At 32.9% G+C, this 72,089-nt stretch overlaps 2 protein-coding genes and 1 pseudogene across 2 annotated transcripts; 1 reads left to right on the top strand and 2 right to left on the bottom strand.

The window, feature by feature from the left end:
- Positions 5,053-7,323, bottom strand: LOC105173245 (nucleoside diphosphate kinase B). The gene is made up of 4 exons (XM_011094933.2): positions 7,128-7,323; positions 6,684-6,732; positions 5,512-5,743; positions 5,053-5,356 (listed from the first exon to the last, which is right to left on the bottom strand). The coding sequence occupies exons 1-4, from the start codon at positions 7,176-7,178 to the stop codon at positions 5,242-5,244; spliced, it is 447 nt and encodes a 148-aa protein (XP_011093235.1). The 5' UTR covers positions 7,179-7,323; the 3' UTR covers positions 5,053-5,241.
- LOC105173273 lies at positions 43,322-51,707 on the bottom strand (annotated as a pseudogene).
- Positions 61,507-68,863, top strand: LOC105173242 (probable WRKY transcription factor 12). The gene is made up of 4 exons (XM_020697998.1): positions 61,507-61,933; positions 62,111-62,178; positions 62,433-62,594; positions 68,672-68,863. The coding sequence occupies exons 1-4, from the start codon at positions 61,646-61,648 to the stop codon at positions 68,832-68,834; spliced, it is 681 nt and encodes a 226-aa protein (XP_020553657.1). The 5' UTR covers positions 61,507-61,645; the 3' UTR covers positions 68,835-68,863.

Raw genomic sequence — 72,089 nt, 5'->3', positions numbered from 1 at the left:
TATTTGGCGAGCTCATTTGTATTATGGCTTCTGTCTTTTTTGGATTGACCTTGATTCCCTTTTTGCTTATCATTTACCCAAGGAATTTTCCTCCCCTAACTCCAAAAGTGCATTTGGTTGGGTTTAGCTTTATGCCATATCTCCTCATGATCTTAAAGGTTGCCTATAGGTGAGTTTAGAGTTCTTCCTCTGGAGGTTCCTTCCATCTCGAATTCAAGTAATTCTTTTCTCAATTTTCCATAGACGGCACCAACTGATCAGGGTCTTAGGTCATTAGTCACCTCACGCACCCTCGGGATAACATTGGGACCTAAGAAAAGAGCATATCGTGAGGCTTATTCAGAGGTCTCCAACTAAGACCCTCCGACGCCTAAGTTAGTGACGGGGTGGAGATAGAAGAAAGTGATCTAGCGTATTAAATACGAGTTTGAGTGGAATAAATGTCTTGCCATAAATAAAATATAAATTGTGTACTTATAGTGTCTGAAAGGGTCCCTTACTTGTGCCACGTGTTGTGATCTTACCTTATGTATTGTCAGGTAAATCAACAGCTTTCAATAGTGGGTCATTAGAGTGGGGTTGCCGGAGCGGGTCGGGTCGGGCGACCCGACTTGAATCGAGAAGATGTGAATCTTTAACATAATACTATAATAAGCACCAATTTTAGGGGCATTTATGTTATTTCTATCAATAATTATCATAATGCCCTATCAATGTATATACGACAAGTAGCAAGAGATCTCCTCGGCAACAACATTGCGATACAAAGGCATGCGTTTAATGAGACTAAGTGTCACATTATGCTTAAAAGATCTACCATGCAATTATAGTGATCCATGCATGGGTTAACCTTATAGGCGTCATCCACCCATCTAAACTTTAAGTACATATTGCTAACCCAACTAGCATATTTAAGTGCGCCCAACTGAGAACAAGCATTGATAATACCAACCAATGCCACCTCATCAGTCTTCACTCCCACACTCTGCATTATCTCAAAATACTCCAGTCCTTCCCTCAGTTTTGTATTCTGTACGATATTGGTCACCATGGTGTTAGAATAGGTAACTAAAAAGTCAATTAGTTTGGTTGTTTTTGGAACTATTCGTCAACCTTTATCAAAGTAATATTAGTATGATGAATAGAGTAAGTATTCATCATTAACTCATGTGTTTGTTGTGTTTTACTACTTCATTGAATGGTGTTTCCATATCATAACAGATACCTTAGGTTAAAAGGCTAAAACTTATGGAGTTGGGTTGAGTAGAAATTGGCAGCTACATGACCAACTTATGAGATTTGATCTGAAACGTTCGAAGTCAAGGATTTCGAGACAAGGCATCGATAGTCTTATAGGAACTTGCACTAAGTATTAAAGTGCCATATTTTATTGGTGGGAGATGTTGGTCGTCTATGCAATTGTAATGAATTAGTTGATAAGATAGTCGAATGACTGAACTGACTAGCAGGAATCTTCACATGAAAGCCTTGAAGGCTTGGTCGTTGTGACTAGAATTTTCGCGAACTTGAGGAATCATGACAGTTGCGTGCATATGAACATTGCATCTTAGATCTGGCAAGCGGTGACTGTGTCTCAAGATATGATCATTATAAGCTTTGTCCAGTGCAATCGGAGTATGTAGCAAGGACAGAGGATTCCAAGAGAGAATTTGTCCCTTTCAGTATTTGACAGTAGTTCTCCTATGAGTTCTGAGATGGTTTAGACTCTCAAAGTCTTTAACCAAAGCGATTGATCGATTAGGGATAGGTTTCCTAAATCGGATCAATAGAGTAAACACATCTCAAGCATAAAACATAATTGCTTAGACAAAGATGGGAATCAACGTCCAATTCCATGCCCTAAACTAAGGACGAGAGACATTTGAAAGTAGGATTGTACCCGTATGGAACTTGGAGCTTAAATGTCCACGCCAATATTTACCTAGTCTCTAATGCTATAGACCATTGCTAGACGGCCACCTGTGGTAACAGAATTTCTGGTTATGGGATAATTAAATATAAAAATTTAATTTAATTAATTTTGTTCGTAACAAGCCCAAGCCTAGCTGAAGGTGAACCTAAAGAGTCACACACAAATCATTGCAGAAGTGATGGAATTAAGCCTGGAAGAAACAAATTATTTTAATTAGATTAAATTAATTCATGGAGAATTGAATCATTATTTGAGATAATTCATTGGATGGATGACTCAAGAATTTAATTAATTGGATTAATTAAATTTTGAGTTCAACCTTTTAAAAAAGTAATCTACTTTGGGTTAAACACGTCGTTTGGAACCTTTGTAACCTATGACTGTTGTAGTTCCTACAATACGAATGAGTAAACCGATGAACAACTAGGTGCTAATATGGAATAGCTTCAAAGCACTAATTGAATTTTGTTGAAATTCATGCACATTGTTAAGTTCTTGTTGATTTTTTGAAATTAATGTATCTAGACGAGTCTTTCGTCGTGATGAGTTCAACTTCACTTAAAATGTACATTATTGATTCTCCCATTCTCTGTTTGTTTATGTGTAGCTGTCTAGATGCTACTTATTTCTTGTTTCTGTGATTTGTCTGATGATGGAATTGAGACTATAGTTGTTATTTTCTTATTTCTTCCCCCACATAGGTGCGATATATATTCTAATTGGGGGCTTGTCAATGTCTATATGTGAGAATTTCTAGATAAAATTTTCAACTTAACCATGTTTTCTACAGTTGGGCATATGGTCACGAACTTATGTATCCGTCAAAGTTCATGGCCAGCAGAGCCTGACTTGTTGGGCTGCCCAATGAGGCCCAACACCTTATTTTTTAGCGTGGAAGAAAAAATGTATGAGGGGGTATCATCACTCCCCTCTCCTACTCCAGGAGTGCGAGACTCGGTGTCGGACTACATTAGTAGGACCGAATAGTCCTTCAAAATAGAAGATTTTTCTGTCCCTACTCATTCAGCAAGCAAAATCTTGCTTGGCTATTGGGACTTGCATCTTGTTGTGCTAAGAAGATAAGAGAGAAGCAAACCTAGCTATGCATGGAAAACATGTGCTCTATGATTAGAGGCTCAGCGCCAGGTAGGAGAGAGGAGCATTAAGTCATGCGCAGATGGGACTGCGAGACTGCTCCATAGTCAGAACAATTTCCTCCTTTATTCTGTTTACACGCTCATTGCATTGGGGTTAGTTTTTCCTTCTTCTTTTTTCCTTCTTCTTTCTTTTCTTCAAGACCAGATACTCACCAAAATTTTGAAATTTTATTTTGCAGGTTCTCGAATTTTTTCCTAGGGCTTCTTCCTTGATTAGTATTTACTCCTTTACAACATATGCTTTAGGTAAGATTCCCTTGCCGCCTCATTTTATTTTTCAATCATGTCTACTGGTAGTGTAGATTAAAAGGTTGTGGGAGGCAATGATAGACTTGGTAAGTTCTTCGGTAGATGAGGGAGAATGCCATGCAACCTCTGACTCTATCGAATTTGTGATTCAAGTCCCTACTTCTGATGATCTCCCTAACTTCCCACCTAAGGGCTTTCTTTATTTTTGTCTGACTTTTATGGATAGGTTTAAAACATTCCAAGTTGAGGACTTGGAGATAGGACATCAAGTGCCTTGTAGAGACTTGCATAAGTACTGCAACCGTGTTTCATCAGTAGGAGATGTAGGTCGTTCGTGCAGTTTTAGTGGGTTAGTTGGCAAGGTAGTCAACTGACTGAACTGACTCATGAGAATCGTCATATGGAAGCCTCCTCAAGCTTGGTCGGTGTGATTAGGATTCCCGACCCCTATAGTACAAGATTAGTACTTGGACTTGAGAAACCATGACAGTCACATACATATAATGACTATAGCTTAGATCTGGCGAGCAATGTTTGTTTTGAAAGATACAAACATTATAAGTCTTATCTAGTGCAGTCAGAGTATGTAGGGAGGATAGTGTGTTCCAAGAGAGAATCTGTCCCCTATCAATATTGTGACAGTAGCATCTCCTATACGCTCTAATACACATTTCTCTAAGAACTTGTGGTAACAATGACTGAATAGGTGGGATAGGTTTCCTCGAGTTATTGAGTATAGATGCCTAGTCCAGGATGAGAACCGATGTACAATTTCATGTCTTAAACTAAGGTCAGGAGACGGTTGATTTCACATAGCTAATAAATCATCTTAAAATGAGGGATGAATTATGCTACTGTGAAATCTATGGGGCTTGGGTCCAAAACCCGGCCCCCATCGACTGAAGTAAACACCAAATTAGGTTCTATTATTTCACTTATACAATCTAATACTGACAAGTAAACATAGCCAAGAAGTATTCCTCAAAAACAACCGTTGAGAAAAGAGGGAAAAAACAATCCCATTCTCCATTATTATGTCAGACACCTTTTTACAGAAAGACTTGAACAACCACATCCCAAAATTCTTAAACCAAACATTGAAGCTGACACGGCTGCCTTCTCCATGGGCCTGACTTATCTTCTTTTGAACTCCGGGTTTGATTCTCAATTATAGGTCATAGTGAACAGGTACTCATTTTTATATTGAATCTACCCAACATGATTCTTGATCTTCTTCTGCCACATTTTCTTTCAAATGATCCGTTCGGCTGTTGTCTTGTCAGGCTGTGATGAAAGCTACCCGCCGTGGGAGCTTCTCCAAGAGGACATCAGCGGACGTAGCTTCTCCAAGAGGACATCACATGTCTAGAAGAGTTGCCTTCCTACAGCCTTCTTAGCCTTCTCTATTGGGTTGGTTCATAAATACTCATAGGTCGAAATGGTTAAGATATTAATGAGCTGAGCGTCTAAACATTTGGACACCAAGCATCTTAACAGGATACACATTTCTGTGCTAATTTGCATTAGATTTCGACCTACATTTGCTGCAGATGCTCTAACTTGGTTAATTGGATATTAATATTATTACTCAGGTTCCCGTTGATGCTGCACGGCTGATGGATTGCATTCAATTAATAGGCACATCTAAGCATCTTCATGGTCAGCAAAATAATCACAATGATGTACCCAACCTCTAGGGGTTTATCTGAGGCAACATCAATAACCTCCAAAACACAAGATTCACAAATCCTGTTAAAGATCAAAATTCATAATTTGCTACAAATAGCCATACAACAGGATTCGAATAGCGTTACGATGGGATCAAAATCAAAATAGCGATACAACAGGATCCAAATTGTGACAGAGTCATACAACATAATTAATAGGTTTGATCCAAGAAGTTCATTCATAGATCCAGGGATGGAGGCTGCTGCTCCATTCAGCAATTCCTTCTGGGAACCAAAGAGCAATCTCCGTCCTTGCACTCTCAACTGCATCACTACCATGAATGACATTCCTACATTTGCAACAGCACAGGTTTGATGCAGGCTCTTAGGCAACGTCATGGTAATAACTAATAAAATGCATCATGTACAACATCGGAGAAACAGAGTTTACAACAAAACAGCATGAAAAACACCTTAAACCAGCATAACTGAGAGCAAAACTTACCTGCCAATATCAATGGCATAATCACCACGGATGGTTCCGGGAGCAGAGTCAGCAGGGTTGGTCGCCCCGATTATCTTTCTCCCAGTAGTTACCACATTCTTACCTTCCCAAACCATTGCTACAACGGGGCCAGAGATAATGTACTCAACAAGCCCATTGAAGAACGGCTTTGCCGACAAATCAGCATAGTGCCTCTCAGCAAAAGCACGATCAACAGTAATGAGCTTCAGACCTGTATAACAAGTAACAACAACGGAAATATAACCAGAAAAGAAATCAAAAACTTCAAATACCAATACAAATGTATAAACAGCCAAGCATGGTCATTTGTATTCCTATATGAACAAATTACAGTAAAACTGAATGGAAAAGACTTTTCGAAGATATGAAAGAAAATAGAAACAAACAAATATATCAAGGAACTAATTACCGTTATCATTATCTATCTATAATTGATTCTATATCTATACTTTATTATGAAGGCAGATGGTCTCTTGGTGTCTCACCTTTCTTGGTCTGTTATTTTATATTTTCTTTAGTATTTAATTTAATTTTTTTATTTATTTATCTAACTTTCTACTCTCCCTCTATCTTTTGCTAGTTATTTCTTCCCCCAACCGCCTATTTTCATGTATATTTTTTCCTAATATTATATCATTATCCTCTTTTTATCAGTACTTCCTTATAAATCTAGTATTACAATTTTCTTTGTACATACTTTATTAAATAACAAATATTTTATTCTAAATAATATTAAAGAATTATGCATGCAGGTAGATGTGCCATTTGGATTTTGGACAGCGGCCTTTTTGTTTTTAAATTTTGCAAAATTTTAAATTAACTATTTTTAACTTCTCCATTTATCATATTCTTCCATAAATTCCTTTGGGTAGTTATCTTTTTTTTCCTTTCTCTTCCATCAAACTCCAACATTATGTATTATGTTTCTTTATCAATAATTTTTTATAAATCAAAATGTTTATTAACTTATTATCTTATTAATATATTTACTTTTAGGTACTTTTTTACTCTACAAAAATTAAATAATACAATTTATATAAATATTTTATTTTGCATATTCTTCAAAATGATACACATAGATAGGATATTGGGATGTGACACACTTACTAGTAACAAGAGAAAGCTTTCATAAATTGGGCGAAAAATAGTACCTTTCAAAGTGAAACCTTTCTTCTCAAATCTGCCAATGATCTCACCGACCTGAATCAGAACATACACACAAATAACATCTCAAATTCAACTTTTTAATCCTCAACTGATTTTTTTTTTATTTTTTTTTTTGGCAAATAAACCACAAGATGCACTGCTGTTCTTCCACATCTTCCCAACCAAAATCAATCCACAGATGAACACATTTAACTTTACCACTTTACTGAATTAAAAAAGAAAAAAAAAAACAAATTCTCCATTCCTTCGCCAACCCACATACTGCTTTACACAAACAAATACACCACAGATAGACATTCTTCCTTCTCTTCATTTTTTTTTAAAGCAAAGGATGTTCCCTTGAACAAATCCCGAATTCAGTAACCACCTACAATAATTCGAAACCCTAAACAAAACAATATTTACTAAAAAGAAAAAAAAGTACGAACCAGGCCTCTCTGGACTCCATCGGGCTTGATCATAATGAAAGTCTGCTCCATTGTTGCTGCGGCGGCTTAGCTTAATTGGTGTTTTGCGGTATAACACAGTGAAGAAGCAGAAGGAGTGATACACAGTACAAATATCGCTCTCTCTTCTCTTTCTCTCTCTCTATATATATATTATACCGCTTTAAAAGCACAGGCAGAAACCCTAACGTATCGATTTCACATTTTCCGTTTTTTCTCCGTTTCTTTCAAATAATTGTCTCCCACTGTTGGAGAATAACACGTGTTTTTAGATTCCTTTTATTGCACTTTGATCCTTTAAGTTTCAACTAAATTTATTCTAGCCCCTCTAGTTCCACGTAATTCGTAAAATTATCTCATAAAACTACTTTAAGTCATAGTAGTTTCTCGCAAATTTTACATATTTTTACGTGAAAAAATATTTTATTTACTATATATATATATATCTAATTCGAATCTTATTTTGTTCACTATTTTTTAATTGTATTTTCGAAATGCATAAACTTGAAATACCTATAAAATAGAATATTTTTAATTTTTGGTTCTCAAAAATTGAATATTTCCAACGAAAAATAATAGTCGGAACTTCTTACTTTACTTTAATCATTCTCGATATTCATTCAGTTTTTTTTTTTTTTTTTTGCTTTGGAGAATAGTAAATTGTTGCTTATTTCAATCATTTTTTATAGTTTAGAAAATAATAAATTGTTGCAACCACATATCTATTTTTTAAATTTAATATTCTGATTGTCTATAATTTAGAATCTTTTAAAAAATATACACTATGTTTAGTTTCATTTTGAACTTATTTTGATGTGTTTTGTGGAGATAGAGGGAGAAAAATAAAAATAAATAAATATGTATTACAGATAGTGTGTATGTTTGGATTTGTTTTTGAAGATAATATAAAATAAGTATGGTATATTTGATGTTGTTTAGAAGAAGATAAAAACTATTGTTCATTGTCAAATCATGCCTCTTTTATATATATTTATATATATGTATGAGTATGTATATAATTTTTTTAGTTGTAGGGCCTATAATTAATGTAGACTTATTTTGATAAAAAATAAATAAGGTACTGTTTTCAAAATATCTCAAAACACCACCAAAACTTTCAAAACAAATCAAGGCAAATATTTATCATATTTCAGCCCATATCTGAGGTAGGCCAAAAATAAAATCAAATACTATGATAATGTCCTGATATGACATAATATAAACTCTAGAATAGGTCAAGAAATGCCCCTAACCCAAATTGGACCAATTTGAAATAAAAATATTACATAACGAGTATATTTTACTCGGGGCGTTAAAATGGATTTAGACCCATGGGTTCAATCCGACTCAATAATTTTTGGGTCGGGTTAGATTAGTTATAAATTAAAATAAATTGATATGAATTTACGTTAAATAAAACTAGATACGGTGGCACGCAATACCTACGCGCATAATATCTATGTTTTTACTTTATTGAAACTTATAATTTGTTCCTCTATATTAAATTTTTTTATTATTTTACAATTTCATATACAAAATTATCTAGTAATTCTTTTTAATTTATCAACAATATTTTACTCTAATTAACTTAAAAATCGATACTTTTTGTAGGATATATATTGTATCGATAGTGATGATTATATATACATGCAAAACAACATACTAATATATCATTTCAATTTCAATTAATAATAAATTTAAATAAAAATGAGGTAAATTTACTTTTTTAGTACGTGTAGTTTCATGGAATTAATTTTCTACAGAAACTTGATTGAGTAGTTAATTCAACGAGAAGTTGAAGGGCATTTTTGATATTATAATAATTTAATGTACTAATATCAAAAGTACCGCTTTTCTCTCTTTCTCCATACGTATCGCGCGCACAAATAACACTTAATTTTCAATAAAAAACTTATAATATTATTTTTATTATTTCAAATTATTTAATAATGTATTTTACATTTTTATGTATTTTTTTTTTTTATATTACAGCTTATAAGTCTGAAGGCGATGAAAATGAGAATTACTTCTCAACAAATATAGAGAATTTGGTTGCACGGCTTGGTGTTCATTTAAGATAAGTATTCAGAATTTTTTGAATTATTTTGATAAAATATAGTATTTTGTAGATATTTAGTAGATTTTTTTATTTTATAATTTAGCAAATGAATTTTAATGTACATAGTCATTTTTCAGAAATAATGTGTGATACAAGTAATAATTATCTTTTTCAATATTTCAAATATTGTCCTTTTCCTTTTTCCATCGTGCAAAATTTTAAAACATTTAGATTCAAATTAATAAAATAATTTATACCATTTACAGCACGACCCATTTTAGATCCATTCATTAGAACCCATGTTGGACCCGTTCCATTTTTAACCCAATCCAACTCGCCCATTTACCACTCATGTATTTTACTACATAACTTAAGTAAAAAGTAGTCGATTATATAACAAAATATTAACATTTATAATGTAATTAGTCTATTATTGAATTGTTTTATTTAGAGTAAGAATAATTTTATTTCGAGTACAGAAAAATGATAAAGAAATGGATTAGGGATAACAACACCGCGTTCTTATAAAATTTAGTGTAATTATACGTAAACCGTCTGTAATTTAAAAAATTAATCTAGTACTCTGGATATTTATTTTTATCCAATAAACAAATCCATCCGTAAGTCAAAATTCACCAAATTAACTGATATTAGCAAAAAAATATTGAACAAAAATTCTTCGATTGATTTAATACTAATTTATTACAGGTCAAGGACTTGAACCAAACTGCCTTTATAAGAGTAAAGATAAACTAATAATTAGTCAATTCAGAGATTCCCATCCAATTTTTTTTGTTAATATCAGCAAATTTGATAAATTTTGACTAATAGATGAATCTATTTACTAGATAAAAATAAATTATCAAGAATATTAAATTAATTTTTCAAACTAGATAATTTTTATGTAATTATATCAAATCTAAAGAAAAGAACAGTATAACTATCCCAATAAATTGTTTAGTAGCCATTGTATTGTAAACAAAATTTGAACTAAGGCCCAAAAGGGTCAAAATCTACTCCAATAGCCCAGAAAAAAGTCCATAAACCTATTGGGCTGCCAGAACTAAATTGGACATGGGTAAGGCCCTTATACATTTGAGGCACAGAGGCCCACAATTGAACTGGGCCACGACTGGAGGCCCAAAAAGCGTCCATCACTTCTCCAAAATAAGAGCAATATGCCTAACCACTCCTAAGGCGTTGTTTGGTTCAGTGAGAGAAAATGAAAAGAGAAAAATTATAAATAAAAATCAGAATGAAATATTTTTACATACTAGTATCTCAAGTAAAAGGAATAAATTGTGTATATAGATAATATAGTAAATAAATATAAAATAGGTATTTTTTTTATTTTTTTTACTCTCAAAATTTTAAATATTTATCCAATTTTGGATCAAAATAAATTTGGGTTCTGGAGGAGTTTTATGACACCCAATTTTACTACCCATCATTTATTCTCCCATTGCGATCTCGCGAGGTGAGCTAACCCCAAAAACTTGTTCTCAGTTCGGATTGTAGGCTGCAACTCGCCTGCATGAAGCCGGAATCGTTAGTAATCGTCGGTCAGCCATACGACGGTGAATTCGTTCTCGGGCCTTGTACACATTGCCCGTCACACTATGGGAGCTGGCCATGCCCGAAGTCATTACCAAACAAGAATGTTTTTTTTTTTCTTTTTTTCTCTCACATCTATTTTTCATTCAATCCAAACAAGCTCTAAGTTTTCTATATAAAAAGAAAAGATCCTCGTTTTTTTTTTTTTGTTTCTTGGTAATGTTTCTTGAACTTTAAAGCTACTTATATTTCTTTTCATTATTCTCACTGTCCCTCTTAAAATCTTTACTGACTTGAGTATATGAGTACTGATTTTTATTTTCTAGGTTCCCTTACATTATGCAGCAATCTGGTCGTTCCAACTACAAATTAGGGATCAATGATGTTTCAGTCTAGTAGTTAAGCCTAAGATTGAGGTTTTATGAATAAATTTGAGATCATGGTTTCCAGTCCCACTGGATGTCCAGATATTTGTCTCACTTTGTGAGAGTTATTGCAATTTATTTATTTTTGTTATATTAATGTATTGGTTGAATTGAAGTATTGCTCAGTATATCAAGATTAGTTATTACAATTCATTTATTATTGTTGTATTGATGTATTGGTTGAATTTATGTTATCAGCAAAAGAACGTTCTCTGTGCTTCCAGACATGCCCAGCTCCACATATTCTTGTACAGTCAAAGGGGATCGATTCCGTAAAAGAGTACTGCAGTATATCGAGATGAATTATTATAATTTATTTATCATTATTACTAAAAGAAAGAGTACAAATTAGGGGTTTTACAAATTTTGATGGTGTAAATTATTCTTTTGTTTTTTTTTTTCACCATTTCAACAAAATAAATTTATGGTATTTTTGTTATATATATAAAAATATTTGTTTATAATTTGACATTTGGTAGTATTAGACACGTCCAATATCTAAAAGTGTTGAATATGGTTATTATTCACAGTCCTCAGAGACTAAACCTGGAGACTATTAGGACTCATCTGACGTAAAAGACGCATCCATGCCCCGAGTGTTTGGAATTTTTTATGAGTTTATGAATTTTTTAAAACATCTTATAAGTACATTTAAGTGTTTGGTCATTTTTTAGAAAATATAGAGTAAATTACGTTTTGTTATTTGAACTATGCCTGTTTTTACACTTTGTCATATAAATGTTTTTTTTTTTTTTTTTTTTTTCAATTTTTATTTTTTTTTTTTTTTTTTTTTGTCAATTTATCATTTTAACTTTATGAAATTTGCACTTTGCTATATACGATAGTTGTTTTGTTGATTTTTCTGCCGAAAAACATCACATGTTGTGTATATGTGAAAATATCATATTACATAACCTTTAGATATTACATGTGCACTGCATGTGATTTTTTTTTCGACAAAAAACTTGATTGAAAAATAGATATAAATGACAAAGTATAAAAAAGTCATAAAATTGAGGTTGTAAGTTGACACAAAAAAAAGTTTAGATGCCAAAATGTAAAAATGATCATAGTTCGGATGACAAAAATATAATTAACCCAAAAATATATTATAAGGTCTGGAAATAAGTTGTTATGAGCTTATAAGCCCTTTTCTTTTTTTTTTAGAAAAAAGCAAAGAGTTGACAACTTATTTATAAGATTTTAACAAATTCATTCAAATTAATATAAATTTGTCATTACTAATATATTAAAGCTCTATAATTTTATTTTATTCAAATACTTCATAGACTTATTTTTAAAATAAAATTTAATATCTTATAAATTTTAAGTACATCTTATATAAAAAAAATTAACTAAGTTAGAGACGTTTTTTTTTTATTTTTTTTATTTTAAATTTTTGCTTTTGTTTTGTTGCAAAAGTGAGAGACGTTTTTCCTACGGGGTTCAGGAATCGGGCCACTGTACCCAATATTCCTTGTCACTTAGGCCGTGTTTACTTGATGGGACAGGATATACCTACCTGGGATTGATTTGGGACAACAAAGTGGACTGTCCCAAATGGGACATACTACACATAATTAAACTCCTCTTTTTTAGGTTTAATGTAATTCTACGTAAAATTTTTGTATTTTTGAAAATTGTATATAATAGTTTTAAAGTTTGCTTCTATTTGACAAAAAGGTTCATCCGTTCGTTAAAAATTACTAAATTTATTAATATTAACAACAATACTAAATGAATGTCGATATTTATTCTCGGTTGATTTATTACTAACTTATTGCAAGCCAAAGAATTTTTTTCTGAACTACCTTTATAACAGTGAAGGTATAACTCCTCACATGCATTTACATGGAAGATGTCCAAGAATAATTTGGTCATGAAAAAGATTTATTTAGCCTGCAATATAATAAGTAAATTCTAAGTAATATAAACTTGTATCTGTTTTTTGAATTTTGACTAATGGAAGTACTTATTTGTTAGACGAAAACAAATCTAAAAAGTACTAGATGTAATTTTTTTAAATTATAAGGGGTTTATATGCAATTACACCAAACATCAGGAGAGGAGAGTGTAATTATCTGAATTTATTATCACAAACTTTTTGAATTACTAATGTAATTTAAATCGATTCACGAACTACTACTGCAAATTAACTAATTAAGATGGTCTTTGGTTAAGCTTATTTGCAACATCTTATCAGTTTATACATTTTATAAGACGTTTTTAAACTTATAAAATGTTAGATCTTATTTTTAAAAAAAATTATTGTGGTGTTTGGATAAAATAAAATTATAGAACTTAATGATAACAAATTTGTAATTAATTTGAAGAAAATTAAACTAACTGGTTCAAATTATTAAAATAAATTAGATACATCTTTACTTGTTCGGAATGATCGTATAAGTTCCTAACATTTGAATTTTTTTTTTTTGGATATTACAGGATTATTTTTTGAAAAGTTCACTACATCTTATAGGCTCTAAAACATCTTATAAGACGTTTTAAAAAGCTTATAAACTCACTCCAAACACACTGTGAATTCGGTTACATAATCACCTAGTGAAAATTAAAGAATTACGACTGGCTCCCATGAGACTAGTCATAATTACACATATCTATGCGTTATTTGAAAAATTATAATCACCCGTCTGGTATTAATGGACGTCTGACGAATACTCTCTTATTATGGATTGTTGTGAGAAGGTATTTGCTCGATGACCCTTAATTCTATAGGAGAGTACAATTTTTTAAATAATTATTTTTTTTTATAATTATGACAAATTTCAAAAGAAAATTGTAATTTACCCTAAAATTATTGCAAAACCACCCCAACAACAACATTGGACTTTAGTCTTAAGTACTTCACAAGATAAAAGTTGGTGAAGGATTATTAAGTCTCAACTCTACAACATTCCCTTCAACTTGTGAAGCATTATTTCTTTGTAAGGACAAACGAATAGAGACAAAAAAAAATAAAAATAAAAATAAAAATCAGAAAAAGGGACCCACCAAAATGTGTATTCATCATGAAATTTGGAAGGTTGATAGAAAGGCCATTGATTGTTGAATGGAATTCAGCAACATAAATATTGCATTTTGGCCCCTCAAATTTTATAATAGAAAAAATGCAAGTAACCCCTTCTGATATCACAAATGAGCATATTACCCCCTTATAAAAACACAAATAGCGATTTACCTCCTTATATTTTTTAAAATAAATAATTTATCCCCCTATGATTTTAAAAATGAAGCAATTTACCTCCCCGTATAAGGAGGTAAATTGCTTCATTTTAAAAAGTATAGGGGATAAATTGCTATATTTTTTTCATAAGGGGATAATGTGCTCATTTTCAATATCACATGGGGTGTATAAGGAGGTAAATTGCTTCATTTTAAAAAGTATAGGGGGGTAAATTGCTATATTTTTTTTATAAGGGGATAATGTGCTCATTTTCAATATCACGTGGATGAATTGCTGTTCACCCAATTTATATATATTGCTTCAACTTTTAATTATCTTCCTTCATTGACAACCTATTTATTGCCACTTTGAATATTTAGTCCATAATCATGAGACTGTCAGATCCTACGGTTGTGACTTCTTTTCCCAAGCAATTCAATATATTCTGTTTGAATTATTGGATTATGATAAATCAAAGAAAATTAAATAATTAAAATAAATTAGTTTTATGCTTTGATTTTGCTTTTATTGCAATAATTTCCTCGTGAAAATTAAGGTATGTGTTTTGTGGATCTTATTTAAAACATGTTATAAGTTGTTTTTCAAACTTATTAGATCAAGAGGGGGGAGGGGCAAGATTTGTAAATTTTTTCAAAACTATAAATAAAATTCAATTCTTTTTATATATTGGACCCCAGATTTTGTAATTTTTATACATTGGCTTTTATAATTTTATTTAAAATTATACAAATATTTTAATTTTAGGGATAATTACACTTTCCTGTCATGAGTTTTGATGTAATTACATATAGAATTCATATGGTTTGAGAAATTATATCTAGCATTCCTGAGGTTTTCTTCCTCTAATAAATATGCCCCACCCCCATTAATCAAAGTTCAATGAGTCAGCTGATATTAACAATAAAACTAAATAAAAAAATTGATATTTACCCTTGATTGACTTGAAACTGACTTATTATAGGTCAAATAATTTTTTCGTACTATACTACCCTTATAACGGTGAAAATATGGGTTAAATACATGCACCCTGAACTATGCATCTTGTCTCATTTACACCCTTAAAGTATGAAAGGTAACAAGAACACCCCTGACACAATAATTTGGCATTGATAAGACAAAAATTTCCTTCTCACTTACCCCTATACTTTTTTTTCTACTACCTAAAATGTATTTTATTAAAATATCTCCCCAAAATTTATTTTAGTGATTTAAAATTTTATTCATATTTTATTTTAAAAATAATATTTATAATTTATAATTTTTTATAAATTATGGAACACAAAAATATTTATAAACTCAATATATGCAAATATATTTTAAAAAATAAATAAATTATGTTAAAAAGTACATGTAAATATGTGTCAATACATAATGCATATAAAATTATAGAAAAAGTAAGTTATATAACTTATAAATTTTTATCCAATTATTTATCCACAAAATAAAAATATTATATCATTACTTAAAAAATATAGAATATTATATATTTATTATATTATAGATTTGCATATTTTACACTATATATACGTTCGATGTAATATTTAAAATTTGCATTGATAATTTATTTTTAGAAAAAGTTCAATATGTATAACAGTACAGGCAAAAATTATGTAAACTTTTTAACCAATTGTGTAAAAAATATAAGAATTGTAAATTTATGGAGTTTATACAAATTCTCTACTGGGCATAAAAATTATAAATTTTGGCTAGTGTTTATTTTAAATAAAAAAAATTACAATAATTCAGATTATATTCAGGAGAATTATTATAAATATTTTAGGGGTGTAAATAATAAGGGCATTTTCATCATAAAAAAATTTAGTGTGTATCACGAGGGGCTATTTTGTTACATTTTGTAGTTCAGGGGTATAAATGCACTTTATGCATAGTTTAGGAGTGCAAAGTGTATTTAATCTTAAAAAATTTGAAGTCAGCAATAAGTCAATCAAGGTTAAATATAGATTTTTTTTTTATTTTTTTGTTAATATCAGTAAATTTAATGAATTGTGAGTAGCAAATGGACTTATTTGGCAGATGAAAGCAAGTTCGAAAGGTGTTAGATATAATTTCTCAAATCATAGAGGATTTACGTATAATTACACCAAACTTCATAGCAGAGGAATGTAATTATCCTATTTTATATAAAATTTCCCCCCCTAATTATCTTAACTCCCTCCCAATAATGTAGCAATGTTAGATTTTATTTTAAATGTAGTTCTTAAAGTATTTGGGTAAAATAAAATTATAGAGCTTATAAAAAGCTTGTAATGATTTTGCATTTAATAATAAAGAAATTTGTTAAAATATTAAAAGTTGTTAGGAACTATTTACTTTTTATTAAGGCGCTTTTGAGCTTCTAATATCTTATTTTTTTAATTTTAATTTTTTTTAAAAAATTATCAAATATTTTTTAATATTTTATAAGCTTCCAAACATCTAATAAAATATTTTAAAAATGGTATAAACTTACCCACATACCCTGTAAGTTACGCAAGACAAAATAGCTAAGAATTAACTGTATTTATTGGGAAAAGTATTATTTTAGTCCGCTAAGTATGTTTAATTTTAATTTTAGTCTGATAACTATGTCCATTTTTGTTTAGATCCAGTAACTTATGAAATTACTTATTTTTAGTCCTCTGGTAGATTTTCGGACAAATTTAGCCCTATGCAACTTTTGAAAGGCGGTTTTACCCATATGCACTCATAGGGATAAAATTATTCGAAAATATGCCAGAGGACTAAAAGTAAGCAATTTCATAAGTTACTAGACCTAAATAAAAATGGACATAGTTATCGGACTAAAATTAAAATTAGGCATACTTAACGGACTAAAATAATACTTTTTTCGTATTTATTATTGTAAGATAACAATAAATAAATAGTTAAAATTTCAAAACAGTATTCTGTCTCGAATCTTTTATTTGCAAATTGTTGCTGCATGTAATATTTCATCTTATATACATCCAATAAATGTATAAAAATTCATGTTATATATATACATATAAATATTATAAATACTTTTTAGAGTATTTTATTTATGATAATTGATGCGTACCGGAGTTCAATAGCACCATAATAATTGAATGATATATCTTAAGATAAATCTTAATGATCAATGTAGGACTCACTTGTGAAATAGGGATTATCACTCTAATATTTAAATCAGTAAATTAATTTACTGAAAAATGAGTAAGAAAACACGTGAAAATAACATAAGATATGGTATGATAATCGAAGTGGAGTGACAAAATATAAAAATATAAAATGGGGTATGCCGGTGTAGTGCAAAAGTCATAGCCTTGCTATTGACCGAAAGTAAAAGTGCGCGTGAATGTTAATGCATGAAGTTATTATTAGGATTGCACTATAACCTCTATTTATAAGCCGATTAATTAGGAGTAGAATCTGGGAGTCAATTGCTATGTGTATTTCATCATTTGAAAGTTGCTTGTGGTAGCTAACTAACAAAAAAACAAAAAAATAACAAAAAAAGGATTGAGATTATGTTCGTTTGAACGAGTTTTGTCAAGTCAACCCAAAATCTGGATGCTCTGTTTTACCTGCTGTTGACAGGTCGGCCGCAGCAAATCTAAAGAGAGTTTATTGAAGATTTTTTCAGTGTGATGCATTTCAAGATGTGGAAAACATATTTTACACGGAATCCCCTCATCCTGTTACATTAAACTCGTTATGGGCCCTACCAGATTGATATAAAAGTAGAATTTACGGGGTTGATACTTTGCTCATAGGCCAATAGGTTAAGCCTGTTGAATTAATTAGTGGGGGCCCACTTTCTTTATCGTGGAATTTAAAAAAAAAATAGTTGAGGAGATGCCGTCGATAATAATATTATAAAATGAAAGATAATTTTAATTTTATATTGAAAGAAAAAAAATTAAAATGAAAAAATTTGAAAGAAGTGGGAAACAGAAGAAGATATGTGTTGGTAAAAAGTAGAGCAATGAGAAGATTTATAAAATCTTTTGAGGATGCTTTATTCCAAGATAGGCAGTTGCTTTTCCAAGTCAACCACACCACATAGACATGCTCATATTGGGATATCTATGACCCTATTTGTTCAAATTAATCATTTCTGGGGTGCTCAATGATTCATACATATATACTTTTGAAAGAAAGTTGTGTTCATGTTAAATATTTTGATAAATTACAGCTATTTCTCGTAAAATTTGATATAATTATAAATATTTTTTTTATTATTTAAAAAATTATAAAAAATTTTTAAATAAAAAACAATTATGTATATCCGGAACGAAAAAGTGGAATTCAATACTTTCCCTTATTAAATGTTATTTGAAAAAATATAAAAAAAAATTGTGAGGTTGAGTAAAGCAAATAATTCGGAGGGCATATTAGTTCATAATAATACATTTAAGTTTTTTTTTTAAAAAAAATATATAAAATTAGAATTCATATTTCAGAAATACATTTTGATCAGTTCACCACAAAGACTGGATCTGATGAATATTAAAGAAATTGGCTCGTTATTAGATGGATGTTAAAATTGAGGAGGAGACTTGTAATTTCCTAAAGAACGATGACGTATTTATAATTACTTCAAATTCTGGGAAGGTGTTTGTAATTTATCTTAAATATTTCCGATAAATTACTCTGACAATCCCTAAATTTAAGTCTAGTTAATGATCTGAATTTTTGCAGTCTGATATAGCAATCAATTTTGATAGACATGAGGCAACAGTACTTAAGTACATATTTAAGCATATATAGTAAAATCTCTATAAATTAATAATGTCGGGACCATGTAATTTTATTAATTTAAAAATATATTAATTAATCAATAAATTAATAATTTATTAATTTAAGAGATTATTTCCAATTCAACGAACCTATATTATTCTTCAAGAATAAAATATATATATTATATTGACTATGATGTTCATGGACAATGTGACTAATTAAATATAATACACCCTGTACAAAAAATTCAACTGAAAATAATACAATGCCTTCGTAGCCAATTACACGGGAGGAAGCACTCATCGCAGCAACAACTCTTTGCAATTTTTTGTTCAGTATGAGAACGCAACACCGGAGCTTTTGGATGCAGTAAAGAAAGTTAGTGACGAAATACAACTAAATTTAAATTTTAAAAAGAAGCAAACAATAGTAGAATCATATTTTACTAAGCTGTTCCAGTTATATTTATTACTTTATATGATTATTAATTTATAATATTAAATGGACCATAAATTCATACAAGGATCTTTTTGAAAATTATTATCTTATTAATTTATTAAAATTATAATTTAGACTGTGGACTCAAATCAGGATCAAGAAAAAGTTTTAAAAAAATTATTAATTTATCGAGTATTAATTTATAGAGGTCGTAATTCCTTGTCCTAATAAGTCATAAAAATCTAGAAGAAAATTACTAGAACCACCATTTCTATAAGCCCAAATTAGGCCCGAAAGCCCATACGAAATCCTCATTTCCAAAAGATAGTGTTGATTCCAGCGTTGATTGAATGATTATGTGGAGTTTTATTTAAAAAGTAGATAATATATACTTAATCATAGATTTTAACAATATACATATATACATATATATATTTTTTCAAACCCAATAAACAAATTTGGTCCAAAATCCGCACTATGAAGTCAGGCCCTGGGGGTGTGCAGAAAACTGAAAAATCGGCCGAATCGGACCGAATCGAATCGAACCGAAATTTTCGCTTCGATTTTTGATTTTTCTTTTAAAAATTTTTGATTTTTCGATTCGGTTTTTGTTCACCGTTTTGGTGATCGAATTGAACCGAAAAATCGAATTTTTAAATAATAAAATAAATAAAAAAAATATTTTTATACATATTATTATTAATATATATTAATATATATACAATAAGAATATCAAAGTATATGATTTTAAAAAAAAAGGAAAAAACACGGTTTTTTCGGATTTTAAACCAAAAATTGGATTTGGTTCCGTTAAAACCAAACCGAACTGATCAAATTCGATTCGGTTTTCGATTTTACAAAACTCCAAATCGAATTTTCGATTAACCGAAAATTCGGTTCGGTTCGATTCGGTTAACCGATTTGCACACCCCTATTGACAGGCCCCAACCCCTCAACTTAAGTCATAAATTTTGCTGGCAAAAACACGCTTGAAAGGTTGCAAGAGGTATAACCAACTAGCTTGGTTCTGATGACGGGCCACTGCCTAAAAATAGGATCCGTATTAGTAGGCCTAACGCCATAAAACACAATCGCAACGTCAATCCGCATTATGTATAGTTTAGGTTATATCATCCTAAAAGGATGCCAGCAAGGACGTTATTGTCACTTGCACCCATCTCATGGAAGATAAAAGTAACTAAGATCCCTAAATATCCGATTGACCTAACAGAGTTCTTTTGACTGACATATATCTAAACGATAATTTTAATATCTAGATAAATACCGACTTTAAAAAATAGACATTTCAAAAATTTTAGGTCTATCTTAATCATCCCCGACCGGCCCCTAAATCTCTAAAACGTTGCTCCTATAAATAACGGTATAAGGTACAAGGTAAGTCAACAAGTAACTAAACTAATTAAGCTCAATCACATAGCAATGTTGTTCTCTCTCCCTTCACGAATATCTACACTTGTCTATATTTTCAACACTCCATCTTCATATTTCATCGAATTTCTTATTAATTTAAATATCGGAGTACTAATTTCTATTTTGTAAGTTAGGCATATGATAATTTAAAAACAGGGTTAATTATATTTTGCCGTGCGAACTATATATGATCATTTATATGCATTGGCATCTATATTTTTTTTTATTTGTCAATTTACTATCTCAACTTTATAAAATTTTGTACTTTGCCATTTGTAACTGTTTTTCGATAAAGTTTTTTAACAAAAAAATCACATGCAGTGCACATGTGATATTTAAGGGTTATGTGATGTGATATTTTTCATATATGCAGAGTATGTGATATCTTTGGAGAAAAAAAATCAACAAAAAGATGATCATATATAACAAAGTGAAAATTTTACAAAGTTGAGAAGGTAAATTGTCACAAATATTTTTTCTTCCACGGCAACATGTAAAAAGTGGGCATAATTCAAATAGCAAAACGTAATTTACCCTTTAAAATATTCAAAATTCAAACTTTATGGTATGCTGAATTCCAATAGACATCATAACCAAAGAAAGATCATGATCATTTCTTTTTCTTTATTAATTATTTCTTTTTTTTTGTAAATCATTGGAGTAAATTATTTATTTATTTTCTTTTTCTTTATTATTTAAAATATTTTTTTAATATTAAGAATTTATTAAAAACATCAATAATTTCATAACAAAATATAAATAAAAAGATAATAAATTATAAATTCGGGTAAATTACAATTGTCTCCCTTGAGATTTGACATAATTACGAATACCCCCCTTATTGTTTAAAAAATTATAAATACACCCCTCAAATGGAAAATGATTATGTAGCCCGTAGATGGGGAAGTGGACAATATACTATTTTACCTTTATTTATTTTTTTTAAAAATAAAAAAGTATTTAAAAAAATATAAAAAAATTTGAGGGGAGTTAAAATAAATAATCTAGAGGGAATATTAGTTCATAAAAAATATTTTAAAAATCATAAAATACATATAAAATTATAATTTATAATTCAAAAGAGCATTTTGGTCATTTCATCACAAAAGTTGGATGGAAACCTAACGGAATAGGTTCGTTGTTAGACGGACGTTAAAATTAGGGAGTATTTATAATTTTCCAAACAATAATGAGGTATTTGTAATTATACCAAATTTTAGGGGAGGTAATTGTAATTTATCATATAAATTATGTACTAAATCAAGGATTTCGAACTCACAATCTTCCTTGTATGAATCAACATTTTTTCTTGTCTTGGGAAAAAACTTCAAATTAATTTTAATTTTTTTTCATGGGCAAAAAGGGAAAGCTACAAATTCATTTTGTAGTGCTAATGATTAGCACTGCTGAAAACTCCCTCAAGAATATTTTGTACTTCTTCACTACCTGGCAAATGCACACTGTCAATAGCAAACTTAACTTTTTCAGGGGAATTTTGACTATGTGTTGGCAAATATTTGTGTGTTAATGGGGTTATGTGGTGAAATTACACTCTTAGCTCCATAAAATAGGAAAGGGATTTAATATTTTTAGTAATTTAATTTATAAAAATTTCAAAATAATTTTAAAATTAAGAATTCGACATATTCAGTTTTATGCTTTACGGGATCTTTAAAATAGTTTTAAAATTGTAAAAATTCGACACATCTTGTCGCATAAATCCGTAAAACAGAGGACCAAATATGTTGAGTTTTCCAATTTTGAGACTATTTTGAGAATTCCGTAATGCAGATGATTAAATGTGTCGAGTTTTCTTTTAATTTTGAGTCAATTTTGAAAATTCCATAAAATAGAAGATTAAAAATATTGAACCCCCTATCCTACGGGACTAAAAGTATAATTTTTTCGATTATGTAGTGATAATTTGTATAATATTTTAATATAATTCTAAAGGAAAAAAGTATTAAATAATGGTTAAGTTCCATTTATTGGAAGAGTCATAACGGATTTAACATTCTTTTTGCTGCTAAAAAAGAGTAGTTGATTTGAGAGTGCATGTCAGAAGTTCATCAACCTGTCAGTACTAATAGACATTAGCCCCAACTCTCTGCACAGTCTACTTCTTATCAGTTTATATAGAACAACTTTATCTTGCAAATATTCTTCTTTTTGTGATAGAATTATAGAGCCCATGTAATGACAAAGAATGCAGTCAAAAAGTGAAGTTGATCCCTTGATGACCATAGAATTGCAAAAACTAGTGTTTTATACGTAGTATTTTCTGACCGGAGTACGTGGGTATCTCTTCTAAATATTATATTAAAAATAAATCTGTTTATATATATATATGGAAAAAGTATTATTTTAGTTCGAAAACTATTATTTTAGTCCGCTAAGTATGCCTAATTTTAATTTTAATCCGATAACTATGCCCATTTTTGTTTAGATCCAGTAACTTATGAAATTGCTTACTTTTAGTCCTCTGGCAGATTTTCGGATAATTTGACCGCTATGAGTGCATATGCCTTTCAAAAGTTTTATAGGGGTAAAATTGTTCGAAAATCTGCCAGAAGACTAAAAGTAAGCAATTTCATAAGTTATTGGACCTAAACAAAAATGAACATAGTTATTGGACTAAAATTAAAATTAGGCATACTTAGCAGACTAAAATAATACTTTTTCCTATATATATATATATTCGCATTCAAATACCACAAAGTGAAACTATTATGATAGCTCACACGCCGATCGCATTTTTAATTCGTAATGATACATTTTCAAAATATGATTGACGGGGAGGGAAGACTTGCAAACTGGTTCGACCTGACTGCATGCAAGTTTGGACCTAGCTTTTGGTGGGTAGACACCACAAGATCTATTCCTAAAAAATAGAGAAAAGTATTATTTTAGTTCGCTAAGTATGCCTAATTTTAATTTTAGTCCGATAACTATGTCCATTTTTGTTTAGGTCCAGTAACTTACGAAATTGCTTACTTTTAGTCCTCTAGTAGATTTTCGGACAATTTTATCCCTATGCAACTTTTGAAAGGCAGTTTGAGTCCATATGCACTCATAGGGGTAAAATTGTCCGAAAATCTGTCAGAGGACTAAAAGTAAACAATTTTGTAAGTTACTGGATCTAAACAAAAATTGACATAGTTATCGGACTAAAATTAAAATTAGGCTTACTTAGCAGATTAAAATAATACTTTTCCCTAAAAAATATAAGCAGAAGAATGAATATATAACTTAGTAAGTAAATAACCCGCATCCCCGATACATGTACATCAAGTCTACACTCAAACAAGATAAAATGAACAATATATTTAAAATATAATTAATTTGATTCCAATACAATTAATTTTATTACATAATGCAGTCAATTCCTAACAAGACAAGTAGTTAAACTCATCTTCTCCTAGTTTGCTTACTAGAAGATGATAGAGTATTTTTCCACCAACTCAATCTCACTATTTATTGTATAATATTTAAATGAATCCCTTTGACATGCTACACAGACTCATTAATTTCATTTCGTATCATAGCTCTTTTAATTCTCATAAAAACTCTTTTCATATCGCATTATAACTCTTTTCACATCACATTACAACTCTTTTTATTTCATTTGCCACACATTTATATTCAATTTCCGTCACTCCCTCATTTCTGCATATCACAGTTCTTGTAAACAACTGGTAACGTAAAACCATACATCAATATATTTTCATTTACAAGCATCACCCACACATCATTCAACAAATGTAATATTTCAATGCATTTCTTCAATTTACTTTCACAACAGTCACTCAAATTAAATCATCGATCTATCACTCATACAATTTTAAAGAAATTAGTTCCACCATGAATCACAAACTTACATAAAAGTAGTATTAGAAGGAAATAAAACATATATAGATAATACTATTTATTTACTTACCTTGACGATTTAATTAGTAGAGAGGGAGTTGTTCAATCTTCTACTTTATCCCGTATCCTATAATAAGTTATAATGCATATAATCAATATGTCAAGAATATTGTGAATTCTAAATAAAATATTAAATTTTATTCATAAAGCTTCAAATAATCTTTTAATATTTCATTTCTCTCACTATTCAAATCTTTGTTCTGTGTCTTCTAAATAACTAGACAATAAAAGATTCTTAAAGATATATAGTTTATCAATTAATCATAAAAATCTATTTCATTAAATCCATTATTTTCGTATAGCTATCGTTCTTAATAATATCTCAAGACTAACTTTAGAATCATCTCAGAAATCATACACTACAAAGATGCAGGGACTTGTAATGGCTTTTTTGTAACGGTCATATGGTTGTTACAATACACACGACGTTTGTAGTATTTTTATAATGAATTGGATGTGCAGACGTCATTGAGGGGTAATAAAAATGTATTACTTTGTAACGGCCAGAACGTTACAGTCGCCATTACAAGTTTTATGTGTGCCTAAAATCGTTACAATTTATTGGCCCTTACTAATTTGCTATGATTTTTGTAATGGATCATTATTTTTGTAACGGATTTTTGGTGAAATAAGGAGCCGTTACAATGAAAGTGAAAAAAACCACGAAAAAATATATAGAAAGACAATGTTACAAAAACCGTGACATTAGAGACGATTTTTTTTAATGGCCGTTACAAAATCCGTTACAAAATAAGGACTAGTTTTCAATGGTTATATTAAGAGTTTCAAAGGCCGCTACAAAAAAAATTATATATAATATGCAAGTTATTTTCATTTCATATCATTTGTTGTAGAAATTCTTACTAACCACACAGACTCTCAACACTCTGATTATCGTGCATATAAATTTGATTAGCTTGTAGATTATTACTCAAATCTTGGATCGTCAACTAGTATTGATCATCATTTAAGTGGTTGATCAGGTGATATAGACTAATTTAAAACTTTATTGTGTTTAATTAAATTAACTGTAGTTTACTTATCTTAGTTTTATAATTTTTTATTTATCTTATATCATGTTAATTATATATGTTCTTCTAAATAGTGTAGTGTAATATTTATAATTTGTAGGTCGTCAAATTAAAAAATTAATTATATATATACATGAGAATACACTGATATATATCATCATATTATGAGAAGTGAGAAGATGGATGTATAATAAGAACCTAGCAGAGAGGGCAGTCTTACATTGGAGTTTGAGGATGGGCTTAAGACTTTCACAGAATGGGCAAAGGGTCAGTGTTGACATATGGATGGAGACAAAATTAGGTGCTTTTGCCGAAAATAAAAAAACACAAAGTTTAGAATACCCCACGATGTCAGTTATCACTTGTGTATGCGAGGATTGATGCTTGAATATTATAATTAGACTTCTCATAGCGAGGAAAGCGTGCAACAATACTTTGAGGCTGTGACTGTCCCTTCAGTGCCTGAGGATCATTCCCCAGCTGCCCATGTCGAGGGTAATTATTCACATTGGGGTAATGAACAACATATGAATTGGGCGTAGAGGCTAGTTTTTGATGCAGTCGGGCCAAGTTATTTTTCTTCTTCTCATGATGTCCTGCTCTATTGATGCCGGTCTTAGTTCATATTATTAGGGCGATGGCCCCTATGATCACGACAAGTCAGGGTTGGCAGATCGTTTTTAAAATGTGGTGCATGCTGCCGATCAAGAATTGTGGAACCGTTATACCCAATCTCAATTTGGCATCTGTTGCTGAGTTGGTGGATATCAAGACGGACGAATATATTTCTAAGCGAAAATATGATCGAATCTCTCAATGGGCTAATAAAATATTGCCCCCAGGTCACACCCTGTCGAGAAATTACTATAGCACGACAATGTTGATAAAGGATTTAGATTTTTACCCATTGAGAAGATTGATGCGTGTAAGAATTGCATGCTGTACTGGATGAAGAAAAGCATCTTCTAGGATCTTCCATACTGGGCAACGCATCTGAACCGACACAACCTTGATGTCATGCATATTGAGAAAAATATGTTTGACAGTATATCCAACAAGGCCATGGACATCAAGGGAAACACGAAACATAATTTGAATGCATATAGGCATTTGAAGATCATCTGTAATCGCCCGGAGCTTGAGTTGGATGAACATAGATCGAACATTATGCCTAAAGTAGTCTATACCCTGACAAAGGAGCAGAAGATGAGGATATGTGAATGGATTCCTGGCCTTAAGTTTCTTGATGGCTACACGTCTAACCTTGCTTGTTGCGTTGATATGATAGAATTGCGGATGCACGGCAGGAAGAACCACTACTATCAAGTATTCATGCAAAAATTGATCCGGATTGTCATTTGTAAGATGTTTGACGAGCATGTATGGAGTGCATTAACGGAGGTTAGTCTTTTATTCCAAAGCATATGCTTGACCACACTTGATATCGCCAAGCTACATAAGTTAGAAAACAGTGTTGCCATCACACTATGCAACCTTGAGAAGATATTTTCTCCAGCTTTTTTTGACTCAATGGAGCACCTTATTGTTCACCTGCCGTATGAAGCTCGCATAGGGGGGCCGGTGTAATATAGGTGGATGTACCCATTTGAAAGGTTCTGACATGAGTTGAAGAAAAACGTGAAAAATAAAGCACATGTCGAATCATCAATTGTCAAGGAAATTGGTTTGTTTTCTTCAAGTACTTTGCCGGACTTGCTATCCAAACGAAGCATGCCTAGTAGAAGTGATGAGCGCACGAGTAGCGACGATGGAATCCAGGTGTCTATTTTTAACCACCCTGGTTGGCTAGTGGTGCCTAGAAGAAGAGATGGTGGTGCTGGTACAGTTCATCCAAGAATGATCTATACATATATTAATCAGATAAATGATATATATACATGAATACGCTAATTAACTATATGTATATTGAAAATAACAACTTACTTATAATATGGCATGACTACTTCACATTTGGTGAAAATATACGTCTGATGATGTGCCGTTCTGGTCCATTGAGCCATCTCTTCTTCGAGGCACCACTAGCCCGACCAGGTACTTGAAAGTAGACACATGGATTCCATCATCGCTGCCCATGTGCTCATCATTTCTATGAGGCATGCTTCATTGGATAGCACATCTAGCTCAAAGTACTTTGAAGAAAACAAACAGATTTCCTCGACAATGTATGCCTCTACATGTGCTTTACTTTTCACCTTTTTCTTCAACTCACATAGGAACGTTTCAAATGGGTACATCCACCTGTATTCCACTGGCCCCCCTGCGTGAGCGTCATACGTCAGGTGAACAATGAGGTGCTCCATTATGTCGAAAATAGCTGGAGAAAATATTTTGTCAAGGTTGCACAGTATGATGGCAACGTTGTTTTCTAACTCATGTAGGTTGGCAACATCAAGCGTGGTCGAGCAAAATGCTTTGAAATAAATGACTAACCTCCATTAATGCACTCCATACATGCTTGGGAAGCACCTCATGAAAAGAAATCGAGATCAATTTCTACATGAATACGTGATAGTAGTGGCTCTTCATGTCGTTTGTCCGCAATTCTGTCATGTCAACGCAGCGGGCAAGGTTAGACAGGTAGCCATAAGGAAACTTAAGGCCACAAATCCATTCACATATCCTCCTCTTTTGCTCTTTTATGAAAGTATAGACTGCTTTAAGCATAACGTTCGGTTTACGTTAATCTAACTTAAGCTCCGGGCCATTATAGTTGATCTTCAAATCCCTGCATGCGTTCAAATTATCCTTCGTCTTTCCTTTGATGTCCATGACCGTGTTAAATCTATTTTCAAACACATTTTTCTCAATTTGCATGACATCAAGGTTGTGTCGGATCAGATGTGTTGCCCCGTATCAAATATTCTAGAAGATGCTTTTCTTCGTCCACTAGCCAAAATGGAGTGTCAATGGCATTTCAACTACAGGACTAATGTCTGCAACCCAATCTAGGATCTGGTCTCTTGTTAGCCTCGGACGTGCAACTTTATATTCAACATGATTCTTCATGAAGGCTTTCTTGTTCCTTCGGTAGGGATGGTGCTCAGGGATAAACTGTCTGTGGCAGTCAAAGTAGCATGCCTTCCTATCATGTTGCAGATGGAATGCCCGTGTGTCATCCATTCAAATCGGACAACCTATTACATCGGCGGTACTCCACCCAGACGCCATCCCATAGGCGGGTAGGTCGTTCACAGCCCACATCAAGGCAGCCCCTATGATGAATGCGCTGTCTGTGGAATTGTTGTACGTTCGAACGCCCACATGCCACAACTGTAGCAACTCTTCAATCAATGATTTCAAGTACACATCGATCAGACGCTTTGGATTAGAAGGGCCATAGATCACCATTCTCAGAAACATGTACTCAGAACTCATGCACATACTCGGGAGATTATATGGTGTAATGATAATGGGTTAATATGAATAAGTACGACCGTACTGATAGTGAGGTGCAAAACCATCTGTGCAAAGGCCTTGTCGAACATTATGCGACTCTTCTGCAAAATCAGAATACCTCCGGTCAAAATGCTTCAAGCCATGACATCGAATGGATGACACATTGACCCCTCATTCATCTGATGTGTGTCATACCACGTCATGTGTTCGGCAGTTAGTCTCAAAGAATACAACCTCTGTAGACTAGGAGTAAGCGGCAGGTACCTAAGGAAAACATACGGGAACTTCTTGCAGCGTAGGTCTCGCCCTCGGGTCCGCTTGTAGCCACAAAACTTGCAGTACTCTAAATAGACTTCCAGTACAACATATAACTATTCTCACATGCATCGATCTTTTGAATGGGTAAACCTAAATCCTTTATCAACTTCTTCGTGCTGTAGTAATCTCTTGGTAGGGTGTGACCCGACGGGCAATATTTTATTAGCCCATTGGGATATTCGATCATATGATTGCCCAGAAATAGGACTGTCTACCTTGATATCCACCAATTCAGCAACAGATGCCAATCGTTCCACAATGGCTGGACGACAGCATACACTACATTGTAAAAGCGGTCTGCTAATCTTGACTCATAATCATAGGGGCCACTGCTATAATAATATGAATTAGGACCGGCATCAATTGGGTAGGACCTCGTACCGTCATCATGCACACCATCGTGAGAAGAAAAAAAATAACTTGGTCCGACTGCATAAAAAATCATCCTCTACGCCCATCCATATGTTGTTCATCACCCCAATATGAATAGTTACCCCCCAATATGGGCAGTTGGGGGTTTGCTCCTTCGATACTGGAGGGATAGTCACAGCCTCAAAGTATTCCTACACCCTATCCTCGCCATGAGAAGTTCAATTATAAAATTCTGGCGTAAGCCCTCGCATACACAAGTAATAACCAACATCGTCAGGTGTTGTGAACTTTGTGCTTTTGTATTTTCAACAAGGGCACCTAATTTTATCTCCATCCATATCTCCAGCTAACCCTTTGCCTATTTTATGAAAGTCTTAAGCCCATCCTCAAACTCCGGTGTAAGACTTGTCCTCCCTACGAGGCTCTTATTATACATCCATCTCGTCAATTCTCGTAACATGATGATATATAGATCATCGTATTCACACCTAAATATATATATCTAATTAATTTCTAATTTGACGACCTACAAATTTATAAATATTATGCTACACTATTTAGGAGAATACATATAATTAATATGATATAAGATTAATAAAAAATCATAAAACTAAAATAAGTAAACTATAATTAATTTAATTAAACACAATAAGATATTAAATTAGTCTCTATTACCTGATCATCCAACTTAAGTGATGATTAATACTAGTTGACGGTCCAAAATTTGAGTAATAATCTACAAGCCAATCAAATGTATATGCACGAAAGTTAGAGTGTTGAGAGTGTGGTTGGCTAGTATAAGAATTTCTACAACAAATGAAATGAATAAATAAGTTTTTTGTAGCGGCCATTGGAACTCCTAATATAGTCGTTTAAAACTAGCTGTTAGAAAATATAGCCGTTATTTTGCAACAGTTTGTGGAACGACTGTTACAAAAAATCGTATCTCATGTCATGATTTTTGTAACACCGTCTTTTTGTATATTTTCTAATAATTTTTGCTATTGCCTTTGTAACGACTCCTTATTTCACCCAAAAACCGCTACAAATATAACTTGCCATTACAAAAATCATAGCGAATTACTACAAATTGTAACGGGTTTAGGTACACATAGATTTTGTAACATCATTTGTAACAATTTCGGCCGTTACAAAATAATTGTATTCTAATTACCCCCTCAACACGTTCAGTCCATTAAAAAATTATCAGAAAGGCCATGTGTATTAGAACAACCATATGGCCATTACAAAAACTGTTACGAATCCCGCCTTTTTCTTTGTAGTGGTTTGGTTCGGTTAACAGGCATAACAAATTGAAACCAAACCGAATAATCAAAATCTCAAAAAAGAAACCAAAACCCAAATCAAATTTTTAGTTTAGTCAGTTTTCGATCGGTTAATCTAAAATTGCACACCCTACTAGATAGATTAAAATAATGATCTAACTGAATTGAAAAAAATAGACATATTTTCTGAGTCAAAATTGAATACATAGACCTGTAGGTATTGATAGTAGAAACCGAACCCAAACCCAACATTTTTTCATGGGTTTTTGGGCCTAAATGTAAGAATATTCATCGGGTCTGGGTATGGGTATTTAAATTATGTCATGGATCTAGGTATGGTCTTACCTTACCCATCGACACTCTTAATTCATAGTGCTGAGTTGGAGTGGGTCAAGCACATCCTAATGGAAGTGCACACATCACCATCGTGCTTACATATACTTGCAAGGGAAAAAATTGTAATATTTGTCCCGTAACATAGAGGATGGTATTTTTTATTTTGTACGAATTTAATTTTAGTAATTTAGTCCTGTAAATCTATAATTTGGACAATTTTAGTCTCTTTATGCCAATTTGACTAAAAAATTACATGTGACTTGCACAGGATCAAATCAAATTATAATATTAATCATGTAAATCAATTTATGCAAAACAAAAAATGCAACTCTACAGGACTAAAAATGGCAATTCTCGCTAAGTTATAGACTAAAATTATAATTTAATTAGGTCATGTGCAAGTTACATGCAATTTTTTGGCCAAATTGGTAGCAAAAAGGATGAAAAATGTCAGAATTTTAAAGTTATAGGAGTAAATTGCAAAAATCAATTCGTATAGAACTAAAAATGCCACTCCCCACTAGTTACAGGGCTAAAATTATATATTTTTTTTATTTGCAAAATATTGATAACATTAAGTATGAATTATAAGAAGGGTAAATTACATTTTGTCATCTGAAAAATAATCGTTTTTATATACTTTGGCATTTAATTTTTTTTATGTCATACCATCTTAACTTTACGAAAATTTTCACTTGCCATTTATAACTATTTCTCCATCAGGCCGAGTTATTTTTCTTTTTCTCACGATGGTGTGCCTGTCAATGGTACAGGGTCTTGCCATGTTGATGCCGATCCTTGTTCATATTATTATGGTGGTGGCCCCTATGATTATGAGTTAGGGTACAATATAGTGCATGCTGTCGACCAGCCATTGTGGAATGGTTGCACCCAATCTCAATTGGCATTTGTTCTTGAGTTGGTGGATATCAAGGTAGACGGTCATATTTCTGGGCGATCATATGACCAAATATCCTAATGGGCTAATAAAATACTGCCCCGGGTCACACCCTGCCGAGAGATTATTACGACATGAAGAAGTTGATAAAGGATTTAGATTTACCCGTTGAGAAGATCGACATGTGTAAGAATGACTGCATGTTGTACTGGAAGAGCGATGTCGATTTAGAGTACTGCAAGTTTTATGGAAACGCTAGTACAAGCTAACCCGAGGACGAGACCCACACCAAGAAGTCCCTTTATGCCGTCCTTAGGTACCTGCCGCTTACTCTCCATCCGTAGAGGTTGTATTCTTCGAGGACAACTACCGAGCACATGATGTGGCATGCTACACATCAGATAGAGGAGGGGTTAATGTGCAATATATTCGATGTCGAGGCATGGAAGCATTTTGACCGGACATATCCCGATTATGCAGAAGAGCTGCACAATGTTCGGTTCAACATTTGCACAGATGGTTTTCCTCCTCACTGTTTATGTATACTTGAAATCGTTGATCGAAGAGATGCTGCAGTTGTGGTATGTGGTTGTTCAAATGTACGAGAATACCATGGACAAAGCATTCATCATGCGAGCAGCGTGATGTGGACTATGAACGACCTACCCGCCTATGGGATGGCATCTGGGTGGAATACCATCGGTATTATGGGTTTTTCGATTTGTATGGATAACACATGGGTATTCCATCTGCAACACGGTAGGAAGGCTTGCTACTTTGACTACCTTAGGTAGTTTCTCCTGAGCACTATCCCTACCGAAGGAACAAGAAAATTTTCACGAGGAATCGTGTCGAATATAAGGTTGTTCGTCTCAGGATGGTAGGAGACCAGATCTTGGATTGGGTTATAGATATTAGTCTTGTAGTTGAAATATTGTTGACACTCCCTTTCGGCTAGGGTAGCGACCACAAGTGCACGAAAAAAAGTATCTTTTGGGATCTTCCATACTGGGCAATGCATCTGATCCGACACAACCTTCATGTTATACACATTGGGAAAAATATGTTTGACAATATATTCAATATAGTCATGGACATCAAGGGAAAGACGAAGGATAATTTGAATGCATGCAGAGATTTGGAGAGCATCTATAATCACTCGGAGCTTGAGTTGAATGAAAGTAGACCGGACGTTATGCCTGGAGCAATCTATACCCTGACGAAGGAGCAGAAGAGGAGGATATGTGAATGAATTCGTGGCCATAAGTTTCCTGATGGCTACGACTCTAACCTTGCCTGCTGCATTGACATGATGGAATTGCAGATGTACGGTATGACGAACCACGAGTGTCACGTATTCATGCAGAAACTGATCCCAACCGCCTTTTGTGAGTTGCTTCCCGTGCATTAACGGAGGTTAGTCTTATATTCCAAAGCATATGCTTGACCAAGCTTGATGTTTCCAAGCTACATGAGTTAGAAACAGTGTTCAATCATATTGTGCAACCTTGAGAAGATATTTTCTCCAACTTTTTTGACTCAATAAAGCATCGCATTGTTCACCTGTTGCATGAAGCTCGCGTAGGGGGGGTCAATGCAATACAGGTGGATGTACCTATTTGAAGGTTCATATGTATGTTGAAGAAAAAGATGAAAAATAAAGCACATGCCGAAGCATCAATTGTCGAGGAAATCAGTTTTTTTTATTCACAGTACTTCGAGCTGGACATGCTATACAGACGAAGCATGCCTCGTTAAAATGATGAGTGCACGAGTAGTGACGAAGGAATCAGATGTCTATTTTCAACTACCCTGGTGGGGCTAGTGGTGCCTCGAAGAAGAGATGGTTCAATGGACCAGAACGACACATAATCAAGACGTACATTTTGACCAACTGTGAAGTAGTCACGCCATATTATGAGTAAATTGTTGTTTCCAAAATACATATATGTTAATAATTGTATTCATATATATATATATATATATAATTTATCTGATTAACATATATATAGATCACACTTGAACGAACTGCACCAGCACCATTATTTGGCCGACCTAATTATTGGTTGACTTATCGATTGAGTTCAAGGATTAGTTCAAATGACATGTAAGTTAATACATTTTTTTTTAATTTTTAAATGTACGTTATGTCCAAATTCAAAATATCTGATTAATATATGAATATACAGGTCTATCCCGAGTTGAACTACATGGACAACGAGCTCCTGAAGTGTTATTATTGGGGTCCAAGTGCAGAAGTGACGTCGATCCCTTGCTATTTTGTAAATGGGTACAACTTCCACATGGAATGTCACAACGCTGACAAGTCAATCATGAACTGTAGGGTATGTGTCAAAAATTCATCGTATACAGATGAGGATAATGACTTCTATGCGATCATTGAAGAGATCATTCAATTAACATTATTCCGAGCTTTCACATCATTTTGTTCAAGTGTCGTTGGGTCGATCTAGTAATTGGCATGAAGGTGCACCCATACTATCACACCATTGATGTAAACTTGAAAAAAAGTATACCAAAAGGATGAACCATTCATACTTGCACAACAAGCAGTACAAGTGTACTACCCTGACTACCCAAATATGAAGAGGGACAAAGCGAAATGGATGGTTGCTTGCAAAACTAAGGTCCGAAGATTTGTTGATGAGTCCTAGTAGACTGATATCGCATATCAACCGTAGAAAGTCGTACCAGTCCCTGAAGTTTCTACGGATAATCAGTCGTACGATCTACATGATCCCAATGGTTCACAAATTGTGGTTGATCTTTCGATTGCATACTAGCAGGGTGCATTCACGGGCTCAAGCTGGTCAAACTCATAATAAAGATGAAGAGGATGATGAAGATAGTTTCGAGGACTACGAGACTGTGAATATGAGGCTACATAATATAATTTTTTTTATGAAATACTTTTATTTTGCAATGTTGTAAAATAAAAAAAATATAATTTTTTTTTAAAATTTACATATTTAGTACGACCATTTTAAGCATAGAACCGTTACAATGTAAGGCAGCCAACTTTTGGCACCAGGCGGGAAATGAAGTTTTGTAACAGTCAAAACACAAATAGCCATTACAAATGTAGTTACAAACTAAAATTTTTGAAATCAAAATAAAAAAGGTGGGCATTTTAATTTCAATTGGCCGTTACAAAGGCTGCTACAAGACCATTACAATGGTAAATTATATCAGTTATTACAAAAGTAGTTATAGAAAACAAGCTATCTCAAAAATTCAGATAAAAAAATATGATAACTTTACATCCGGACACCCGATTAAACGTCGTTGCAAATTAAAAAATCCGTTTCAAACTAATAAAATGACTGTTACACAAGCCGTTCCAATAAAATAATTTTTTCTATAGTGTATGGAGAACTTTCGTAATGGTTCTGTAATTAATAAAATGGCCGTCACAAAAGCCGTTCCAATAAAATAATTTTTTCTATAGTGTATGGAGAACTTTCGTAATGGTTCTGTCGAACATTTCGAAAACTGTTCCTAAATTACACATATATTAAAAAAATTAGTTTGAAATAATAATTTAATATTAAAATTAAAATTAATTATTCGTATTAATTTTATTAATTATTTGTGTCAATTTGATTAATTAATTAAATATTGAATAATAGAATGCAATTAATATTAAAATATGAATAATTACAAAAAAATATTATATTAATATAAATATTATCCATTTACAAATATTAAAAAAAACCTATTCAACACCCACCTTCCTCATCAACAAGGTCTATATCGTTGTCATCTGGTGTAGGGGTGTCTGTTGAAGGCTGTAATAGGGCGTTAGTTGAGGCGCTGGGCTGTGACAGGTCGACTGGCATGCATGGACTTCATCATGGCGATCATGTCAATCATCATTGTCTCAAGTCAGACTATCCAGTCCTCCATGTCACGTGGCGGTGGTTATGGTGACGTATAGGTCTAGCTCGAGATGTGGGTGTCAAAATCAAGACTGAATACACGACCTTTGTTCTTGCCCCGAAAGCCAACCACAACTACTGTTCGATCATCGCAATCAAGGCATCTAATTTGGTCGTAGTATCTTGATCATTGGTTGTAGCCTGAGGTTGATGATCCTCTATAAACTTTTGGATCGTTTGCTGCATAACAAACAAAAATATTATAATTATACAAAAAGATTATGTTGAAAAAATATTTTAATTTACTATTATGTACCACCACCTCTGCTGCCAAGCTTCTCCAACCGCCGTTGACCTTTTCTTTTTAGCATCTAGAAAATAAGTCCATCTGCTTCACAGGCAGACCAAGCTGTGCCTCCTGTATAAGAATCGAACAATTAGCAAAATATTTATAAAATATAGATAAAAAGTTAAAAAAAATACAAAATTACTTACCGTCTTCTTCTTGTGCATGCCGATAGAGGAAGATCTCCGTGGTAAATAGTAGATGTCACCATGGGGTTAGCCGATCGGTTGGCCTTGTACTTGGCAGACTCTCTTAAAAATCCGCATCGTCCAATATAGCTGGTGCTGGCCCCAAACCTTTTTTGACCAACCAAAGTGGCTTGATCGGCTAACTCCGGGCCACGACTAATCATTTCCAAATGAATTTGCCCCCCCCCCAAATGTAGAAGATCCGGATCATGGACTCATTGTCACAGTTCCACCGATGGGTTATCTACAATTTTACCGAAAAAGTACCTTACCTTCAAGCTCTCGAACCAGAACTGTTGGTGCTTTGACGACATGTGCAGCAAACATCCCGAGGGGTGGGGATACTGCCCTCACACTATCGCATTGATGCGCACGTGAAATTTGCTGTTACACCAAAAATATTATGTTGGTTAGTCATTTTTGAAATAAAATAATACCAAAATAACAGGACAAAAAAAAATTACCTTGCGTTATTGAGGCTGATATACTAGGACGCCGATAATGGGACTGCTGGTGGTGGTGCTGGTGGTTTTGCAACCCACAAAAGGGTAGGATCTACAGTCTCGGGGGCAGATGGCTATTTGGTGTAGTAGAGGACAGTCCAACCTCATCTGGATTATATGCGATTGCATAGGGGCCAGCCGTGTCAGGTGGTGGGGGTGGTCGGAACACTATTTTCCTAACTTGGGAAGTATCACTTGCCGCTGGTGGAATCCCCCCCCCCCCAGCCACAACCACATTGTCCACCTCATTGAGGAGGATAACCACAAGTAGACATAATCTATAAAATTATAATAAGTATTAGTTTTTTAATTTGATAATTATTCTAATTATCTAAATATTGTAAATAATCTACTTGGTGAAAAAATTGAATTATCATAATTTGACATTATTCTAATTAATATGTTAATTATGTTGAATAAAATATTCTTGTAATTTTTAGGAAAATATAATTATGTAATAATTGAAAACCTTATCCTAATTTTATAATTATTCTAATTATTAAAAATCTTATCCTAATTTTGTAATTATTACAATTTTGTGATTATTCAAACTATTATGTAAATAATATATTATTGAAAATCTTATATCCTAATTTTGTAATTATTCTAATTATTATGTAAATAGCCAAATTATTGAAAATATTAAATTATCCTAATTTTGTAACTATCCTAATTATTATATCAATAATCTAATTGTCCAAGATATTATCCTAACTATATCAACACTATTTAACAAAAATTTTCTAAAATTTCAAAAAACTCATATACACCAATAACAAATTTCTATAAAAATTACACAACATATTTATATCAACAATTAGTCCAAAGTTCATAGTGTGTATATATATATATATCCAACAATTACACCATAATCAATAAAATTATAAAAAATTACATAGCATTTCTAAAATTTCAACTAATTCAACAAAAAAATTAGTTAGCAACAGCAAATTTCTGAAAAAGGTAGAAACAAAAAAATCTCATGCATTTCTGAAATTTCAACTAATTAACAAAATTATCATAAACATATCTATTTCTACATTTATAATCTTAGGAACAGGGAACAAATATTTTCATAAAATATTTCTGAAAATATTTTAATTTTAGGAAAAATATTTTATTTTTAGAAAAATTTTAATATTTCAAAAAAGTTTTACTACAAAATACATTTTAAATACAAAACAAATCATAAAAAGACAAAAAATCACAGAAATGATAGGAAAATAAAAAAAAATCCACAATATGAAAAATATTTCACAATATTCCACAAAATAACAAAAAAAATCCATTTTTAATACTGACCTCTAAAAATGACAAAACGATGGGAAATGGTAGGGGAATGACGGGCAACAATCGGGAATGGTGGGGAATGGCGGCAGAGAGAGAGAGAGAGAGAGAGAGAGAGAGGATGGCATGGCGGAGGGAGTGAAGTGGAGGTGAGTAGGAGGACGGAGACGCAAGGGAGGCAGCGATGGTGCAGGAAACGGTGCAAGCGGGAGGGGTGGGGGGTAAAACGCTTGTGAGAGAGAGGGAAAAATGAAAAAAGTGAGCAAAAAATCTGTTAAGTGTAACTTATATATTAACATTTTGGAACGATCTTGGATCAATTATGTATTATCAAGCTGTTCCTATGATTGTTCCAATACTAATGACATGATGCCATTTTACCAACAAAATGACGACACTTAGATTCTTTTAAAATGGTAATTTTTTGAAACTCCTGTTGGAATTAGTTAAGTAGTTCCCATAATCATTCCCAAACTATGAAATTGACATTATTTTACCTAAAAACGACATCATTTAAAGATTCGTATTACAAAATCGTTTCTAATTGGTAAAAATCGTTCCTATTAATGTTCCACATAAATATTCATTTTTCAAGAAAATAAATAAAAATTAAGAAAAATGCGTACGAGACAAGTTAATGAGCAAAGAAAAGTATACAATGAAAGGATTAAGCCCATTGACAACATAAAATATTTTTCATGAGATTGATATATGTGAACTATATGAAGTATGTTTGTATAGTCAAATTTGTTCCTATTACATAGGTGTAACTAGCATCTTATATACTGCATCACCTATTCAGATCGTTAAAATTTCGATCGAACCGTTAAATATGATTAAATACACAAAACACTACATACAATGAAGTGTTAGACATTTTTGTTACATGGATATTGAGATATTGTATCTGGTTTGTGATTAGCGATATTTAAAGTGCAACATTTAATTAGACTATGTGATTTTAAATCAGATGATAACTCCACAAATTATCACGATTTTATAACGATTTAATCTTCATTTTTAAGCCAAAACATTCCTAATCATGTGAATTTATTGCGTATCCATCTAAAGAGGGATGATATAGGATAAAGATGGAAAAATCGAGCTAAAATCGGAAATTGAAGGCACCAAAAAGGGAAGAAAAGATTTCAAGACAGATTTGCGGGATTGACTAAACGTGCCCATGCTCAGTGATTTGGTCAACGTGGATGAAGAAAGGAAAGGCATGATTTCCGCAAGAGAAAAAAGGAATAATGTGCTTAGATTTGGAAAGGATTCCTTAAAATATGTTATTTGTGATTTATTTACCTTTTCAAAATTAATTATGTACTTATCCCCCCTACGTCTAGATTCATAGGAGACTTTTATTATAAATAGTAGGGTATCTTCATTTGAGGATGATCTTGGAATTCAATAGAATACTTTATTTTCATTTGCTTATTCCACTCTCTCTTTTAGTTTTAATTTATAGCCGGAGTTAATGAAATTCCACTTTTTAGTGTGTTATTCCATTAACATGTTCGGCTAAGTTCTCTATTTTCTGGTTAAGGTTATGGTAAGTGCTTGATTCATATCATATTGTAAGATCTAATCTGCTCCTTTTTACACTTGTTAAATGAATATTCATGCTATTCTCCGTGCTTTTATTACAAACGTCTGATTTTTGAATAATATGGCCATTTGTTGATTATCAAGAAGGTTTGCTTAACTAATTGGACTTTACAAATCCGTGTAATTATTTGTTTAGTTCAATGCTTAGAAGCAACGTAGCATGATTAATTATGTCATAGTAATTAGATCATGCATTCCCCATACATAACTAATTATCCTAATTTTTTTTTTCAAAAATTTGTCAAAAAATTTTCAAGTCAAATAAAAGAAAAGGAATAATTTTCACAAGGCTCATTCCTCAAAAGTTTTTGATCAAGCATATTTCCATCAAGCCTCAAGCACAAAAAGAAAACTATCCCTTCAAGCAATTTCAACAACCATGTTCAACAACCAACAAGAGCAACAATCATTATCAATAAGCAACCAACAACAACTAATTCAACAAGTATGCTCAACAACAATACCCCCGCACTTAAAATCCATATTGCCCTCAATGTGGACCATGACATGCATCTCAACAATTATAATTAAAATGAGAGAGTTTAAGGAAGCGTCCCTGAGTGCATGCCGCGAAGAGCTCATGGTGTGGGTGGTTGCCTTGGTGTTAGCCTGATGTGCTCAAATAAGCCCATTAAATTGGTTTCTATTCGTGTGATTTTTTGAGCAATGTCATCTAAGATTGTTTGTTGTGGATTTGGTGGCGGTTGTGGTATTGCCGTATTGGTTTCCTCCCATTGCTTTGTTACTTCATTGTTTTCTTCTCCTTCCTCATCAGTTTCTTCATCCTCATCCTCATCATCTCCAGCATTGCTTTCTTCTTCCTCAGTGTCTACATCCTCGTTTGAGTCATTGCTGTGAGGTGGTCTTGAAGTGGAAGGTGCATCTCCAGTAGGTGACCATCCTGCATCCACAAACTCAAAAAGACTACCATTCCTAGTGACAAGGCCTATCCGTGTTAAACTAGCCATGTCTAATGGTTCCAATTCACAAGTAAATATGGAGGGTATGGAGAGAAGGGCAAAAAACACTAAGATTTATTGCAATTAAAGTAATGTACGAACCAAGAATTAAAGCACGATTTGGGTTAAGGGATGATTTAAATTGCATAGCCAACCAAAATCCAAGATTAACTTTAATTCCGTGTAACATACACCACAAAAAGAACAATTCAGCTTTAGAGCAAATTCCAGATGTATCTCTACGACCGAAAAAATTGAAAGCTAGGAAATGGTGAGCATACTTGAGCACTGGGTTTTTCAAGTAATGGATTTTCGATCTACTTGGATGATATGCAAGTGAATCAGTAGATAGTTTATGCCATTCTTTGATAGGATTAAAATCCTCACAGTAATCACATAAAGAATTAATGTAATCATGAGTGCGTGTATTTTCAGTAGTTGTGAAACCCAGTGCAATATTGAACGCAGTTAAAGACATGGAAAAGTGTCGTCCCATCAAACGAAATTTAACTACTCCTGGCATGTCTAACGTGTGTGATAATGGAGTAGTAAATTCATAAGTGGTGTAGAATTCTCTCGTGAGTTCAATATAAGTATGCTCAGTGCAATTAAAGAAACATTGCCAGCCAATATTCTCGATCAGTAACTTACTACTCTCAATAGCATGCAAACTACGTAAAGTATCAGTGTGCACTATTTTGCATGGCAGAATATTACGAGTGCTGAGTAGTGTGTACTGATCCTTTGCCGCGCAGGTTGTGAATTTGAGGTTCCCGCTAAGAGCTTCTGATGATGGTGGAAGTACGCTTGGGCAGCGTGTGCTACGGGAAGGGGATCCTGATCTGGAGGAGGACCCTTCTTCTCGGCTTCTTTTCCGGCTACTCATCTTAAATCAATTGAAGAAAAAAAATAAAGCAGATAAAATAGAAATTAGGAGAAGAAGTAGAAAGAAGAAGAACCATGCACCACAGAGACTATTTTGGAGCAATAGTGACACCGGTGACGTCGAGGTTGTGGCTGGGTTTTCCTGGTGAAGTGGTGGCGGAGATAGACGGTGAGAGAGATCGAGGCTATTTGGAGTAGTGACGTGGCACAGCGGTGGATTTAGCAGGTGGCGGAACAACGATATGGGTTGGTGGGAACGGAGAGGGAGAAATTGAGCGACGGTGACGTGAGATAGGTGACAGAGGCGGAACTGGTGATTTCAAGACGGGAGTGAGATAGCAACGGTGAGAGAGAACGGCGGCAAATGGAGGGAAACCGAGTGATGGTGACACACGACGGTGATGATGGCTGAGCGACGGCGACACTGGGATAGAAGACGGCGATGTGGGTTGTCGGTTTCGGCTGCGAGCTGCTGCTATGGAGTGGTGATGGTGATGGCACGACGATAGGCTGCGGCGGCGATGGGTTTCAGGCGGCGGTGAGCGATTTCAGGTGAGATGGCGTCGGCGTGGCTGTTGAGAGAGGTAAGTGGTAGGTGAGGTTGCTGTGAAAGAAAGTGAGAGAGAGATAGTCAATGAAGTGTTTTGAAAAGATGAAGATGTGGTCATAGATTTTGACCAACTTTACCTTTTCTATTGAATTTTTGATTTTTCGATTGTTTTTTTAAATTTATGAAAATTAAATAAAAAAGGAAAGTAAATGAGGGTTGGTGATGTGAATTAACAGCCTACAAAGTTTCACTAAGCGTGGGCACGCTTAAAGGAAACTTCAAATCTGTTTTGGTGAAGTGAGCCAAACGGATTAGAAAGATCCTTTAAGCGTGGGCACGCTTAATGAAATCAGCAAATCTATCCGGTTTGGCTTTCCAAACAGATTTGGATCTTCATTAAGTGTGGGCATGCATTGCAAAACTTCAATAGAAACACTAAAATCAAAAGAGTAAGGAAGCATAGAAATTTCATGGGTTGTCTCCCATGCAGCGCCTTTCTTTAACGTCTTTGGTTAGACTGAGAGAGGTATATTCAGGTGAAGGTGGGCTCCACAAGTTGAATTTTCTCAATTATTGGTGCTTGAAAATCCTCGTAGAAAGGCTTTAGCAGATCTCCATTCACCTTGAACACCTTATGAGTTGTGGGACTCTTAATTTCAACTGCGCCATGAGGGAAAACATTAGTAACAACAAAAAGTCCTATCCATCGAGAACGCAACTTATCTAGGGACACTTTAAGCTTAGAATGAAAGAAGAGAACTTTTTGCCCAACAACGAATTCTTTTCGAGAAATAGTGCGGTCATGGAATGCTTTGGCTTTTTCCTTGTAGATTTTTGATTTCTCATAACCGTCATTCCGTAATTTCTCAAGTTCTTGTATTTGCAACTTTCTTTGCCCTCCCGCTTCATCCATTGCCAAATTGAATTGCTTGATTGCCCAATATGCCCTATGCTCAAGTTCGACAGGGAGGTTACAAGATTACCATAAACCAAACGATATGGAGACATACCTATGGGAGTCTTATATGCTGTACGATAAGCCTAAAGTGCGTCATCCAAGCGTGTACTCCAATCCTTTCGGTTAGGATTCACTGTTTCTCGAGTATGAATTTGATCTCTCGATTGGAGACTTTCGCTTGGCCATTCATTTGGGGGTGGTAGGCAGTCGAGATTCGATGAGTGATATTGTATTTCTTGAACAATGTCTCGACCACCTTGTTGCAAAAATGTGTCCCTCAGTCGCTCATGATTGCTCTTGGCATACCAAATCTAGAGAAAATATTAACCTTGACAAATTTCACAATAGTTTTAGCATCATCGGCTCGAGTGGCCTTTGCCTCTACCCATTTGGACAAATAATCTACTCCTAAAATGATGCAAGACTTGCCAAAACAAGAGAGGAAGGGGCCTATAAAGTCGATTCCCCACACATCAAACACTTCACACACAAGTATCTGGGAAAGGGGCATTTGATTACGATGGCCAAGGTTTACCACTTTTTGGAAATTTTCACATAATTTACAAAATAGGTATGCATCTTGTAACATATTTGGCCAAAACAAGCCGCATTCTAGCACTTTTCGTGCCGTCCTTTTTGGTCCAAAATGACCTCCACGTGCATATGAATGACAAAACTCAAGAATGGAGGGGATTTTAGTTTCAGGAACGCACCTTCGAATGATTTGATCCAAACAAAATTTCCATAAATAGGGCACATCCCACACATAGTATTTGGCATCGCTTTTGATTTTGTCTTTTCTTACTCTAGTCAACTCTCGTGGTAGAATACCGGTAACTAAGAAATTAACTATATCAGCGTACCATGGGGTGACTCCTTGAATGGTGTGAAAATGTTCGTCCGGGAACTCATCATTTAGAGGTGGTGGGTTTTCATCGGTGACCAATTGGCTAAGATGGTCAGCTACGAGGTTTTTCGCTCATTTGTTGTCTTTAATCGTCAGATCAAATTCTTGCAGCAGCAGTATCCATCTTATAAGTCGTGGTTTTGCCTCTTTCTTTGACAACAGGTATCTCAACGCTGCATGATCAGAATACACAACAACTTTAAATCCAAGTAAATAATGGTGAAATTTTTCTGAAGCAAAAACAACAGCCAAAAGTTCTTTTTTCGTTGTTATGTAATTGCTTTGAGCGCTGTCCAACATTCGTGAGGCATAATATATCACGTGGGGATATTTTCCAATTTTTTGGCCTAGGACAGCCCAATGGCGTGATTACTGGCGTCACACATTATCTCAAAAGGATGGTTCCAGTCAGGGGGACGAATCACCGATGCTGATGTTAGGGAGTCCTTTAACTTGTCAAAGAAACTTCCACACAAGCCTCATCAAACTTAAAATTTGCGTCTTTCTACAGTAGCGCACATAATGGTTGGGCGATTTTCGAGAAGTCCTTTATAAAGCGTCGATAAAACCCTGCATGTCCAAGAAAATAATGAATCTCCCGCACACTAGCGGGGTAAGACAAGGATTTTATAACGTCTATTCTAGAGCTATCTACTTCTATACCCCTAGAAGACACGATATGCCCTAGAATTAAACCTTGATCTACCATGAAATGGCATTTTTCATAATTCAGAATGAGGTTTTTTTTTTTATGCACCTTTCAAGTACTTTAGTCAATTTTTTCAAACAATCTTCAAATGAGTTTCTGTAAACAGTAAAATCATCCATGAAAACTTCAATAAATTGCTCAACAAAGTCAGAAAAAATACTAACCATACATCTTTGAAAGGTATCGGGTGCGTTGCACAAACCAAATGGCATTCTCTATAGGCGAAAGTTCCAAATAGGCATGTGAATGTTGTTTTCTCTTGATCTTCCGGCGTCGTTGGAATTTGATGGAAACCTGAATATCCATCAAGAAAACAATAATGAGAATGACTGCCTAACCTTTCTAACATTTGATATATAAATGGGAGTGGAAAATGATCTTTCTTAGTGGCTGCATTAAGCTTTCTATAGTCAATACAAACTCGCCACCCATTTTGAACACGTGTGGGTACTAAATTTTCAACAGAATTTTTGGCTACAGTGATACCTGTTTTCTTGGGCACTACTTGAGTCGGACTTACCCATTCGCTATCAGAAATTAATCGAGGAGTTTCAAGATCTCCTTCTTTACCACTTCCATCATCAAAGGGTTCAGTCGGCGTTGGGCTTCCCTTGAAGGTTTAGTGCCTTCCTCTAGGAGTATTCTGTGCATGTAAATCGAAGGACTTAAACCTTTAATGTCGGTGATAGTCCACCCAATGGCTTCTCGGAACTCGCAAAGCACTCGAATCAATTTTTCCTCCTAAAGATTAGTGAGTTTGCTTGAAATGATTACCGGTAATGTTTTGTTTTCCCCCAAGAAGGCGTACTTAAGGTATTTTGGCAACTCCTTGAATTTCAATACGGGCACCTGCAATATAGGGGGAACAATTTTGGTGTGAGAATACGGTAATTCGATGAAAGCAACATTGTGAGGTAAAGTTCGAAAAGCTTCAAGTTCAAGGACAGTGTCACCGATGTTCGGATCTATAATCATATTTTCTTCCAAAATTTTTGCTTTCTCTAACGTGAGGCTTTCTTCCAATGCGTTCCTCGTCGTCAGTTGCTGTGGAATCCTGCACAAGAGGGTCAAAGATATCTACAAGAAGGGCGGTAGGTAAATCAGTCGGATACCTCATGGAGATGTTGAATCTTATGATTTCACCGTCGAATTCCATGGTGAGACTTTCATTGTGCACATCAATTTTTGTTCTAGCTGTCCTGAGGAACAATCATCCTAGCAAGATTGATGTGAAATTGGGGGAGTTGTCCTCCCTCATATTCAACACGTCAAAGTCAGTGGGAAGCACCAATTCATTTACATGTACTAGAATATCTTCCAAGACTCCTTCAGGGTGGATTATAGAGCGATCTGCAAGTTGGATGACTACCCCTGTTTCCTTTAAGGGACCAACATTTAAGGGCTCAAAAATGGTGAGGGGCATAACATTTATAGAAGCTCCAAGGTCACACATAGCCCTCTTTATTCCAATCACACCAATTTTACAAGGTATAGAAAACGTACTTGGGTCCTTGCATTTTAGGGTAGTTTTCGTTGGAGAATTGCAGAAACATTATGTCCCATACTTACCCGTTCATTTCCTTTGAGTTTTTCTTTGCTAGTGCACAGTTCTTTGAGGAATTTCGCGTAGCGGGGTATTTGCTTGATGACATCGAGTAAAGGGATATTTACCTCCACTTTGCAGAACGTCTAAAAAATCTCTTTTTCTTTCTCTTCCTTCTTTGCTTTGGTGAATATTTCTAGGAATGGTGGTCTAGTTACCAAAGGCTTCGGATGGTCCTCTTCGGGTTCGGCTTGTTCTTGTTGGACCTCAATTTCTTTTCACAGCGTGCCCATGTTTAGTACCATCTTCGTTCACATTTTCCTGCAACTCCTTTCCACTACGAAGCACAATAGCACTAGCTTTTTGTCCAGGGTAATGACAGATTGAGAAGGTAGCTTACCTTGAGATTCTAGTTTCCTAACAAACGACGCTAGTTGGCTGATTTGAGATTCCAGATTTTGGATGCTCGTTTGGGTCAGCTATTGAAACTGTTGTGCTTGTTGTTGGAATTATTGTCTATTGGTCACTAGTGCTTTCGTCATGTCTTTGAGAGGTAGACTAGGTGTGGGATTAGGCTGGGGATGTGGTGGCCTTAATTGGGGTCTTTGAAAGTTTTGGTGTTGGTTACTATAAGTCAGATTCGGATAATCTCTCCATCCGGGATTGTATGTGTTGGGGAAAGGATCATATCTTCTCTGTTGTTGTCCAGTGAATCCTCCTATGGCATCGGCATGCTCGGTGGTTGATTCTTGAAGAGTTGGGAACATGTCAATGGCATGCCCCGTTAAAGCGCAAATACCACATGCTTTAACTTGTTGATGTTTGTCTACAATACTTTTTCAACAAGGGATGTGAGTTTATTTAAACAATCTTCAAGAGTACTTACCTCATTACTTCTCCTTGGTGGATCATCGTATCTAACCCCAAACTGTTGCATGTTGGATGCCATAATTGAAATCAGGTTATGCGCTTCGGTAAGGGTTTTATTGAACAATGCTCTCCACTTGCTGCATCTATCAATTTCCTATCCATGGTTGATAGACCTTCATAGAAGTACTGGATCAACAGGTAGTCCAGGATCTGATGATGGGGGCAACTTTCCACTAGTTGATTGAATCTTCCCCAATATTCGAAAAGACTCTCTCTTACAAATTGACGAATCCCGCTGATCTCCTTCCAGATTGTTGTGGCTCTTGAGGCAGGCAAATATTTCTCAAGAAATTGTCTCTTGAGATCATTCCGTGCTGTAATGGATCCCGGAGGTAGAAAGTACAGTCAATCCTTCGCTTGGTCGGCAAGAGACAAGGGGAATGCTCTCAGTTTGACTTGTTCCTCGCTTATACCTTGTGGTTGCATTCCGGAACATACCACATGGAATTCCTTCAGATGTTTGCGTGGAACTTCACCTGCGAGACCATGAAAAGTGGGAAGTAAATGAATTAATCCAGATTTCAGTTCAAAGTTTATCTCCAAGTTTGGGTACTCAATGCACAGTGGCTGCTGGTTCAGATCGGGCGACGTCATATCCATGATCGATCTTTCAGGAATCAAAGTCATTTCTTCTCCGAATTCGCTCGAGAACTCCGCGAATTCTAAAGCTATGTCTTTTCCATCTTCATAGGGAGCGGATGTTCCTTTCGATTGTTTCTTAGTCTCCCAACGAAGTCTTCGTGTGGTCTTCTCGATTTCGGGGTTGTATTCTAATTTACCTGTACGAGAAGACCTTGGCATTAATGGTGATAAAAATCAAGTACCAAAAATAATAAAGAAATCTACTTAGAAACGCCATTCCCGGCAACGACGCCAAAATTTGGTGCTAGAGGAAGGGCTATGTTAATATATTAAATCTTGTGCACGTTCCCAAGGTTATCTGTTAATTAAGGATCTAGCCAACAGTCGTACCTTGGCTGACGAAAAGGTAAGAAAATGTAAGGTGTTAGGTCGTACCAGCACTATAACTGATTTATTTTTTTATACAAGTGTTATTTCTTTGCATCAATGATCAACTCACAAGAATCAAGCATGAACCCGACCTTAACCGGAAAAGCTTTCTTCTATATTCTCACCAAGTAAATTTTGATTACTTTTTAGTTTATTTAGTTTTCAATTATTTCTTTTTATCATCAATCTCCCCTATTATTTTTTTTTTCTTCAAGAAATCAACTTATAATCAGTCTCTCTGGAATCGACCCTACTCCCACTTTCACAGGCGTAGTAGGAATTATTTTTGGTGATCTCGACACCCACCATCAGACTATTAGATATATATTCAAATAGATAAAATCTTATACATGTTTAAATTTAGAATTAATTTGGCTCGCGAATGTTGAGATATCATAATCGGAATGTATATTAGGCAATTTTTTTAACACAATTTGGAATAGTTACTTTATATATTTGGAACCGTTCATGATAATTAATAATTAGGAATGGTTACTGAGTGGAGTTAGGAATGGTTTATTTAAAAATATAATTAGGAATGGTGTTGTACACATAACCGTTCCAAGTTGTAATTTTTCCAGTTTTTTTTTCATAGGCGCCAAATGGAATTATTTCGGAACTTCTCTTGGAACGGTCAAATTGAAATAACCATTCCAATGTTTGAAATTATCTCTTTCTTTTTTGTCCTAATGAAAAAATGTTCAAAAATTATTTTAAAAATGTATAATTAACTGAATGAATAAACTTAAAATTTTCCATTACAAATAGGAGAAATAACTAAACACTAAACACTCAATCATAATTGTCTTCATCGGTCTCATAATCCTCATCAAAGTTATCTTCGTCATATTCATCATTAGATTTTCCATTTGCCAAGCGGAATGTACTTGCTCCATGTTGATATGCCATAGATTGATCAATGACTAATTGTATATCATTTGGATCATACAGGTCGTACGTTTTGATGGAAAAGAAAGAATCTCTTTTACATATCCCACTAGTTTATCAATTTTCTTGAAATGATAAAAAGAAGGATATCCCCTCATACACCCGTAAAAGCTTCATCTAATGAACTCTTCAACCCTTGGGTTTATATCAACAAACAAAAAGAAATAAATTTCAACGAGGAGTTTCTAAATCGAATTGAAGCTCTCGACAAAAAATCTATTTCTTTGAATATACTCAAAACAAGGACTGTGTAATGATGATTCTATTGATTGTCTGTAACAATTTCCAGAGTAGGTATGGTTTGCTCTAGCTGAAATGCTACTTTGATCCATCGAGAGTTATCAATTATTTTTCGAACTTTGGTTTTGCATACAGTCATCCAGTTAGCTTTGTCTCTCTTCATGCTCGGTTGTTGGTGTAGTATACTTGTACTGTTTGTTGTGCTAGGATGAATGGTTCATCATTTTGGTATACCAATTTGAAACTTACATTAACGAGGTGATAACAAGGATGTATTTTCATACTTCTTGTAGGATCGACCCAACGACACTTGAGCAAAATGATGTGCATGTTTGGAATAAGTTGGTAATCTAACTAAATTATCTCTTCAAATATCTCATAAAAGTTACTGTTCGTGTCTTTATATGATGAGCTTTTCATGCACACCCCACGATTCATAGTTGAATTTCCTACATTCTGACGTTCAGTGTGGAAATTGTGACAATTCATGAAGTAATATGAGAATGATGTCACCTCAATGATAGGACCCCAATAATGCAACTTCAACAGCTCGTTGTCTGTGTAGTTCAATTTGAAATTCACATAGCAGAGAAAATTGACAAATGATCATTTTTCACAGTTATAATATAATTGATTAGGTTTGACACTTACCCGACATTTGAACCAATCCTTGAATTCGGTTGCTACTAGTAGATCAATATTGGGGTCCTATGAATGGTGGTGCTCTTATAGCTCATTCAAGAGTGAGTTGTATTTTATAAAAAAAAAAAAAGAATACATATAAATATATATGTTCAAACTCCTAATAAGATTTGAAAAAACTATTGCTATCCATACACTTACTCGTAGTATGGCGTGACCACTTCACGGTTGCACAAAATGTACGTTGCGATTATGTGACGCTCTGAACTACTGAGTTGCCTCTTCTTTGAGGCACCACTTGCTTGGCAAGAATGGTTGAAAATACATCGGTGGAATACAATTATCATTGCTTGTGAGATCGTCGTTTCTACGAGCCTGCTTTGCTCCCAAAGAATCGGTAACTTGAAGTAGTGGGAAGTGAATAGGCTTATTTCTTCGATAAGGTATGCCTTCACAATTAACTCCTTGATGTGTGCTTCGTTTTTCAGCTTCTTCTTCAAATTGTGGAGGAATCTATTCGTATGAATATTTATTAGAAAAACAGATGGCACTAGAACTATTAAAAAACAACTACAATTTCTCGGCGTATCCCTTGACCTGTCGAGGGAGTCACCTGATGAGGAACACTATTGTACTATTATTTTTCTCCTTTTACTGAAACTTACATTTCCTAAAAAAAAAAATTACAATTTCTCGTGTATCTCTCAAATGGGTACATCCACCTGTATTGTAGGGGCCCTTCCATGCGCGGCTCATATGGCAGGTGAACAATTAGGTTCTCTATTAAGTCGAAGAAAGCTGGAGAAAATATTTCTCGAGTTTTCACAGATGGTCGGGACACTACCTTTCAATTCCTATAGCTTGTTGACATCTAAGTGGTTGAGCATAGAATCTAGAATAGAAGGCTCACCTCCGTCAACGCACTCCACACATGCTGAGGAAGCGTTTCATAGAAGGCAACCGAGATCATCTTCTCCATGAATATGTGATGGTTATGACTCTTCATATTATGCATTCCCGGCTCCTTCATGTCGACGCAATGGGCCAGATTCATCAATAAACTTAAGAACACGAACTCATTCACACATTCTCCTCTTCTGGTCTTTTTTCAGGGTATATACGACTTTGGGCATCACATTCGACCACTTTTCATCCACCCTAAGCTCTGGTCAATTACATATAATCTTAAGGTCCTTCCATGCATTTAAATTATCCTTCGTTTTTCCCTTTATGTCCTTCAAAGGTATTGAATATATTGTCCAATATATTCTTTTCAATGTTCATGATTTCAAGATTGTGCCGTATCAATGTGCATGTCGTTTCAGTTGTTGGTCATATAGTCATGTGCTTGCCAACTGGTATCCTCTGCTTTGTGGATATTGGTTTTTCTATCATCTTCCGCCAACAATCTTCCTTTTGATTTTTTACATTTTGAGGTTTTTACCTCGTCTACTGAAAATCCTTTCTTTTACCATTTTCAGGTTTCTTTTGTGTTATGCGAACTTTTGTTTTTCGAACAAGGATTTTCTTATTTTTCATCGCAAGGATATATGTGGTTATTTCTGCCCAACATGCATCATGTAGCATGCCTTATTTCTTGTAGCCTCTGTTACAGGTAACTTATTCTCTCATACAAGTATCCTTTTCTTTTCGAACAAGCTTTCTACAAACTAGGTGCTCTTTCCTATATCATGAAGATTAATAGGAATGATCCATTGAATTTGTTTGAAAATATTTTAAATAGATACTTAACTTTGTCCATCTTTGTGAGATTGACCCAGAATCCCCAAGCTCTCCTAGTGGATATTTCATCTTCACTTTAGGATGATACCTGGGGAGCTTTTCCTGTAGCAGCTTTGACTTTGTTGAATGCTATCATGTCAAATTTAAGCAACTTGATAAAATGGAATGCCAGATGAGATCATTTCCCTGCTATTTTTGAAACCGCTGAAATGAACTTAAGGTCCAAAATATCTCCTTATTTTAAGTGGGAATTGTTGTGTCATGCATCATATACTGCCCTACTAATCTATTTTGGAAATTTTGAGATCTTCAGAGTCCTAGTGAGGTAATATGAATCGTGGCTAGTGCTCCAAATTCATACCATTCTCGAACCTCTTCTGGTTTTGACTCTTCAAGCATCTAGATCCAATTATATTTTTCGAATGCATCTATTATGGTCTTGCTTGTGTTGACTCCTATACGGGAATCCAGTTTTTTCCACATTCTTCGATACACCTGCCAAGCAGAAACAAAATATATAGAACCGTCAGTATTAACCTTAGAGTTGCATATCATTGACCTAAGGTTAATCTATCCCTCTTTAACCACAGATATACTGGGTTGACTTGAATTATCAGGAGTTTTCACTTCCTGCAATTTGATTGTTGACACTTCACCAGAGTCTGGGGATGGTCTCGTGCAAGTAGTACTTGAATTGTTTGCTACCGGTTTAGAGCCCCGTTCTCTAACTACAGGTCCCCTGCTCTCTTAATTCTTGGGACATCACCAAAGGCGATGCCTTTCAAATTGATTCTATTATGTTGTGCCATAACGACCCTGAGGCCAGTTTGATACTCTTGATGGCAATCTGGACCGCATCAAGATCAGCTTGTTAGACTTGGCCAACTATTTGGGCTTTTACCGTCAGCTGTCCAAACTTTTCATCAAGCTCCGCAAGGTTTTCCTTAAGATGCCTAAACTTTACAATGATGGAGTTTGCTTTAGATGCCCGAGCCTTACAATGATGGATTTTGCTTTAGATGCCTCCAATTCTCGTCAAGAAATTTAGAAAAACATTGTCATGATATTAATAATATTGGCATTCAGCTTGTCATTTGAGGATACCTGTTTTCTCAATTTTTTGTTCGAGTTTATTCTTAAGGTAAGGTTTAACATTTGTATTATCAACTTTTAAAGTGAATTCTTTGGCAAGTAAGAACAAAGGAAATTTTTTGAATGTCTTCCTAACCACAAAGAATTCTTTTCATTGATATGCTAAACTTTGGCTTTTTGCTCTATGACCAGCCCTCATGTGCATCTATCTACATGGTTCTTTATCAGTAGTTGTTTTTTTTCATGAGCACAGTTGCCCATCTATAGTCATTGGCATCTGTATAGATTACCAATTCATTTTCATCCTGTGGGATAGCAAGCTTTGACATGTTATTGCAAACCTATTTCAACTTACAAACCCTTTAGGTGTGAATTTCCTCCCATTTTCACTTTGAAATTCCTATTTCTTTAAAGAATAGTTGAAAATTCTTTCTGTATGTTGCAAGATCTTAATAAAGATTTATGCATAATTAACAACTCCCAAAAAATTTTAAAGTTTTTTCTTATTTTTAAAGAATATCAGATTTTTTTTTTTTCCACAATGTGTTCCTGCAACTCGATACCTGCTTGGTCAATAAGAATTACTAGATATTCAATTTATTGAAAATTGTAATGGCTTTCTTTGTAGTGAACACTAAACCCTCTCTATGGTATGGTTTTTCTAGATGTTTAATATGATCTTGTATATTTTTAGAAGCAATCAAGATGTCATCTATATTGATAAACATAAACTCAAGATAGTCTTTGAAAAGATTATCCATGTTTCTTTGAAATATCTAGGGTGCGTTAGCAAGTCCAATAGAATCACATTCAGATATATTGTCCTTATGGTATGAAAAATGCAATATATATTTTTGAATCACTTTCCATATTAATCTTATAAAAACCAAATTTGCAATCAAATTTGAAAAATACTTTTGCATCTTTAATGCAGTCGATTAAGTGTTCTTTACTTGAAATGTAATAACCATCAAATTCTAGTATCTTATTGATACCTTGATAGTTAATTACTCACTTGGTTTCCTATTAGAAATAGGGCTACAGGAAGTAGAGACTCTAGGCTAGATAAGTTAAATATTGATATGCTCTTTGACGTTTCCTGCATATCCTTCTTATCCTTAATGTTCATTTGGATAGGTTTGTATCAAACATACTAATGCTTGCATCCTCTTTGACTTTCAGAGTAGTTTTAATCTTGTTTCTATCTTGTCATGCCAGAGGGTTCCTCTTGAAATTTCTCTAGATTAGTCTCTTGACATTTTCGAGAGAAAGTTTGCTTCTTCGAAAGCTTCTTTGAAGATCCTAAGTCATTTTTTAGAAGCTTTGTTGAAACCCTGTTACCCGAAAGACAAAAGGGCCTTAGAAAATTTTCTTTTATCTTGCATTTTAGAATGAGTTATTTTGGCATCACAATCACCAGTTTGCTGTGAAAATTTATGGACATTACTCTGTTAGATGGCTTTTCTCACTACAAAACCTGTATCTCACTACCACAATTAGTAGTAAAAATCTACAGATTTTTGTGGTTATCTTGTACATATTTTGAAAAGGTTTGGATAACGTTATTACCTAGAAAATATCTACTCCTGTATCATGAAAGTTGATAGGAGACATTTTTACCTTAATTCAAGGTGTCTCAAATGCTCCTACAATCATGATTTTTTACTTCCCCAATTCCTTTATTGAGTAATAGGACTTTTTGTGAAAATTCCTTCCTGCAATAATAGGCAAAGTTTCTATAGCTTCGCTAGGGAAAACAACAGATTTTTCTGTACAAATTCTTGATCCTAAATCAATATGAGATGCAAAATATTCCGACTTATATTGCTCATATAACATACCTATCGGTATGTATATAGAAAAGGGGCTATTCATTCAATTCTTATAGTAACGCTATCTAAACTGAATTCCATACCGTTACTTTTTTTTTCCCTATGGCTTATGATTTTCAAGGAAAATTAACCCCAAAATCATACTTCCATTTTCTCGTCCTGCAACACTTGTAACCATGATCTCATAGCCTATTATTTCTAGCATACTTTCGTATTTACCAACAACAGATTGCTGCAAATGATATAAGTCATCAAACAAAAAATAGTTTTCTTATTCAGTGATGTCAAATACAACTTAAATTTGTTTCCCGCCTTCATGGCATCTAATGGTTTTTATATTATTAATCCTGATTGCTTTAGGAGTTAAAGCTTTTAACAACTCTTTATTTTGGTATGGAAATTTGTACTTACTCTTTTTTTTTGTTTCCACAAACATTGGGGTGGTGTTGGCGTGAAGGGTTATTTGAACCTGTACTTCCCTCCTATGGTGGTAGTGCTGGATTGATTTCATCGGTTTGAAAGTTGATCAAATTCACAATCCCAAGTTGGAAAAAGAATTCCGCTGCAGATGTGATAGATCTCCCTTTGATCCTTTCATTATTTTATGGATCTGATGGCTTTAAAGATTAGATCTTCTCGTGTCTTTGGTTTCAAAATCTCTATCGCCTTTCTCTTCTCGTATGGAAGAGGTATTGGTTCGAAGACATCCCTGATACGCTCTTTATGAGATTTGGATGTTTTTAGGGTATTGCTTTGGCTCATTTTCAAATCTGTGACTTCGCCTTTCAAACCTGTAAGATCTTTGTGCAGATATGGGAAGATCTTAAAGATCTCGTCCATCTTCTAGCTCAAAAGATCTATTTTTATAAGTAAATGGATTAACTTATGTCCATAGTCCTGAACATTATTTTGAATCTCCCTTAGATCTTGAGAGATTTTTGAGGTGGTCGGCTCGAGTTTTTTTTTTTTTCAATCAGTTCCTTTAATCATTATTTTTAGAACTGTAGGTTTTTAGAAACTTACTTGTGTCGTTTCTCTTGGTTGGTATTCTACCAGAGACCTTGGTGGAGTATAAGCGCCTTACCGTATTCCCTGGTAGTATCTGGCGGACCTGGTAATTACGCAACCATTTCTTCGTTTCTTCTTTCGTGAGAAGATCAAAGTCAATCCATTTTGAACTGTGGCCAATATTTTCAAGAATTTTCATAAGAAATTTCCTTCTTTGTATTTTCAGAGTTTGAAAATATTTCCTATTATCATCATAACACAGACTTTCGTTTGATTTTATACTTCTAAAGGTCTCCTTCATTAGTGGTAAAAATATCTAACTATAATATAATTAAATATTTTTCAATAAACCTACACTTTGATACATTCTGTGTAAGCATATGCGATAAAATATGAAAAGAATGAAAATAGACTAAAATACTTATTTTAAAGTTGTAAAAGGGTAAAATCATCCATAATTCGACTAGATTTGCTCGGAGGATTAAGATTGCAACCTTTTTAAAATTTATAAGACTAAAATTATTAATCTTAAAGTTACGAGACCAAAATTACCACTCCTTTAGTTATAGGACATTTGTAATTTTCCCATCTAAATATTGTAATCATTGATATATATATATGTGTGTGTGTGTGTGTTGGTGTCAACAAAGATGGATGGAATTTTTCTTTGTCCCAAAGGCATTATTAACATGAGGAAAGCTGATCGAGCTACTACGTGTGCCCTTTTTTTCAAAATTCATAATTGGATATTCATCATATATAAAGACATTAATACTTCAAACAATATATAACACTAAATTTAATTTACAAAACGACTAATTAAATTTGCTGAAAATTCCACATCTTTAATATCAAATTTCAACTTTGAGATTATAGATCAAAATTTCAAATTTTATTTCTTAAAAGACTAAAATGTCAAACACCAATAATTAAAGCATCATAATTACAATAAAATCGATACCGCATATATATAGCGTAGCCAAGTTGTTCACAGAAGTTGGTGTGTAGGGGAGGCTTTCATGATCAATAATGTCTTAGCATAGTACTTGAGGTTAAGGCTGAGGTGGCCCATGAAGTCATCAGTTCGAGTCCTATTGAATATATGGGTATTTATCTTATTTTATATCAATTATTATAATTTATTTGTATTCATATCAATATATTAGTCAAACCAAGAGTTTGTAATATTGGTATCAGTTGAATGGAAGCATTTTCACGACCATTGCTATCTCTAGCTTGGTTTTACCATTCACGTTTCTAGCATGTTTTACAATTCGAAAAACGTGTTTATATAAATTAATCAGACATCATTAATTAGTTACACATTTATATAATGTTTCTAGCTTAATTATGTTGCAATTACATAATATATATCAAATTCTATATTTGACAGAGCAATTATATACGATTGTAATCAATTGATCATTAGAAATAATTTAATTAATCAATTATTTTCAAGGATGTGGAATTTGAAAAAATTGATTGGTACGTGTACTCAAGTAAAAATATAAGGAAAAACGCAAGTAACTCCCTTATTATATTATAAATGAACAAATTACTTCCTTATAAAAAAAAAATATCGATTTACCTCCCTGTATTATTTAAAGGAAAAAGTATTATTTTAGTCCGCTAAGTATGCGTAATTTTAATTTTAGTTCGATAACTATATCCATTTTTATTTAGGTCTAGTAACTTAAGAAATTGTTTACTTTTAGTCCTTTGTCAGATTTTCAGACAATTTTACCCCTATGCAACTTTTGAAAGGCGGTTTTAGTCCATATGCACTCGTAGGGGTAAAATTGTCCAAAAATATACCAGAGGACTAAAAGTAAGCAATTTCGTAAGTTACTGGACCTAAAAAAATGGACATAGTTATCGAACTAAAATAAAAATTAGGCATATTTAACGGACTAAAATAATACTTTTCCCTTTTTTAAAATACAATAATTTACCTCTCTATGTTTTTTACAATGAAGCAATTTACCTGCCTGTATAAGGAGGTAAATTATTTCGTTTTAAAAAGTATAGGGGAATAAATTATTGTATTTTTTTTATAGAGAGATAATGTGCTCATTTTCAATATCATATGGGTAAATTGCTATTCATCCTAAAAATATATATTAAGACAATTTCTGAATTATATGTCACACATAATGGTCTCTAGCATTTATAATGCATAGCAACTGATTTTTGACCACTACTTTTATTTCTAAAAAAAATAAAAAAAATAATTATCAAGTATAGGGCTGTAGATGATTCGAGCTTGAACAATTGCGTTTGAATTTGGTTTGGTTACTGTTCTAGTCGAGTTGAAATAAAATTTAATTTTGAATCAAAATATGAATTAAATTCAAGAAATTTGATATTTTAAAGTATATTATATTATTTTTATATTAATCGAATCGAGATTAAGTCAGCTTGAACGCTTATTGAACAAAAAATTTAGTTCAAATTTAGTTTGTCAAATTTTCAGATTTAATTCAAATTCAAAACAGCTTTTATCAAATCAATTTTAATGGAGTATCACGTACAATTTAATTTAATTTTCTGCCCTATTTCGGAATGCTTAGATGTTCAATGAAGAATTATACAAAGTCTAAGCGAGTTACATATATAAGAGAGAAAAACGTGTCCACCCTTGTAGCAAAATTGTCAAAATTATTCTGTGGGCTTCACACACACCCCTTAAGGCCAGAAACAACGTATGTAATCTTCAAATTGACTGTACAAATTCCTCATGTCCGGACTTCACTTAGCTGACCATATGGAATCATACCCACATTGAAGAATAATTAGCAAAATAATAAATAAATTATTGTCACTTTCCTTATAGTTTGGTATAATTATAAATAATACTTTATTATTTGAGAAATTATAAATAACCCATTAATTTTAACATGGTTTTTATTAAATTTTTATTGTGAACTGACCAAAATGCTATTTGAATTATGAATTATAATTTTTGTATGTTTTTTACAATTATTAGAATAATTTTATGGGCTAATATTCTCTATGATATTTCATCCATCCTCATTTTCTTTATTCATTTTTTCAAATGCATTTTTTTTATTTTCTCAAAAACTTCAGTAAGGGTAAAGTAGTAATGTTTACCTCATCGTCTAGACAGTACATAATTATTTTTCATTTGAGGAGGTATTTATAGTTTTTCAAACAATAAGGAAGTATATGTAATTATGTCAAATCTCAAGAGAGGTAGCTATATTTACCCAAAAAGATAATGATTTAACTATTACATCATGTATATTCTGTACATGTAGTGTGTATAAATTTGAGTTCTTTATTTAAAAAAATATTTGGCAAAATTATATTTTTGGTCCTATAACTTTAGATTATTTGCACTTTTAATATTATAACTTACTTCATTTATATATTTAGTCCTTTTTTTATGAGTTTAGGTACTTCTCATGACGTGGAAGGCTGATGTGGTTAATTTGGCTGACGTGGTTAACATGTATGATGATTTTTTTTTTCCCTTTCACTTAAGCACCTTTTTTGGACACGTAAGAAAACCCCTAATTTAAGGCCGTCACATGTGGTCCTCGCGAGCTATTCTGGAGAAATTAGGGCTTCTTGTCCTGCAATTGCCGAAATTTTAGAATTAATGTCCTAAAATGCTATTTTTAGAAATACCTAGACCAATAGTACCACCGCTCCTAAGATACTAAACCAAAATTGCAATTTGCCCCACAGTTCACACCAGCATATTAGACGATCTACTCCTCAAAAGGGGTTACTTTCGCATAACTCACAACTATGTCGACAATGATAGCCAACAACCAATGTCTAATGATACGAGGATGCCCACACGGCACAAGTATGAAACCTAAACAATTACTTTGTAATTTTATTAAATAAATATTTTATATTCATAACGTGGATATATAAAATATAAAAAAATTTGCAATTCTAGTCCTATACAGAGGGTGACAAATTTAGTTTTATATGAATTTATTATGGGAGTTTTGTCTTGCAACCTTAAAAGAATACTCACATCGAGGACACGCACTTTTTTGTCTATTTTTATCTTCAATTTTTCAATTTTTTAAAGTTATATGACGAAGTTCTCAAAATGGATTCTTATATGATTAAAATTATCACCCCCACACTACATGGCTAAAGCTTCATTTTTCTCAGGCGGCATTTTATTGGTTCTGTACCTATAGGTTGTTAGCACTTTTGATCCTGTAACTTACTTCGTTAGTACATTTTAATCTTTTTTTAATGAATTTAGTACTAAACATATCATGTTTTGACAAATCTTGTCATGAGTTAGACAACTTTTGTCCCATACACAGTGGGGTAAATCTAATTTTTGATTTTATAACTATAGATCGTTAAGACGTAATTAAATGTGAGACGTTCAAAACTAAATTTATTAATAAAAGAATTAAATGTATAAATAGAATAAATTACTATAGGACTAAAAATACTAACTACATATAGGATAAAAAGTGTAACCTTTTCCTCATAAACTTCAATTTTCTCATAAAGCATACATACTTATACAAGATGAAATTTTTATTTAATTTCAATTCTTACCTAAAAAGATGGACGGAGTGTACACAACAAAGACAGACATATATATATAAAGAAAAAATTTATGTTCAAATTAGGTTTGATCAAATCAAATAAATTATAGAACAAGTATAATATACTTGTTATGTGATTAGTCATTTTTTTTGAATTGTACACCAACATATAATTATAAGTAAATAATACTTACCATATACTTATTTCAAGTCGGATAAAACTTGTCTCGAATTAAAATTTCTCATATACTGATACCACCTCTCACGAGGCGCCTATCGCAAAGCGCACCGTGTGGCTAGTAGTCCGCTAACTACGTCCGCCAATACCTCCGCTCGGCACTAATGCAGCGCGCCGAATATATCAGAGTCAGGAGGAACAAATCACAAAATCGTAAATTGCACACGCGAATTCAGAAAACTAGATTGCATTGAACTGACAAGTGCGTATACAATGATCAACGATGCTAGAGCAAGGGGCTCGCCTTGAGGGGGGAATGAGTTCAAGAAGCTTGGTTTAGTCACGTGTGGGGACTGTATATATATAGATGATATATTGTTGATATGAAAGCCCCACAAAGTTGTCCTGCGAACATGCAATCCCAATCCCAATCCCAATCCCAATCCCAACATCCACTGAGAAGAGAGCGAAAAGGGCAGCAAGAAGGAATAGAATATTAATTATTGATTTTGTGTTGGAATTCAATCCGTTCATCAACAATTTCTTTGAAAATAAGATCCAAATAATGGAAGGGGAAAGAGATGAGCAGCTGATCTTTCATCCACCCTCCACAATTTATCATCATCTCCAAATCTCTGCACCTCCTAATCCCCACCAAGAAATGGGGTTTCTACACTTCGATGATCATGATAACCACCTCCTGAACTTCTTGCCCACCCCCTCGCCGCCCCTACACCAGATATCTCCGCCCCTTGCCGGCGGCGCCACCACCATCAATAATACAGCTGCTTCCTTAGGGTTCACTCATGATCATGAACTTTTGAATAGACCTTCATGGAGTAACGACCAGCAGGTAGTTGAGTGTTTCTTTTTTTTTTTTTTTGAAGGAAATTCATTCTTCTCCTAATTAATATATTTACATTGTTTGGATAATTCTTTCTCAGTATTATTATTGCTTCATTTTTAAGATTCTTTTTTTTTTTTTATTTTCAATTACTAAATGGAGAAATTAACTAAAATATATGTACAGGTAGCAGCCCTGCAGGATCCCAAGACTGTAAATGATGAAAATTGCAAACTCGACGAAGGCCATTCTTGGTATATATATATATATATATCTCTCTATATATATATATATACATCATAACTCTCTCTCTCTCCTCTCTCTCTCTGTGTCTATATATATATATACATATTAAACCCTAGCTAGAGATGTTTTCTTGGCTTTAATTACACTCAGAACTTGGGTGAATGATCAATTCACATTGAGTACGTAGAGGGTTTTCCGCAAATGTTGTAAATAATAAATCCAGGAGTGATGGCAATTGATTAATGAATATTGTGTGAATTAGGTGGAGGAGTTCGTCTTTGGAAAAGAACAAGGTTAAGGTAAGGAGAAAGCTGAGAGAGCCAAGGTTTTGTTTTCAGACAAAGAGTGATGTGGATGTACTCGACGATGGCTACAAATGGAGGAAATATGGACAGAAAGTTGTCAAGAATAGCCTTCATCCCAGGTGTGTATATATACCTACTTAATTAACCCCTAAAACTACATCTTCAAACAACAACATTAATTAAGGACATCCAATGCTAATATCGGACACCAACATCGTAATTGTTAGATCATCGATGTTTTTGCCTTCGTTTTATAACATGGATCATCGTACTATATATATACGGACAGCATGAACTCATTAATTCCCATATTAATTTACTCCACTTACGTCTAAGTTATTCGTTATTTTCATCTTTTGCTACGAGTGTTGATCATGAAAAACGTGTAATTGAATGACGGGAGTCAGGCTGTCCTAAGCGATAACCATTGTTGTACATGATGTTGTTACCCAATTTAGAGAGTGCTTGATTAAATTTATTTAAAGAATTTTATAAACTCGTGTATTTTTATAAATTATTTTTTAAAATTTATAAAATATTAAATTTTATTTTAAAAATAAATTGAACCCCCGATATATGAGTTTTAGTGAGGTTTTGCTCCTCTTCCTTATCAAATTCTGGTAAGAGTTCAGGAGAAACAGGAGGAAGAACAGTGATTCTAATGTTGTCTGGATGGTCATTGTGATTTCTGAACCTAACAGCTGTCTGATGTAAGGTATCTTCTCAAATCAGACAACATACGTACTGTTCCATATATATAGATAAATATAGTCACTTCTAATCCAATATTTCTTAAGAAGATTAATTTTAAAGTCTAAACTGCTCATCAGCTTCTGATGATAACCTCCATATATATATATATATATACATGGGGTGAATAGTAATTTATCCTCCTGTAATATAAAAAATGAGCACACTACCCCCTATGAAAAAAATATAACAATTTACCTCCCTATACTTTTTAAAATGAAGCAATTTTACCTCCTTATATAGGGATGTAGATTGCTTCATTTTAAAAATCATAGGGGGGTAAATTGTTGTATTTTAAAAAATATAGGGAGGTAAATCGCTATTTATTTTTTCATAAGGGGGTAATTTGCTCATTTACGATATCACAAGGGGGTTGCTTGTATTTTTCCTCATATGCATATATCCTACATTATTGCACACAAGTTTGTGGGAATTTTTTTATTAAAATCAAGTTTGGTCGAACCAAATAAATTACATGATAAATGATAGATTATCATGTGATTGGTTATTTTTTTTTAATTATAAATATATCACACGATAAGTATATTATTTTTATGACACAGTCGGTTTTGATATGATCAAACTTAATGTGAATTAGAATTTCGTGTGTGTGTGTGTGTGTGAACCAAGATTTGTGGTTTCCTTGAAAACATTCCACTTTGTGCTTCTGTTCTTGCAACAAATTTAGAGGAAAATGGGTGGGGGTGGGGGTGGGGATGGGGAGGGGAAAAGAGAGTAAGTGGGCTGACAGAGAAACTCAGAAATACAACTCAGTATTTGGCTTGCATCGGATTTTTGTCTGGGGGTGGACCTCATATCACATACTTATACAATCCGCTAAATTATAGCTTTTCTTTTTTTATTAAAATTTGACGTAAAATACTTTTTTATTATTTAAAAAATTATAAATATTTTTTTAAAAAAATAATTACTTAATTCTTAGCCGATGAGATGGACATTATAACTAATTACCTTTATTGAATTTCTTTAAAAAATAAAAAAATTACGGGAGAATAAATAATTCATATAGAATAATAGTCTATAAAAATATTTTAGCAAATTTTACAAAATACGTAAAATTATAATTCATAATTCAAAAATATATTTTGGTCAGTTCACCATAAAAATTAGATAAAACTTAATGGACTAACTGAATGGGCTCATTTTAGACAAGCGATAAAATCAGAGGGATATGTGTAATTTCTCAAATAGCGAGAATGTATGATTATGTCAAATTTTAAGGGATGTGGTTATAATTTATCCTATATAATACTACTTTTTTATTCACAAAAAACAAGTTTATATATATATATATATATATTACACTTATCCTAAATTAAATTAAATTAAAAAAAATATAAAGTTGAGACTCTAGATAGGGTTCAACGATTGTCCAAAAATGAGGTTATGGGTCGACGGGAAAAAAGAAAATTTTCGTCTTGTAATTTTAGTCTGAACTCATTTTGATTTTTTATCTTTAATAATATTAGGTTTAGTTCTGTATCTATTAATTTTACGTAAATTTGGTCTTTTAGGTTAATTTATAACTCTTTTGCCCTTTAAATGATAAAGGCTAATAGTTCATTCTAATGCTCTAAGTGTAATATAAACAAATATTGTTTTAATAAAGCTAGACTCTTATACCCTTCTAGGCGAGCATTAGCTATGAGATGCAAAATGAATGAATATATATGAACTAAAATTGCTCTTGAAAAGTTGTATAGGGGTAAAATTATCCGAAATTGGGTCAAAGGACCAAAATTAAGTAATTTTGAAAGTTATTGGACTAAAATTAAAACGGATAAATTTAAAGGACTAAAATTAATAACTGACAAACTTAAAGGACTAAACAAATTATTTTTCCTGGGTCGACTGTTGGGACATTTTGTTCTCACGAGACTAATTTCTTTAATTGTTGGTCAGTGTATGAATTAACGAGATTGTTGATTAATATAATGATATGTACGTAGGATTACGATGAATATTAATTAACTATGATTAATCGATATTTTGCAGGTGACATCAGAATATTAGTTATTGCTAGCTAAAAAATATTGTAAATATTTTGGTTATAATTAAAACTATGATAAATGTTAGTTAATCGTAGTTAAAGTTTAAATTTTCGCATTGATTTTATTTAATTATAATAAAAAATATTAATTTGTTATAATTATTTAGCCGTGATTATTTATATAGAACTTACGTGCGTCAAAGTAAGAGAAGGATCATGGTATATTACATCCTATGTTAGTACTATAGCTAAACTACAACGGGCTTTTCAGATATTTGTTATAAGTATTCTTCTATAATGGACTATCACTATAGGTATTTGTTAGACAATATTAATTTTATAGAGTATTTATAATTATAATAAATTTTTAAAAAAATTATTATAATTTACTCTTTTATATGATATCGACGTGGGATTCAAGTTTGACACCTTATAATTAGAATTATAACATGGATAGAGTTATTTAATGGTTTAGCATACATAGTACTTCCAGAATATATTCAAGGGGTAATTAAATTACAACGAGCTTTTCTAAAATTTGACATAATTATAAATATCTTTCTGTTGTTTGAAGAATTACGTACCAATACCCTCTTAATTTTAACAGTCGTCTAAGATGTAGTTAGCCCAATCCGTTAGTCTCTACTAGATTTTCATCCATTTTTAATTTATGATGAACTGACCAAAATGCCTCTGTGGATTATAAATTATAATTTTATTTATTTTTAAATTTTTTTAAAGAAAATTATGAAAAGATGGATATTTTTTTAACAATTTATTCATCCAGCTCATTTGATTTTTTATAATTTTTTGAATTTATATTCTAAAATAAAAGAAGAAATTACAGTAAAGCCAAAGTTGACAATTCCACGTCTCAATTCAAGGATTATATAATTTTATGAAACATAAAAAATATTTATAATTTTTTAAATAATAAAAAGTATTTATAATTACATCAAATATCAGGTAAATAATTGTTTGACTTTGATGCAAAGAGGTTAGGTATTTGGGGGCAAGTTGATGCCTGTTTTGACTTTGTACACAGAAAGAAATTATCCATTTTGATTAGACAAACAATGGAATATTAATGTATGAGTAAACCCAAACAAACACCAAACTAAATTTCAAAACCCTTTTATTTGAATGAAAAAATCTAGTTTCAGATTGAGTTATTAGTCAAATTTAAATTAATTATTATCCTTTCTTGGGTTGACTTTGAATTTTGGAAAATAAGAAAAATTAATATATTTATTTTTTGGGAAAAGTATTATTTTAGTCCACTAAGTATGCCTAATTTTAATTTTAGTCTGATAACTATGTTCATTTTTGTTTAGGTCCAGTAACTTACGAATTAATTTTAGTCTGATAACTATGTTCATTTTTGTTTAGGTCCAGTAACTTACGAAATTGCTTACTTTTAGTTCTTAAGCAGATTTTCGGACAATTTTACCCTTATGCAACTTTTGAAAGACAATTTTAGTCCATATGCACTCATAGGGGTAAAATTGTCCGAAAATCTGTCAGAGGACTAAAAGTAAGCAATTTCGTAAGTTACTGGATCTAAACAAAAATGGACATAGTTATCGAACTAAAATTAAATTAGCTATACTTAGCAGACTAAAATAATACTTTTTCCTTGTTTTTCCTATCAAAATTACCCCTTTTTTGTAATTTTTTAATAACTGTATGGTTTCAAAAGTTTTAATTAAATTGTAAAAATTTTCCATCCTTAATGTTATTGTAGTTTTGTAAATAAAATTAAAATGAAATGCTGATTTGTAGGAAATAAATTGTGAAGGAAAATAGGGGAAAAAAGTATCGATTTCTCTCTTTTCTCACAAAAATTGAATCATATTCTTCCCATATTTCTGTAAGTTGAAGTTAAGTAGAAGCAACATAAAAAATCATTTCTTCCACAAGTAAATCAAATAGGTCAAATGAAGCACTCATATGCTACTATTGAAGAAAAGGCCAATTTTTCCTCCAACCAAAATTAGTTAACTGTAACGTGCTAGACATGTGACCTATATCGTTAAATTGTAGATGAAAAAGTGTATAAGGACTAAAAATACTAATTTTTGTAAATTATGAAACTAAAAATATTAATTAATTTTATAATAAATGAGATAAAAATAATATGGGCCCAACTTATAAAATTAAAAATGGGGAAAAGTATTATTTTAGTTCGCTAAGTATGTCTAATTTTAATTTTAGTCCGATAACTATGTCCATTTTTGTTTAGATCCAGTAACTTATGAAATTGCTTACTTTTAGTCCTCTAGTAAATTTTCGGACAATTTTACCCCTATGCAACTTTTGAAAGGCAGTTTTAGTCCATATGCATTCATAGAGGTAAAATTGTCTGAAACTCTGCCAGAGGACTAAAACTAAACAATTTCATAAGTTACTGGACCTAAACAAAAATAGAAATAGTTATCGAAGTAAAATTAAAATTAGACATACTTAGCAGACTAAAATAATATTTTTCTCTTAAAAATGCTACTTTCCCTGTGATTAACGTGCAATTTGCACAACCAAAGTCAACTCATTCTCAAGACTTTATTGCTTCTAAAGTGTCCTGATTCTGGGAAATAATGCCCAGACTCATAATTGCGATTTAATTGATTTTTTTGACTTATATATGTAGCGAACGTGCACTGTGGATAAAGTCGCCAAGGAAATGATTATATTGTAGGGTTTCCTTTAAAGCGTAAAATATATTAAATAATAAAAAGTAGGGATTATTACAGTTCGTTCCTGTAAAGTTTGGTGTAATTACATATAAATTTTATGTGGTTTGAAAAATACTTTTGAAGTTTGTTTCTATCTAACAAATACACTCACCTGTTAGTCAAAATACACTAAATTTGTTGGTATTAGCAAAAACGTTGAATGAAGATTTATATTTAAGCTTGATTGACTTAATAAATACTGACCTATTGCAAGTCAAACAGATCTATTCTGACCAAACTATCCTTATACAATTTCACACGTTAATGCATGTGAGGAGGTATATTTTTGTTCTTTATAGGGATATTTTGGTCAGAAAAGATTTGTTTAACTTACAATAAGTGATTAATAAGTCAACGAGGGAAAAAATATGGACTTTCATCTAAGTTTTTTTCTAATTAATATAAACAAATTTGATGAATTTTGACTAACGAAAAAACTATTTATTAGACAAGAACAAACATCAGGCGTACCAAATGTAATTTTCTAATTAAAACACAAGAGATTTATATATAATTATATCAAATTTTCGGAGAAAAAGGTGTAATTATCCCTAGATATTATGTTACATATATTTAGTAGTGAAATTTATATTATATAATGTCATAAGGACCTGAGTAAAAGTACGTAAATCCTTGTCTGTCTGTTTGAAGGGTATTCTTGTCATTAAACTATTGTTTCATATGGTATATATATGTATTGCAGAAGTTACTACAGATGTACGCAGAGCAACTGTCGAGTGAAGAAAAGGGTAGAGCGGCTGTCGGAGGATTGCCGGATGGTAATAACAACCTATGAAGGCAGACACAATCACTCTCCATGCGACGACTCCAACTCCTCCCAACACAACTCTTTCACCTCTTTTTGATAATATATATATATATATATATATATATATATATATATATATATATATATATAGTAAGAGAGAGAGAGAGAGAGAAATGCATGCAATTGTAGTACATGTGTGCATGCAGTAATGTTGTTTTCTATATTAATTTTACATATATATAATTATATGTGTGTGTGTGTGTGAGAGAGAGAGAGAGAGAGGGTTTGATTAGATCTTTATGGATGTAGCTTTTGTTCATTATTAAGTGCCAATTTTAGATAGTTGTTCTTGGTTAGTATATAGTAGTTTTGATATGCTCCAATTTAATTATCAAAATTCATATTGAATAAATATATGGATGTGGTTGTAATTTGAGCCGAGAGGGAATGACAAAATTGTTCTCGCCATATTTTGATACTTTTCAAGTGTTGTGTCTAGACAAAGAAATTTTTAGTTGGTGGTGTATTGCTCAAAATAATGGTAGTAAATCGGGGTACGTTGGGTTCAAGGGAGAGAAAAAGAAAAATAAAAGAGGGAGAAGAAGGAAAGAATAATAGTTTTTCTTCAAAATATTTGGTATGATTGGAAGGGGAGTAAATCTCAACTACTTTCATTTGTCTGGTACGAGAAAAACAGATTGAACTTTTTTTTTTAAATTTTACTGAATAACCTTCTTTTCATTTTGTATTAAAAAATAAGTAAATTAATATTGTACTAATATGATTTTAGTATATCAAAAATTTTAAAAATAATAAAAATATAAATCCAACAAGAACAAGAATATTTTTTATTAATAAAAATATTAATCGTTGACTTCGATGCAGTCGTTTTTCAATGATTTTGTTATCTTTTCTCTGACGATTATTTATAATATTATTAGTGGAAAGGAGAATATATATATATATATATGTGGGCAATAGAGTAAATAAGAATGAAGTATATACTTGTTTGTATTTTTGGCCTTATACTATCACTTTTTCGCGTAATTTCAGATGGAAACCAAATTGGACTCTAGAGGGTATGATACACATCAACTTTTACTTCCACTCCATCTCTTTCCCCTAACCAAAATCAAACTATTTTTTATGCATTCCTTTTTACTTGCACTTCTCTTATACTCTTCATTTTCAACCCCAACCAAATATATTTTTACTGTTATAAGGATTCAAGATATTTTCGGTCGTCACTTAGGTTATTCGTCCTTTACTTTCTAGAGAAGTGTTTTGGTCTTGAATTTTTATAATTTTTACGATTTCAGTCATTTTCTCACAGGACCACTAGCGAGGAGGGAGAACTCCAATGAAAAAATGGACTGGATCGCAAAATTTAAAAAGATGCAGGACCAAAATGATATTATAGAAAGCTAAAGGACAAAAATGCCAAATGACGTAAGTTACCAGATCAAAAATACATTTAAATTGTGCTAAAAAAATATTTGAGGTATATATTTATAGTGGCGAAACAGTGATAGTTGATCAACCAATGACCAAGACAAACGAAAAACATCGTAAAAGGCAAAACTACAACAAATATTGTGGCTTCCACCGTGACAGGGGGCATACAACCGAGGGATGTCATCACCTCCAGTGCAAAGAGAAGAGTAAAGATGAAGAAAATGAGCCTGAAAAAAAAAATAGGAACGCCCACGTATACCCCTCACTCGATATGTAAACTATAGCCCCCCTTAAACGCTACAAGAGGGGGAATATTAATTGGCGGAATGAAAGATAATTCCAAGAGGCAACTGAGCTTGCTCAAATTACAACTAAGTACATCATTTGCGGTGTCTGTGGCAATAAAATCATATATTCGTCCCAAGCGCTCCGTTTGGGCGGAGGGGAGGAGGGTTGATAATGTAGGCAAGCATTCCACATTGATTGCAAATGAAAAGTTTGAATGACTTAGCCCAAGGCCTCATCTCCTAGCAATGCAACTTTTCAAGATAAAAATGTGAGCTCATATGAGATCAGAGTGGATAATACTTCCTACAATGGGTCACTAATCCAGTCGCAAGCCACGTGATCATATATGGATGCACTTAGGAAAGAAGTAAGTTTTGGACATTTAAATGTATGATTAATTTAATTCTTTATGTCCTAAACTTATGAATATCTGAAAAATCACGAATTAAAATTGATTCTTTTTATTTGTTCAAACCAATAATCAACATTTTAGCTAATTTGTCAGTCTAGAACCAATTTTTCTAAAAGTTTTGCCTTTTACCCAAATATATATATGCTGAAACATACAAATACCAATACATGTCTAATTTGTAAGTCTAATTTTCATTTTTCTTTTTTATTTTTAGGTAGTGAAAGGAAGATGTGAAGATAGTGGGAGAAACTTTATATCACATTAAATCAATTATATTTTAAGTGTAATGTATTCGTTATAAAAATAATTGCTCTACACACTATACATAATACATCAATTATACGACAAGTATATTAAACTCTGAATTGCGATTTGCTTAGATGTTGCAGCACTAGTTTGAGCCATAATTTCCTAGAGAACACATAAAATTGGATGATTTTTTTTAGGATGATATATATAATATTAAATATACACTTTAATAGTCACAAATCATTAAAAATTTCGAAAACTATAACCCCAACATTTGTTTAAAAGAAAATCAAATACTAGAACTTGTCGATTTAGGCAGAATGATTCTTTTAATTTTTTTTTATTTTTTTTGACTGTAGTCAAAGTGAATGTGATTTTACCTCACCCTATTGTGCCTCTCATGTGCAATTTTTTCCTGGCTTAACACCATATTCCAGTCACCTGAGACTTTCGTTAAAAATTTAACAGTGATAGCTACTGTGCAAAATGTCATGTTAACGTGGTATTAAAATGGGAAAAGTATTATTTTAGTCCGTTAAGTATGCCTAATTTTAATTTTAGTCCGATAACTATGTCTATTTTTGTTTAGGTCCAGTAACTTACGAAATTTCTTACTTGTAGTTCTCTGGCAGATTTTCGGACAATTTTACCCCAATGAGTGCATATGAACTAAAACTGCCTTTCAAAAGTTGCATAGGGGTAAAATTATCAGAAAATCTGCCAGATGACTAAAAGTAAGCAATTTCGTAAGTTACTGGATCTAAACAAATATGGGAGTAGTTATCCGACTATTAAAATTAGGCATACTTAGCGAATTAAAATGATACTTTTCCCTATTAAAATACCTGTAGTGGACAAGTTTGGTACCATGGCTGCAAAGTGGCCTAAACTATAATATCAAATACGTAATTTCCTCTTAACTTTGATTTTAATTTTTTGCAAACTATA

Source organism: Sesamum indicum, linkage group LG11 (assembly GCF_000512975.1).
Source record: "Sesamum indicum cultivar Zhongzhi No. 13 linkage group LG11, S_indicum_v1.0, whole genome shotgun sequence".
Lineage (NCBI taxonomy): Eukaryota > Viridiplantae > Streptophyta > Magnoliopsida > Lamiales > Pedaliaceae > Sesamum > Sesamum indicum.
This window is presented reverse-complemented; position numbering and strand designations above follow the sequence as displayed.

Bases quoted from the DNA above. Each gene is read 5' to 3' on its own strand.
- LOC105173245 (XM_011094933.2), bottom strand. From the start codon at position 7,178: ATGGAGCAGACTTTCATTATGATCAAGCCCGATGGAGTCCAGAGAGGC. The intron at 6,733-7,127 runs GTTCGTACTTTT...GTTCTGATTCAG, and splicing joins ATGGAGTCCAGAGAGGCCTG to GTCGGTGAGATCATTGGCAG. The intron at 5,744-6,683 runs GTACTATTTTTC...CTTGTTATACAG, and splicing joins GAAAGGTTTCACTTTGAAAG to GTCTGAAGCTCATTACTGTT.
- LOC105173242 (XM_020697998.1), top strand. From the start codon at position 61,646: ATGGAAGGGGAAAGAGATGAGCAGCTGATCTTTCATCCACCCTCCACA. The intron at 61,934-62,110 runs GTAGTTGAGTGT...ATATATGTACAG, and splicing joins CATGGAGTAACGACCAGCAG to GTAGCAGCCCTGCAGGATCC. The intron at 62,595-68,671 runs GTGTGTATATAT...TATGTATTGCAG, and splicing joins AAGAATAGCCTTCATCCCAG to AAGTTACTACAGATGTACGC.